At 38.1% G+C, this 72089-nt stretch overlaps 1 protein-coding gene across 3 annotated transcripts; it reads right to left on the bottom strand.

Annotated features, from left to right (window-relative positions):
• Window positions 1-17038: 17038 nt before the first annotated feature.
• On the bottom strand, window positions 17039-53424 carry BTLA (B and T lymphocyte associated). Of its 3 annotated transcripts, XM_010361046.2 has the most exons (6): window positions 53301-53424; window positions 53007-53206; window positions 33265-33579; window positions 24368-24511; window positions 22929-22975; window positions 17039-19242 (listed from the first exon to the last, which is right to left on the bottom strand). In XM_010361046.2, exons 2-6 carry the CDS (start codon window positions 53092-53094, stop codon window positions 18967-18969), a joined length of 870 nt encoding a protein of 289 aa, XP_010359348.2. In that variant the 5' UTR covers window positions 53095-53206; window positions 53301-53424; the 3' UTR covers window positions 17039-18966. The 3 variants fall into 3 exon arrangements, with proteins under 3 accessions (XP_010359348.2, XP_010359347.2, XP_010359350.2); XM_010361045.2 differs by having other exon boundaries at window positions 53007-53360; XM_010361048.2 differs by lacking the exon at window positions 24368-24511 and having other exon boundaries at window positions 53007-53361.
• Window positions 53425-72089: the final 18665 nt, after the last annotated feature.

The raw sequence follows: 72089 nt of genomic DNA on the forward strand, positions 1-72089 counted from the left end.
TTATGTTGCATGAATGAAGAAATGAAAGGAATACTAAGAAAATGTTCTAAGGAGCTACAATCTCATCTGGAAAAGTCACCACTTCAGTGGTAAAAGAATCATAAGATACTTTCGGGTATCTGCCCGTTATAGTTCATGGAGGCAGTTTCAGGCTTCAGATTTGTTTGGCTCACCCATTTTCACTCCCTCAGGCTTATTAGAGCAAAGTTAAGTTCTAATTACGGCTTGATTATTAAATGCCAAGGGAAAAGAACACGGTCAGGAAATGAAAAGTCAAAAAGAATTTCCAGCTCAGGCAAAAACAGATTCTTTAGGAAAACAAACAATATTTAACTTATTCTTTGACTGGACGATTGAGAAATTGAGTATAAACCTATTCATGTAATGATGACAGAATAGGTTTTAGAGTTATTGAGACTGTATTATACTGGAATAGAACCTAAGAGATCAGAAATTCTAATCTTCCAAATTCAGAAATTATGTAATAATATTGGGTGTTTTTCCTTTTTACAATAAACTTTGGTTTTCCTTAGGCAAAGCAGGAGCCTCATTAAAATGCCAAGGCGATTTGGGCCAGTTATGCAGAATTTGCATGTGTTAGTTAGGGTTCTCCAGAGAAACAGAACCAATAGGAGGGGGAGAGAGAAGAGAGGTTTTTTTTGTTTTTTTTTGTTGTTGTTGTATGGGGTTTTTTTGAGATGGAGTCTTACTCTGTTACCCAGGCTGGAGTGCAGTGGCATGATCTCAGCTCACTGCAACCTTTGCCTCCTGGGTTCAAGCAATTCTCCTGTCTCAGCCTCCTGAGTAGCTGGGACCACAGGCACCCACCACCATGCCTGGCTAATTTTTGTATTTTTAGTAGAGATGGCATTTCATCATATTGGCCAGGCTGGTCTTGAACTCCTAACCTTGTGATCTGCCCTCCTCGGCCTCCCAAAATGTTGGGATTACAGGTGTGAACCACTGCACCTGGCCGAGAAGGAGAGTTTTTTAAGGAATAGGCTCATATGATTATGGAGGCTAGCAAATCCAAAACCTGCAGGGTAAGCCAACAGGCTGGAAACCCAGGGAAGAGTTGCAGTATGAGCCCTCAGCAGTCTGCTGGCAGAATTTCTTCTTCCCAAAGGAAGGTCAGTTTTTTTAAGGTCTTCAGCTGACTGGATGAGGCACACCCATATCATGTAAGATAATTTGCTTTACTTCAAGCCTACTGATTAAATGTGAATCTCACCTAAAAACTACCCACACAGAAACTTCTAGAATAATGTTTGACCAAATAACTGGGTACCACAGTTTAGCCAAGTTGACACATAAAATTAATCATCAATTGGCCCAATCCTTTGCAACCCTATCAAGTATTCTGCTCAATTTGTCCCTCATAATTCACAGTATCATCATTTCTCCTACTCTGAGAGACTTGTGCATTTATTCATTAGTTCATCATTTAATTATTATCCCTCATTTTTCCTGGTGGCTTCTGTGTATTTCAAATATCAACCACATCCTCCTCTGAATTAGTTGAGAAGTAAAATTTTCTGTGCTTTTTTTTCCCCTCAGTAGGGACTTTTAGTCATACTTCCTTTCAAGACTTGAGAGTAAGATCATAGCAATGAAGGGGAATAATCATGAATGGGCAGTTACCAAGTAATCTGGCATTCCAAGCAAATAAGTGATTCATAGGATAAAAGCTCACACCACAGGTTACCGCACATTACTAACCAAGAGAGATATTTCAAACAACACTTCGAAAGATAATTTCAATGTTTTCTCTATTCTAAGAGTTTGGCTTAGGAGTTTAGAGGATTTTTTTTAAAGGTATAATATAAAGAGAATAAATTACTTATGATAATATGTTTCTGTTACACTGAACAGTCCATGCAGACCAGACAAATCATCAACTGTGAATATGCTCAGCACATTCTTGTTACATAACTTTGGTCATTCTCCCCTCAACTTGAACTTTCATTTGCCAATTCCAACCCCTCCATCAAGGCATTAAAATAAAAAGGAAGAAAGAAAAAATGCAAAACTTTATGTGAAACTATCTTTATCAACTGAGACTCTACATCAAATTCATTCTATATAGTTGATGTTGCCAAAGATAAACAAAGCCAGATACCAGTTAAGGTGGTAAGTGTAAACTTTTTAAATCACCTTAGAAAACTGGCAAGATCTGTTAAAGCTGAATATATGCATAACCAATAATCCAGCAATTATATTTGTAGGTATATACCCAACAGAAATGCAAACAAATATGCATCAAAAATGTGCAAGTTTACTTATAGTAATATTATTTATAACAGCCCCAAACTGGAAACAAACCAAATTTTCATCAACAAAAGAAAGTACACTTAAAATTGTGAGACATTCATGCATTGGATTACCATACTACAGAAGAGCTAATTATTGCTATAAGCAAAACCATGGATGAATACCAACACATAAACATATAATGTGTGTATTAGTCCGTATTCATGCTGCTGATAAAGACATACCTGAGACTGAGAAGAAAAAGAGGTTTAATTGGACTGACAGTTCCACATGGCTGGGGAGTCCTCAGAATCATGGGGGAATGTGAAAGGCACCTCTTACATGGTGGCAGCAAGAGAAAATGAGGAAAAGCAAAAGTGGAAACTCCAAATAAACCCATGAGATCTCATGAAATGTATTCAATGTCATAAGAATAGCATGGGAAAGACCAGTTCCCATGATTCAATTACCTCCCTGTGGGTCCCTGTCACAACATGTGGGAATTCTGGGAGATAGAATTCAAGTTGAGATTTGGGTGGAGACACAGCAAAACCATATCAATGTGGAATCTCTCAGATACTGCGAAACAGTTCTCCATGAGGCTCTCACTTTCCGCATACCTTGTAAAGCAAAGCGTTAAATGCTTTGTTTCAGATTCGTTTCCAGGATATTTGTATAGCAAACAATATTGGAAGATAAAGATAGTGTCTCCTTTCAGAGCAAAGGGAAGGCATGCTTACTACCCTTTATAAGATTTAGGCTCCCTATGTTTGGAGTTTTCTCCTGTAATGTAACCCACCATTTGAAAAGGCATTCATCTGAACCCATCTGTATCACCCCATGGGACTTGAGGGGCAAGGCAAACTGGCACAGATATGCTGATGGTTATGTTACTTGCTGGGCTGTGAGGAATGATGTCCTTTGTCTCAGTCCCAGGGGTCTCATGTCTTCTACCAGCATGCATGAAACTATGAGACTCCAATCTGTCAACTTGCAAACAGGGTAATATTTAAAATATCAAGTCCAAAAGCATTAAAACTAACATATGATGTTAGAAGTCAAGATAGTCTTTGGGGAGCAGGGATGTGGCTTTAAGGAGGCATTGGGGAGTTCTGGTCTTCTAGTTGTTAATCTGAAAGAGTACTGATTACATAGATTATCCCATTCAAATGCGACAATCTGTGCACCTTTTATTTGTGCTTTTTCTCTATAAATATTTATTTCCATAAAATTTCTTTTTTTATTTTTTTGAGATGGAGTCTCGCTCTGTTGCCCAGGCTGGAATGCAGTGGCGCACAGCCTCTGCTCACTGCAAGCTCCACCTCCTGGGTTCACGCCATTCTCCTGCCTCAGCCTCCCGAGTAGCTGGTACTACAGGCACCTGCCACCACGCCCAGCTAATTTTTTGTATTTTTTTTTAGTGGAGACGGGGTTTCACCATGTTAGCCAGGATGGTCTCGATCTCCTGACCTTGTGATCCGCCCGCCTCGGCCTCCCAAAGTGCTGGGATTACAGGCGTGAGCCACCACGCCTGGCCTATTTCCATAAAATTTCTACTTAAAAATTGTTTTAAAGCAGAAGAGTTGGTGAACAGAATACCACCGATAACCAAATTAACGAATTAAAAAACATGTGCAACTAATTGTTTAGAACTCAAAATAAAAAGGATAAAGAACCAAACAACTTTAAAAAAAATGGAGGAGAGATCCAAGAGGAAAAATATGCTTTTAGTTGAGATTCCAGATGTAGACAGGAGTCAAGAAAGTTACATGTTTAGATATATGCTGTTTGAAATTCAGAATTGCAAGGATAAAAAATGATTTCTACATAGGAAGAACAAAAACAGAAACAAAACAACAGGGCACGTAAAATGAAAATAATATATCTCTTATTTACAACAGACTTTGTTTATGATCATTTGCAGAACCAAATAAAACTAGCTACAACATTTTGAAAGAGGGAGAAAAAAGTTACCTTATGTATATGTGAAGACAACGGAAGTATATTTTCAGACGTAAATGGACTCAAAAGATACATGACTCACCTCACTGGAAAGAAAGTAGGGGAACAAATACTCCAGCTGCCTGATAAATGAATCTAAATCAATATCCAAGAGTAGGAAGACATGGTGCAGAAGAGAAACAGCAAACCATAAAAAGAACCCTCAGTACTCTTAATATAGTTATATATCACTCAGAGATGTATACTCATAGTTAAGCCTTATATTTGACAAATATGTACAGTTTCTCTTAATTTATTTTATTCTTTCTTTTTAACAAAATTGCGTGTTCCTACAAGGCAGAAACCATGGTTTATATGACTTTTCTGTCCTCCCTTGGGCCTCTTATAGGATCAAAGACATGAAATATAGGAATTGGAGAAAACTAAATAGCCACTCAAGTACTTGGAGAGAACCAAGTAACCATACCAAGCCCCAGTATGACATGTAAATTTTGTCTTGAAGACAAACTCATCAATAGAAGTGACTTTTTGGAATGTCATATAGACTGATGTAACTGAGTGTCACGGGCATGACAGGAAGGTTATCGCTCCAGCCAGTTTTTGTAAGCCTTCATTTTTCATCTGAAAAGTTGGTACCCCAGAGAGGATGAGGCAAATGCCTTATTCACAAGCTATTCAGTTTCTCCCTCGTGCTTATTAAATATGTTCCACATTTGTCTGCATGGCAGTTAAGACCCAGTATAGTCTTCCCAGGGCTAGGGATATAGGAAGGTCCAGTAATAACTTTTTTCAGATATAATTATTTTCAGATGTAAGGAATTCATTTCTTTCCTTAATTTTCTCCAGAGGCCATTCCATGTACTTCAATTCTCTTGCAGTTAGAGGCATAACCCACACTTAATACCCTGAATCAGTTTCTTTCCAACACATATGCAGATGCATGGGTTAGGTTTGTGAGAACATAAGCCTGTAGATTAAAATGGGGACGAAGAAATTAAGAGGGAAACAAAGCTTAAGCCAAAAGTCTCTCTAAACCAGATCAAGACAGAATCTAGTCTGGAATGTCTATTTGGTAGAACTTTAAGTAAATGATCAAAAGTAATTCTACAGTAAGCTTTAAAAATTGAGATCGTGGACATTTCAAGTAGAATAGGAACTCAGTTGTGGAAGACCATAGAATAAGTATAGAAATTCCATATCCTTGGTACTAGGAAATAAGGATAGATTGTACTGAAAAATTAGTTAAGGCCAGGCACGGTGACTCATGCCTGTAATCCCCACACTTTGGGAGGCTGAAGTGGGCAGATCATGAGGTCAAGAGATGGAGACCATCCTGGCCAACATGGTGAGACTCCGTCTCTACTGAAAGTACAAAAATTAACTGGGCTTGGTGGCATGCACCTGTGGTCCCAGCTACTCGGGAGGCTGAGGGAGGAGAATCGCTTGAACCCTGGAGGTGGAGGTTGCAGTGAGCCAAGATTGAGCCACTGCACTCCAGCCTGGGCCACAGAGTGAGACTTTGTCTCGAACAAACAAACAAACAAAAAGGCCAGGCGCGGTGGCTCAAGCCTGTAATCCCAGCACTTTGGGAGGCCAAGGCGGGTGGATCACAAGGTCAGGAGATCGAGACCATCCTGGCAAACACGGTGAAATCCTGTCCCTACTAAAAATACAAAAAAAAGAAAAAAAAAAAAAAAGCTAGCCAGGCATGGTGGCGGGCGCCTGTAGTCCCAGCTGTTCAGTAGGCTGAGGCAGGAGAATGGCGTGAGTCTGGGAGGCAGAGGTTGCAGTGAGCTGAGATCACACCACTTCACTCCAACCTGGGCGACAGAGCCAGACTCCATCTCAAAAAAAAAAAAAAAAAAAAAAGAAAGAAAGAAAAAGAAAAAGAAAAATTACTCAAACCAGATTATACCTAAATGTCAGGATAAATAAGGTCAATTTCATGGAAATTATTGATTCAGTGGATTTCTATATAAAATAACATTTATTTAAAATAAATATTTGTGGTGTGTCCAGTATGTATCAGGCATTATTTTGGAAATGAATACATATACATGAAGAAGACAATCCCTGACTTCAAGGGATAAGTGAATGAAAGGGTCAGATCACTTTCAGAACACAAAGAAATAATCATAATTCATAATTGTCAGGAAACACAAAGTAGGGTAGAAATAATTCTGCTGGAGAACCTATGGAAGAACTGATTTAAAAAATGACACTTGAATTAAATCTTAAATGAGTGGGTATTGTCCAGGATGCAAAATGATGGAAAACATGCAGTCAACAAATGGAAGAGAATGCATGTTCAAAGCTACAGAGGTATAAAATATTATGGGAACATAAAGAGCTTACAGGCTGTGAATTGGCAGGAAGGCTATGGAGAGGAGTGTCTTCTTGTTTCCCCTATGCACATACTGGAAAAGTAGAACTCAACACCAATTTTACGGTGCTATGATTATAAAGACTTAAAGACATGCTGAATGCAGTGTGAAAGCAAGCATTACTGTATTCAGGATTCGACTGAAACATCAGTGACCATTTATGTGCTTGCTATCTCTGCAAAGATTCAGGGACTCTAAGGCTAAGATGATTTATGTTTTCTATTCTTAAATTCTGGCTATGCTTTTCTATCTATTGGATATGAAAGTGGCAAAGATAAAGCTGGAGGTGTAAACTGGAACCAAATTGCAAAGACTTTAAAGTGTCCTGCTGAAGAATGCGCAGATTATTACCCTTACCTGTGTTGATGTTTAGGAAAAGAGACTACAGAGAGTTGGCTCTGTGACATACAGAGAGAAGGGAGCCAGAAAGCACAGGGGGCTAACAGAAATATGAGAACTTAATGAATCACATTGATAAAGTAAATCGCTATGTATGACAATACTTATTTTGTGATAACATTTATTAAAAATGTAGGAAGAGTCTAGTTACTAACCAGGGCAGAGAAAGCATCCCTGAGAATCTGCACTTAAACCCAAACCAATATAAAGCCAATATCCTTCAGTCCCAGGCTGAAGTATTTACCCAAGCAATGTCCTAAAAGGACAAGAAGAGTGGAGTTGTGTTTATAGACACCCAAATTAGAGAGACTGAAACCATCAGGCAGGGCCAAGTCCTTTGAAGAAACTTTCCCAAAATAGGGCAGGGAGGTCTGGGAATAGAGACCGGCTCCAGGAAATTGGGCTGACCAGAATAAATAGGAAAATAGCCCACAGAGGGTTGACCAAAATAATAAGGCGGGGCCCTCTTCCCGCTATTCCCACGGTCAGAAGTGAGAGGGGGTGGAAGGAGAAATGTTTTGTAACCAAAGGATATAGGCATATTGGCTTTTCAGAGTACAATATTTTGGTAGACTACTGCCTCTATTGCTGAGTGTTCATAAATTCATTTCTCAGTCAGGAATTAGCTAATACTGCGTTTCAGCTTACGCAACAGAGTGAGACCCCATCTCTAAATTTTTTCTTTAAAGGAATTAGCTAAGACTGCTTCTAAGCCAAGTTGAAACACTTCAGGAAATTCTCTCAATATCCAACTGCTCTTGATTCTCTGGGTGTCACAGGGTAGTGGAGTCACTAGGAATGCTTTGAACTTCATTGTCAGGAGGTGGGATGACACAGAGGTGGAATAACTATCCAAGCAAAGTAGTTCTCTCCCTGATCAAGGATGTAGCCAACAGGGCTCTTTAAAACCCAGCCACACACATAAAAGAAAGTCTCCTATTCTGGCTGATGTTCGTTGGCAATGTGTACATTTAGCAGAGACCTCATCAGAAATGGTAATCAGAACTGAAAGCCGTTGTCCTCAGATATGATTTAAATGTAAGAAAGAGCCAAAGGTTGAGGAACCTGAAAATCCAAAAGCTTCGGGGACTTCATTAAGAATCTTCTGGGGATGAACACCCTCACTATGTCTCTATAATACAAAGTTTTCCTCAAAGCTTCTTTGCTTACCCTTTGCTTCAAGCACACCACCCACTCTGACCTACTTTCTTCCCATTTCCATTTCTCTCTATTTATTCCCTTCAGTCAGACAACCTGGTTGGACCATCTGCCTGGACATGGATTTAGATTTGCTCTGCATACTACTTCTCTGATGTACCATTTTAGTTGCATATTCTATGACCCATGGGCAACCCACTTGCAGTGCTATGGGCAGCTCAAGCTCTCATGACAACACAGCCTTGGTCTATCCTCCTTTGCTTCCACATCTTAGGTGGAAGATCTTACAGGCAAGGAAAAATTCATGAAATGTTCCAAACAGAAAGCATCATTAATTGGACCTGCTTTAGTAAATACATGAATTAACATTTTTTATTGTCAATGACAGAATTCTAACTTTAACTGGCTTATGCAAAAGAGCAACCTCTTTAATCACTGTTTCTCATCAATTGAGATTTTCATTGGTTCCTACCTCATAGGGATGTTGTAAGGATCAAATGAGATAAACTATGCAAAACCTGTAGCACACTGCCTGGCACATAGCTGGAATTACATAAAATTAGCTACTTGTATATCCAACTGTATTCTGATGGATGGCCAATGATTTTGGACTGTTTGAGAAAAGTAGCTTTTCTCTCACATTAGTTTTCATGCCTCAAGGCCTCTTAATTAAAAGCATCTATGAGAACCCAATTGTAGTTTCTCTCCTTGTTTACAGCTTCTTGATTTTGTATCATATGAGAAAAACTGCTTCTGAACATGTTTGACCACACTAAGGCCAGATTGATGCCTTTCCATGAACTCAGAGCACTCAAATGAACGTCAGTCTTCACAGTTACCATTAGGTGAGACAATTACCTATTTATGGCTCTTTCACCAGGCAACAAGTCTTCTAAAAATTTCTTTGAACCCCACAGAGCTTAGCACAGGGCCTGGTGTATAACAGACTTTCACAAAAATATGTGTTGGGTGAATTAATAAATGACTAGGAACAGCAATTTTTTAGCATTCTGGATATGATAGAGAGTTGTACGGTTGTTTTTCTCTTTTACCTACTGGAGGTATTGTTTTTGTTGTTCCTGGAGATGTGTTTCACTTAGTTCTAGTATATTATTCTTTAAATATTTTACTGATTTACATTTGGAAATATTTTATTTAAGGCTTTAAAATCATTAATGATTAGAGAAATGTACATGCCCTTTTTCCTTTCAAGTTAATAAATAAAATTAGGAATTTATGTATATACTTCCAATTCAAAACTTGGATTTCAGGGCTCTTAATTAAAATCTTTAATTCCATACTTCTGTTAATTTTTGGCATACAAGAAAGCTATATTTCTATTTTTTTTTTTTTTTTTTTTTTGAGACGGAGTCTTGCTCTGTCGCCCGGGCTGGAGTGCAGTGGCCGGATCTCAGCTCACTGCAAGCTCCACCTCTGGGTTCACGCCATTCTCCTGCCTCAGCCTCCGAAGTAGCTGGGACTACAGGCGCCTGCCACCTCGCCCGGCTAGTTTTTTGTATTTTTAGTAGAGACGGGGTTTCACCGTGTTAGCCAGGATGGTCTCGATCTCCTGACCTCGTGATCCACCCGTCTCGGCCTCCCAAAGTGCTGGGATTACAGGCTTGAGCCACTGCGCCCGGCCAGCTATATTTCTAAATATATTAACATATATACTTGCTGTATACTATATTATCCACATATTATTTTTAAATAATAATATCACCAGGCATGGTGGTTCCTTCCTGTAATGTCAGCACTTTGGGAGGTTGAGGTGGAAGGATCACTTGAGCCCAGAAGTTCAAGGCTGCAGTGAGCTATCATCACACCACTGTACTCCAGCATGTACAACAGAGTAAGACCCTGTCTCAAAATAAACAAAGAAACAACCAAAAAATAAAATAATAGTATCAATATTACCATGACAAGCACAAAATGAAGATTAAAATAAAATATCTTTATGGTTCTTTTTGTTGTTATAGTATATCCCTGCAAGGTTGTATAGTCAAAACACTGAAGTCATTTGACATAATTATTCTATGTGGTATGCCATCAATCTAACATAAATTTAAGTTTGTTTCAGTTTGTTTTCAATTTGAGGAATTGCTTTTTATTTATGAAGTATTATTATTTAATTATGCAAATAATTTTCATTATTTCCAATCAAACTCTACACCAAAGTACATTCACTGTAGTCTCATTTCGATCCTTAATTATTCCACACTATTCTCTCCTCCTTCTAAGAGGTAGCCATTTAAACATTTTTAGTCTTCATTACTTGAACTAAGTGTATATATACATATATTAATTTTTGTGTCTGTATGTATGTGTGTGTGACTGTGTGGATAAGTATGTTATGTCTACTAATAGTACCACTTTTTGAGATTTCTGAGATGCTTTAAGATATTCAAGATACAATGCAGAATAGGCAGTGCTTTTAAAAAAAAACGTGTGAACTTGGAGGTTGTTCTGGGTTCTTGTAAGCATTATCAGCAAAAAGACTTTAAAACTAGGACATTTTGTGTGATATGTGGGTTTTCATGAATGGGATACACTCTGGTTTTCCCAAGACCACTAGGGTGCATTTTTAGCTTACAGATGACAAAACTGCAATTTTGGTTCAATGGTTCATTCCTAAGTCCTTGAGTCTCTTCTTTCTTTGACTTTGTCACTGTTTCTCCTTTGTTTTTCCAACATATCAATGCTTCTCCAGGGGCAGGGAGCTGTAGTGAAAAATGTCGGGTCTGCCTAAGCTCCATATCTTCTCCCATCACTGTTGTTATGAACCTCTAGATTCTCTAATTCTTCAACTCTCTTCTCCAGACAAATCTGAGTATTTGTTTTCATCTGGAGATTTAAGCCCACCTCAGCCTAGGACACAGTCTGAATGGGAATTGTGTTAGAGACTCCTGCATTAAAATGCAATTGGCTCAGAATCCAGCTTCTTGCATGCTGTTGGGCTCTGTGCTAGTTTCTTATACCACTTGTCTAATCTCTGAACATTATTATTTAGATTCCTGACCTCCTGATTGGAGACTGCTCATTTTTGTCTTCTCCTGTGCATACTTACCCTGATGACCATCTTGTAATCTGTCCTTGCCATCAGCATGAATATTATTTCTCCAACGTAGTGCCAGATCTTTGCTTAGTTCAATTCCTTCCTTCTACTGATGGCCCAGCTGATAACTGGGCAATTGCAAGCATCACCACTCTTAAGCAGGGCTTAATGAGACAATCCTGAGATGGTTTCAGCACAAATCTAAGGTTTTCTTATGCATACTACAGAGTCTAGAACAATCCCAAATTCTTCTCCATTGCTCCTCAAGTTGGTGCTGTGGTAAGAATATATTACTTATAGAATCAGATTACTAGGTTGGGATTTAGTTTCTATCACTTATTAGTGATGAGAACTTGCACAAGTTAACTTGATGACTGTGTGCCTCAGTTTCCTGATCAGTAGAATGAGAATGATAACCACTTACTTCATAAGGTGATTGTGAGAATTAAACAAAGTTGTACATTTAAAAGACTTAGAGCAGTGTTTGGCACATAGACAAGCAATAAATAAATGGTAGATATCAATTATTATAAACATTTTATTATTATTGTCAAGGGATCATCAAGAATTATAAGATGTAAAATATTGTGGAGTGCTTATAAATATATGATTATGAGCCATAGAAAGCCCTAAAGCATAGGTCTCAATTTCATATAGCAGTTAGGCAACCTGTGGGCCAGCTCCACTATTACTTGGAATACTTCCTTGGAAGAGATTGACTATAATACTACTTAATTTGAACTTTTTAACTGCTTTTTTAAGATGCATAATAAACACCAATGTTATTCAAATAAACTTAGGAATCAGATGTTGTCCAATTGCATTATAGCATATTATTCAAAGAAAACACACATTTCCAAAAGTTTAAAAAACAACGCAGTCTGTCATTATCCAGTTTGGAGCTAACATTTCTAATTATTTTAAGGTAGATTGTGAATGGCAAATAAGAAAGTTTGAGGTTTCTCACCTCTATTTGGTTGTGACCTCAGAGAGTTTGCTAAAATTCTACTCAATACTGTATTTAACCCAAAATAAAAGCATTTATCAACTGTTAAACATTTATTAAGACTTGGATAAGTTTTAATAACATTTTCTAAAATAAAAAGAAATTGTGTGCCTTTATCAGCATGTCAGTTACTCACATCTGTGACAGCCAAGAAGCTTAAAGAGAAGATCGTTGCCGATAGATCTTTCACAATGTTTTGTGTAATATACAGGAAAGAACTTTGGTTACCTACATTGTATTTAAGTGGCAATTACAACTAAAATCGGTCTTATATTTTGTAATTCCCTCTCTGTAACCTGCTCTACAGTCACTGGCTACCTGGCCAACAATCTCAGAATGTGCCATGCTGTTTTGAATGGCTCTTTTCTGCACTTAAAATTCTCTCCTCCCTTTTTTCTGGCTCTAAGAGAAGGCACAAATGACATTTTTTGACTTCCCTGAAAGAAGCAGTTGTTTCTTGTTTTTAATTCGTTCAGTTCAGTAATTTAACATTCAGCAATTACTTACCAAACTAGGAAAAAGTCATTGTTTCTCTTCCCTCATGTTCTCACCTTAGCTATGATATAAGGTCCTCCTCGGCCGGGCGCAGTGGCTCAAGCCTGTAATCCCAGCACTTTGGGAGGCCGAGACGGGTGGATCACGAGGTCAGGAGATCGAGACCATCCTGGCTAATACGGTGAAACCCCGTCTCTACTAAAAAATACAAAAAAACTAGCCGGGCGAGGTGGCGGGCGCCTGTAGTCCCAGCTACTCGGGAGGCTGAGGCAGGAGAATGGCGTGAACCGAGAGGCGGAGCTTGCAGTGAGCTGAGATCCGGCCACTGCACTCCAGCCTGGGCGACAGAGCAAGACTCCGTCTCAAAAAAAAAAAAAAAAGGTCCTCCTATGATCTGCCCTCTTGCAGGCTTCTTACAGAAAGAGAACTGATTTAACATACTGGTGTGATGCGCAGAGCTTCTCACCCTTTTAACCATATTAGCCTCTGAAAGAACGTCTTGCATCAAAGGCAAGGAGGTTATAGTTGTATCTCTGACTCCACTTTGCGATCAAGGAAACTTGAAGCACGCTGACATTCCCCACATGACTGGGTAGGTATCTTTCTGTAGACCAAACTCTCCTATAAAGGGGTCCCAAAGTCAAGCAAGATTAGGTGGAGGAATAGGTAGGAAACACATTTTGGTTTGGGGCCCAAGCTGTGCTTGTCAATCCATCTTTATTATTAATATTATTCCCAAGCTGACTCCTCTATTTTTCAGTTGGCCAAGAATCTGTAGAGCCAGAGGAATGTGACTATTTAGGGGTACCTCAAAACCCTCAATCTTAGGAACATGAATTCTACTACAGTGAAGAACACGTAGTTCTTATACTCAAGAAACATAAAATTTTGATGATGTTTTCACAACATTTTGCACCTATCTCCACAACAAAATTCAAAAATGGGATTATAATTTTTTGTTTATCTTCTACTTCACCTACACCATAAGCAGTGTCAGGCAGGAATGAAATCTTTCTCAACCATACTAACCTCAGAACCTAGCAAACTGGTAAGTGCTAATAGGTGGTTATAAATTATGTGCAGATAAAACAATTGCCATGGAATGTTTAACCTGACCAACTTCAAAATAAGGGCCCGATTTTAAAGATTAACCCCCTAGAACTTATTTTTGAAACTGTAAGTTGATTCTAGCACAGGACTTTCAGTTCTCATGTTCTCAGGTTTAGCAAAACTTCTACAAAATAGTATTGTGCTCTCTCAGTTGTCATTTTTACTTTGCGGCCTTTCCTGTTTCTTCCTAAAATAGAACTTTCTAAATTAGTCTATCCTGTAAATGCGACTTGGAGTCCTACTACACCTGACTTTGGGTAGAGAAAGATGGGTTCATAAAGGTTAAGTGGAACACAAGATTCACAAACATCAAAGTGCATACTGATTACCTGAATATCTTGTTAAAATGTAGATACTTATTTAGCATGTGAAGGCTGAGATTCTACATTACTAACAAGCTCCCAGAGGATTCCCATGCTACTGATTTGAGCGCCATCCTTTGAGTATCAAGAGAGTACTTTGCAAATACAGTCATTCATTAATTAAACATTATTTAATCCTAATATGTGCCAAACACTGAGCTAAAAAACTGAGGAAGAATGTGACATAGTCCTTGCCCATAAGAAGCCCACAGTCTAATGTTACAGGAAACGTAATAACAAATAAGTGCTATGAATTATATTGAGAGGAAGAGAAGCCACAGACAGAAATAAATTATTTGCCAGTGGGAGCTAAACAAATGGCACACATGGATGTAAAGATGGAGAAAATAGACCCTGGGGACTGTGAAGATAGTGAGGAGGAGTTGAGGGTTGAAAAATTCCTACTGGATACAATGTCCAATGTTTTGGTGACAGGTATACTACAAGCCCAACACTCACCATTATACATGTAATACCCATGTAACAAACGTGCACATATACCCCTTGAATCTAAAATTTAAAAAAGAAAAAAAAGGACTACTTGCAATCTAGAAAAAGAGACATATTTGATAAAGGTTTGTATCAAAACTATACGGAGAACTCTTAAATTCAACAAGAAAATGAACAACCCAATTAAACAATGGGCAAAAGATCTAAACAGACACCTCACCAAAGAGGATACATGGATTACAAATAACTAGATGAAAAGATGCACAACAGTATATGTCATTAGGGAATTCCAAGTTAAAACAATGAGATACCACTACGCACCTATTAGAATGGCAAAATTCTAAAACAGGGACATCACTAAATGCTGGCTAGGATGTGAAATAACAGTAAGTCTCATTTATTGCCGGTAAAAATGCAAAATGGTACAGTTACTTTGGAAGATATTTTGACAATTTCTTACAAAACTCAACATACTCTTACCATACAATCCGGCCATCATCCTCCTTGGTGTTTATACAAAGGAGATGAAAATTGAAATGTGAGTCATAACCACAATGCTGTCTCGTACCAGTCACAATGGCTATTATTAAAAAGTCAAAAAAGAACAGACACTGGTGAGGTTGTGAAGAAAAGGGAACACTTATACACTGTTGATGGGAGTGTAAATTAGTTTAACCATTGTGGAAAGCAGTGTGGCAATTCCTCAAAGAGCTAAAGACAGAACTACCATTTGACCCAGCAATTCCGTTACTGGGTATATATCCAAAGGAATATAAATTGTTCTGTTTTAAAAACACATACAGGCATATGTTCACTGCAGCACTACTCACGATAACAAAGCATGGAATCAACCTAAATGTCCATCAATGGAAGACTGCATAAAGAAAATGTGGTACATATACACCATGAAATACTATGCACCCATAAAAAAGAATGAGATTGTGTCCTTTTCAGGAACATAGATGGAACTAGAAGCCATTACTCTTAGCAAACTAAGGCAGGAACAGAAAATTAATGAAAATGAAACAACAGACATTTAAGGCCCACTGGAGGGTGGAGGTTGAGAGGAAGGAGAAGATCAGATAAAATAACTAATGGGTACTAATAGGCTTAATACTTGAGTGATAAAATAATCTGTACAACAAACTTTCCATGACACTGGTTTACCTGTATAACAAACCTGCCCATGTACCCCTGAATTTCAAATTGAAGTTTTTCTAAAACCCTGCACACGAATATTTAGAGCAGCTTTATTCATAATTGTCAAAACTTGGAAGCAACAAAAATGTCCTTCAGTAGATGAACAGATAAATAAACTATGGTACATTCACACAACGGAATATTATTCACTTTTAAAAAGAAATGAACTATCAAGCCATGGTAAGACATGGAGGAAACTTAAATGCATATTATTAAGTGAAAGAAGCAAATCTGAAAAGGCTACATGGGGCATGACTCCAACTGTATGGCACTCTGGAAAAGGCAAAACAATAGAGGCAGTGGTTGTCAGGGGTTGGGAGGGAGATGTAAACGAGTAGAGCACAGAGGGTTTTTAGGACAGTGAAACTATTCTGTCAATCATCATAATGGTGGATACATGTCATTATACCTGTCAAAACCCAAAGAACTGCAAGTGTGAACCCACCTGTAAACCATGAACTTTGGTTGATAATGACATGTCAATTCTAGTCACTGATTGTAACAAATGTACCACTCAAGTGCAGGATGTTGATGATGGGAGAAGCTGTGCACGTGTGAGGGAAGACGGTATAGAAACTCTCAATGCTCTCTGCTTAGCTTTGCTGAACCTAAAAGTGCTCTGAAAAAAAGTTGATATATTTAGCAAAATAGATATGATCACGCCAGAGAATCCATTCTGGGGACTAGATAGTTTTGGTTGGTGCACAAAACTGATCAAATAAACCACATATACCAAACCTAGCCTCTACTAGGTTTCTCAAATTGTGGACACTGGGAAACATATTAAAATCGATTGGCATGTCTTTTAAACATGACGATTACAGAACCATTTTCTAGACCTCCTGAATCAGAATTTCTTAGTGCTGCAAGTGAATAGTCTGCAGTTAGCAAGCTATTCAGGTCGCTTTTATGTGTCAGGGGGTTTAAGAATCAGTATTCTATTCATGCCCACACATTTTGGGGTACAAAAGCAGATGCCAAATTGATTTCAAATAAGTTTTAATAACTTTACCTTCTTATTGAGCACAATCAAGAAGCTTAAAATTTGTGAGAAACCATTAAATTATCTACATATTCTTTTTCTCAAACCATCTATAAACTAATGAAGTAAGCCATGTAAATAATAGTGAAATAGATTCATTTGGGAAAATGCATATATGTCTCTGACACCATTTGGAAAAGGAATAAAAACATAAATGATTTGTGATTTTGGCAAGTGGTACAAATATATTAATAAATCTTAGAGACAAATCATTATCAGCATTATCTTTACTATAAGACATACTAAGAGTATGCTAAATAAGACAGAAATATTTTGCTTTTAAGTTTGAGAGAATCATAAAGGAACTGTTCAACTTTGTGTGTTCATCTGATAAGAGGACAGCTAAATGTATCCTCCCCATATTTCCTGTTTCTATTTTTAAGAATACCACAAGCAGCTATTCTAACATGTCTTTCTTACATAAGTTGTCCACAAATGCACCCTGGCTAAAAGAGCCTATCTCGAATTGGTTGCTTAAAATTCTAGGTGTAATTGGCAAAATAACAGTGACTCAAATGGGTATCTGCACCCCCAAATCTAAGGAGCTAAAAATGCCAGTGTTACTTAAGAGAATCTCTCCGCCACAAAACCTCAGTTTTTTCTTTTTGTATGTATACCCCACGCATATTCTCAACTCCGTAATTTCACATATTATTTTCTTTAATGGCCCATTTACTGTAGTATTTTGAGTTTCATAAGCAAACTGAAAATGTAATGTCATTTTGATCAGTTTCTCATGCACCATTTCTGTTGTCACCAACTCTACCTAAAACACACACACACACACACACATCACATCACATTCATTTGTGCAGCAGCTCAGCTTACATATTTGTTCAGATGGATTTTAGCCTTTGCTATCCACTTTGAACGAAGACTATTACATTATTCAGTAGCAGCACCTGAGAATTCTGATCGTCTCAAACTGTTGAATAAAATATAGACTCTTTTTGAAATAATTGAGCTCAAGCGCTTTGGAAAGTCCAAAAATCTGAATCCATCTTTTGCTATACTCTTAAGTGGCTGCAACCTCAGTATTTTAAAATAGATGATTAGCAAACTAAAATATGTCACTACAGATGATTTGCCCTGATTCCTTAGTAAGAAGAACAGCAAGATGCAGATGTGGTGAATGAAAGCATATTGACCCCTACTGACCAATTGAATATTCTGGGTTTTCCTCCATTCCATTAATTGCACTTTAACTTGCTATCAAGTCAAGCATGAAGCAGTTTAAGCTATCTTCACTTACCCAATAATACCTATTCTAACTTTTAAACTATTTGGATGCCCATAAGTATATTAAATATATTAATTCAGCAGCATTATGTCACATTCCTATCCATTAGTCTATGTGACCCAAACATGAGTCTCTACTTTGCTCGTAAATGTGCTATATGTTGACTGCTCCATTAACACCTATATTTACTTATCAATCTAACAGAGTAGATATAAGCATTTGTTTGCCAGGTATGGGGAACATGTACCCTACATCCAATTGGCATATTCTATATTTTTATTGCACCGTTTATTATTTTCATTTTCTTACATCAAGCCTAAAATGATTTCTCCTTTGCATTTAAGAAACACCATTCTTAGACTGACACAGGAAAAATTTCTTATTATGGAAGACTGACTTGAAATATACAATCATTACAATCATTACTGTATTTGTGGTTGGTTAGTCAAATTGGTACATTTTGTTTTCAAGAGTGTGTAGTGAACTGATACAGATAACACAAACCTCTTTTCCCTACGGAGTCTTTCCAATAGCTTCAAAGGCAAGATCGAATTTGTATATTAGGTAAAATGTAACTAAAGTTTAAACATTCTACTATTCTGCTATTCATGACGTCAATCAGCTTTGGAGAGATTTTGTTGTCCGAGGCTATAACATAAAAAGTTCCCAAATAAGTTTCTGAGAGAAATTTTAATCATTTGTCCTATAGACCCTTAAGACCCAAGCACTAACATGAACATTTCTAAAGTAAAAATTCTCAAATTGAGAAATATTATTTGACATCCTATTGGGCCCAGACAGTGATGTCAACACACTGATCATTCAATGGTTCCTGTAGGAGTCAGAAACAGACTTAACTCCTCACACATATGGATGCATATTCTGTCGGTGCTTCTTTTACATTTCTTGCCTGTCTTGAGTTCAGTCCAATGATGGAATGGTTCAGGGAAGCATAAATAATGCCCGGTTTGTTTTCTTCTAGGCATGGATTAGAATAAACTTCAGACCCTTCCTGCATCCTGAAACAAAAGTCAGGCTCATTATCATAAATTCCAGTTTCTGATAGCAGTACTTGGGCATTTTGCCTGGTGCTTGCTTCCGTTCGCTCATTCTTAAAGGGAACATCAACCTACAATAGAAAAAAGGATGGTTTTAAGTGACACTTAGGCACGGTAGTGCATATTCATTAGCAAACTATGAATGAAAGGCTTCAATGGAGTCATGTCCATTGTGAGAAATAATCTACTGTCCCTCATGGATGCTGCTGACATCTACGTTTTCAGCTAAATCTCAATTATTAAAGGATGAAAGGCTTGAGAGTCACTATGTCACCCCTAAATAGTTATTTTGTGCTTTATTACTGGTCACTTTTGAGGTCACAGAACATTTTTTAATACCCCTTCAAGATAAAAAGCATAGCCCAAATTGATGGAAAAAGCAAAAAATATCCTATGAAAACTTCAGGCAGTTTATAATATGATGAATAGCATTTAATGCAGTTTAGAATAAAAAGATTAAGGATAAAGCAGAACAGATATCGCCTAAGGGGGCAGAAAGGATAAATATTATGAGTTAGCCAAGATACATTACTATAATTTGAGACCTCAAATTAAAGAATTGATGTCAGTTTTGTAAAGATAAAGCTTAGAAAAAGTTCTAAGACAATATTTCAGTTGTTATTTCTGTCAAAAATTTGTGTGTGTGTGTGTGTGTGTGTGTGTGTGTGTGTGTGTGTGTGTGTGTGTGTGTGAGACAGAGTCTTGCTCTGTAGCCCAGGCTGGAGTGCAGTGGCGCCATCTCGGCTCACTGCAAGCTCCGCCTCCCGCGTTCACGCCATTCTCTTGCCTCAGCCTCCCAAGTAGCTGGGACTACAGGGGCCCGCCACCTTGCCTGGCTAATTTTTTTTGTATTTTTAGTAGAGACGGGGTTTCACCGTGTTAGCCAGAATGGTCTCAATCTCCTGACCTCGTGATCCACCCGCTTCAGTCTCCTAAAGTGCTGGATTATAGGCGTGAGCCACCGCACCCGGCAAGAAAATTCTTACAGTTTCAAATATAGCCAAATATCTTAGAGCTTCTGAGAAAAAGGTGAATTTGTAGAAACAAACAGTAAAATTAGTCCTGATGTTTTCTCACTCTGCAGTTATTTATTAGCCACTCCTACCTATACAAAGGTTCACCTGACAAAGATGTGTTCATTCTAGGGGCTTTTTCAGTTCTTTAAATTCAAGTTTTGCGCATCGATTTATGCTCTTGACGTCTAGTTTAACTCCTTTAAGGTATCAGGTATACAGTCTGAAAGTCTACACACTTTATCTGGTCCTTTGTCATTCTCATTGTGCTATATGCAGTAGGATGTCTGTGGCAGATTTCCTTGGCAGAGCTCTATCATGCAAGCATGTCTGGCTTTATCCTGAGAAGCTAGGTAAGAATTCCCGATACAGTGCCACCCTCTGATGTGGTGGCTGCCCAGAAATAACAGTAAGGCTGAGCGACTGAAAGAGGCAGAGGTTGCTTGCTAAGATAAAAAGTACTCCCAACTCCACTGGAAGGAGCCTGGTTGAAGTCAGTAGGTGGCACACTTAAGAAGGCTGTCAAGTGAACTGAAAAACAGCCGTTAGTCCTCAATATATCAACAAGGATCCTGTGATACTTTTCAATCTGTTTAAGCCTGTCAATTCAGTTGCCTGTCTCTCATCCCAAGAAAGGGTTCATTTCCATGAAAAATTTTGTTAAAGTGAATGGAGCAAAGGAAAATCTAGTGCTCTGCAGCACCCCTGCTGTGGCACCCCGTCAAAGTGGCTGGCTGCCACAAGGCCAGTGCACCGCAATGTGGTGGATAGGGATGATAAAACCGGAAACAGCAATCCCACCTTACATTCCTATGGCAGGTTGCGGTATACAAAGCACTTTAAAATTTGTATTTATAGTATATGTTTAGATATAATTCACATGCCATGAAATTCATCCTTTTAAGTGTACAATTCAGTGGTTTTTATTAGGCAAGCACTTTATGCCCTCAAAGGACCATTCTGGATTAAGATCAGAGCTTTGGCTTTCATATGTACCTGTTATGTTTGTACCAGTTCCTTTCCTGTCATGTTTATACCGGTTCCTTTCAGTACTTTGATTTCTCCACAGTCCCCATACTAGTTTTACGTTAAGAAATATTTAGCCCCAAGGATCTAATATGGTATCCTTTTGATTATTTTCTGAAATGCTAGACAACTGAAATGGGGCAAAAATCTTCAGATTCTTGTGACAAGCAAAAACACTTTAAAACAAACTTCCCTAACAATTGCACATACAGAAAATACCCTTTTGAATTAAGCTTCAAATTGTAATTTATCCAGCCTACACAGGAAGAAAAATGTCCACAGCTTAACCAACCTGGGTTTTACTTGCACAGTAAATTATTTAGATTTTTGTCTTAAATAATTTCATAGCTCTCTGGCCTTATTGTAATCAAATGAAATTTTTATTATTATTTACTATAGAAAGAAAATAACATTCAAGAAAATTTCCCTATTTGAGGGAACAAAGCCTTAGCACTCAACACAGTACCTACTGATGCTCATGAAAACTTAATAGAAGTTTGTCAAGTTGAGTGTATTTGGTTTGGTTTAAAATTAAGCAGCTGGCCGGGCGCGGTGGCTCAAGTCTGTAATCCCAGCACTTTGGGAGGCTGAGACGGGCGGATCACGAGGTCAGGAGATCGAGACCATCCTGGCTAACACGGTGAAACCCCGTCTCTACTAAAAAATACAAAAAACTAGCCGGGTGAGGTGGCGGGCGCCTGTAGTCCCAGCTACTCGGGAGGCTGAGGCAGGAGAATGGCGTAAACCCGGGGGGCGGAGCTTGCAGTGAGCTGAGATCCGGCCACTGCACTCCAGCCTGGGCGACACAGCAAGACTCAGTCTCAAAAAAAAATAAAATAAAATAAAATAAAATAAAATTAAGCAGCTGGGTGGGGAATGTTGAATGCCATTTAATATTATATACAGAATTATTGGCTGTATCGACTTTGTCTTTTGTGGAATTTTTAAGAGGGTTACTACCTCTTTATCACTATTTTTCCTTACTGAAACGCACGTACACATCAAGTTCCTTTGCAGTATCTCATTTATGACTGTTTAGTTTTAATTAGAGAGCTTCAGAATGCTTTTTCACAAATATATTGCCTCGTCTTGCATTCGTTTTTAGTTCTAATATCTCCATAACATTCAACTCAAAAGAAAAGCCTACATTTATTTTCCAAACCTTGTAGGAAAGACTGACTTCAAAATTCCCTTCCTTTAGTCTGGGTGGTCCCTTCCTTGATGAGCCCATACACATTGCCAGGGACCTGTGTAATAACTAAGCCAAAGATCATGCCTCTATTTTGCTGGTGCTATTTATGAAGTTATCTAACAATTTTATGAGGTTTTTTATGGGTTCATTCTTTCATCAGCTCCCTACTCTCTTCCAGAAAGACCTTAAGGTGTTTACATAAAAAATAAATGAATACCCTGAAGCCACATAACAGGCAACAGCAGAGTCAAGGTTGTACGGTTCAGTCTCTGACTTTTCTGTCTTGGATCTAGACTGCCTCCCATGAACTTCCAAAGAACCACTTATTATGACACTTGTTAACCCTAAAGAGCCTTTGCTGCATAGAGAGCAGAATGCAAAATTCACATCTTTAAAAATAGGTATATATACATGGTACATAGAATAATGCCTGGCACATGGTAAGTGTTGTATAAATTCATTGAATAAATACATAAACACAGTATAACACAAATTGCGTTTGTTTCAACAGATACATCATGTTTACCAGGGTAATTTCCCGTCCTGCAGTGTCAGAGAGTTCATTTTGCTTTCCTGGAAGACAAAAGGAAAAGAAGTAATCGAAAGGAGTAACGAAAGCAGAAGTAAACCACCTTGCCACCCATGCTTACCCTGTTGAATGCCAGGGATAGTGTTGTTAGTTTTGGCTTGTTAATTTGCTTTGCCTAGCACACACTTGTTTGTGAGAATTCACAGTGACCAGCTCTCTCTCTGGTTCATCACTTTTCAGTCCGCATAGCCCCATGGCATATCTAAGAGGAAGGGGAAGGATCTAGTATATCACTTGCAAGAGACTGGAAGTCCTTGCTCTGGGGACATTCCATATTCAATGCCAGAAATGCTGCTGTCCTGTCACCTATGTAGCCAAGATCTCCTACCACCTAGTTCACTTTGGATGTGGTAAATCAAAAGACTTATCCCTGACTCCTTTTCTGAAGTTCTGAGAGAGGTTCCAGCAGTCTCAAGAAAGATGATGAAAGATACAGAGAGGCTGTAGAAAGAGCCGTGGAGTTGCAGATGAAGAATTGGGGTAAGAGAGAATTCTTCAGAATCCAGAGAAGGTTCTGAACTCCAGAAGTTCTCACTCCAAAATATCAGAAGCACTTTTGCCCAGTCAAAGGTTATTCCTGTGACACACAGAATAAGGGTTGCTCTATCTAGCTCAGTTTCTATAACTACACTGTAGCTGGTGTTGTGAAAACAGGAATGGGAGAGAATGGAGGAGAAGAAAAAAGAAAGAGAAAACTGAAGTAGTTCAGGCCAAAGCTAGATCAGAATTCTCTATGCTTTCCTCTCTTCCTTATTTGGTCATGACATTGAGGGAGTTCTTACAAAAGTAGAAAGGAATTATTTTCAAAATATCACACCATTCCCGTCATAGCCAAACCCACATTTTTCAAATGCATTATTGTTGGGTAAGGATTCAGGTCAAGCCTATGTTTATAATGGCAACAGAAAGTACAGACATATTAATTTTCTCTGGGAACATTGGTTCTTCAATCAGATAAGGGTGTGTGTGGGACTGGCATGATGTGGTGTGGCTGCGAAAAGAGGATAATACAAAATAAATCATATCTCTTGATCTGAGAGATTGTTTCAACTTCCAATCCTGTTAAGGTTTAGAAGAGCTCTTTCTTACACAAACCTAAGACTGATGCAAAGAGAATGATGAATTCTCAGCAATGGGCTGTGCTTGCCACAACTCCAGCTGGAACACTGTGCTGTGGTAAGCACGCCTCTCTCGTGACTCAAGGAAGCCCCAACCAACCCATCTGGCTTTTTAGCACAAGTATGAGTTGTCTTCTAGAAAATCATTATCCATGGTTTACAGGATTGGGAAAGAAAACAACAGGAGGAAACTAAAAATCCTTTAGCCCCAGAAATAAGAATGTGTGATACTGGGGGCAGAGGGAAAATAGAACCCACCTTGGTGCCTTCTCAGGAAGCAGAAGAGGCAGAAACAGGTAGTGATGAGTAGAGACAATCCCCCCAAAGGAAGTAAACTATACAGGAGCCATGGTCTGCTTGCCATTTCGTCCTTGGAGGGTCGTTCTGAGGCACTTTTTACATCTGGAATGTTAGTAAATGCTAAAGAGAGTTAGGAAATCCGAGATATATTGGGATCAGCGGCACCCCTCTGCATTGTCAGAACTTGAATGAAGGAGATTTCAGGCCAATGCCCCCATTTCTCCTTCAGAGGCATTCCTCAAGAATACCAGTGCCCTCAGCCTCCTCTTACTTTCTTGCTGAGCAGATGTGACTCTGCAATAATTTATCTTTTGCAGAAATTCTTTATTCTGATAGAGTTAATCTTCCACAGAACAATCTTCATGATAGCTGTCAGAAGGTACTTCTTTAAGATTTTCTACTTACGGTATCTAACTCTCATATTCATCACTTAAGTAGGAAAGCCATTGTCTTTATTTTGCCCCAAGAATAGACCCAAGTCAGATAGCTAGTGAGTGGCAATGGGAACTCAAGTCAACATGTTTGTAACATGAAATCCAAGTTTCTTCAACACAATGTCCTTTCCTTGTCTCATAACTTATCAGAATCTCCAAATACCAAATACTTTTGATATCCTCAAAAGTGCTCTGCATGGCACACAGCTAATGCGCATTACCATTGATCAATGTTAATTATGCATTGAGGTCCTGTTTGTCTGCAGTTGTTCACAGCTCATTAGCAGGTTGTGAAACAACTTAGTAGGTCAAAAATAGCATTTTAAAAAAGGAAACAGAAGAGGATAGAAATCATCAGAATGCATCACACACACTAGAGCAGTGGTTCTCAAGCAGGACAATTTTGGCTCCAGGGAACAGGTGGCAATGTCTGGAGACATTTTTGGCTGTAACAAGGTAGGGGGAGAGAGGCTGGCAACTAGTGAGTAGAAGCCAGGGATTCTGCTAAACACCCTATACTATACAGGATGCAACCCCCACTTAGTGCAACAAAACTCTATTCAGACCAAAATGTCAATGGAGAAACTCTGTCTTACAGTTAAGTAAGACCTTATGAAACTTTTTTATATTTGTGTGTATTATGGGTTGTGATGTAAGATGTATTTTTTTTCTTTTTTTTTTAAATGAAAAATACTGGAGTAAGATATTCTAAGGTCTGGCTTGGTGGCTCACACCTGTAATCTCAGCACTTTGGGAGGCCGAGGCGGGTGGATCACTTGAGATCAGGAGTTTGAGACCAGCCTGGCCAAAATGATGAAGCCCAGTCTCTACTAAAAATATAAAAATTAGGCCGGGCGCGGTGGCTCAAGCCTGTAATCCCAGCACTTTGGGAGGCCGAGACGGGCAGATCACGAGGTCAGGAGATCGAGACCATCCTGGCTAATATGGTGAAACCCCGTTTCTACTAAAAAATACAAAAAAAAGCTAGCCGGGCGCGGTGGCGGGCGCCTGTAGTCCCAGCTACTCCGGAGGCTGAGGCAGGAGAATGGCGGGAACCCGGGAGGTGGAGCTTGCAGTGAGCTGAGATCCGGCCACTGCACTCCAGCCTGGGCGACAGAGCCAGACTCTGTCTCAAAAAAAAATAAAAAATAAAAAAATAAAAATTAGCTGGGTATGGTGGTGTGCATCTGTAATCCCAGGTACATGGGAGGCTGAGACAGGAGAATCACTTGAACTCGGTAGCTGGAGACTTCAGTGAACCGATATGGTACCACTGCACTCAGCCTGGGTGACAGAATGAGACTCCATCTCAAAAAAAAAAAAAAAAAAAAAAAAAAAATTCTATTAATTCTATTATAATGTTATTTTGTTTCGCTAGATGCTTGGGTTTGGGGTAAAAATGATTAGGGGCAATTGAAACTGCACAAAAAGTGGTTTGGTATTCAGAGTGGTAACAAATGTTGTCTATTGATGCTGCAGCTGCTGTTTAGTTAGTGATCAGTCAAACCACTGCCAGGTGTGCCAGAAACAGCTGTCTGGGGGAGAGTCTTGGATAGCAATGGGGGCTAAGGTTTCTACAACAGATATCCTAATACAAACAAATCTGCTGGATCAAGAAGATCCAACTTCTGTTACTTCTTTAACCCCCCCCCCAAAAAAACTAATTTCCTTAATTTTACTTGATTAGTTTGATCAAATAAAACTAATTCAGAACAAACTCTTTCTCTATTTCAGAACAAACTCAAAACTCCTCCAACTTATTTTGAGTTTGTTCTGAAATAGAGAAACAAGATAAAGAACTGAAATTGATTGAGAAAATGATGCGGGTGTACACTTGCATATGTCCAAAACCAGAGCTAGCCTTGGGGAGGATTCCAGTGTTTGCACACTACCAGAGAATCCAACAATCCATCTCAAGATAAGTTAGCATCATTTGTGGAACATCACCCCAAGATCATTGACACAAAGTAAATTCCTGGGCTTATTTTGAAGCTCACTGAAAGACTGTAAATACAACACAATCTTCGTTTGCCTGCTTTGATCTCCTCTTCCCCATTCCTTAAGCATAAGGACACAGTATAGCCTGTACAATGATACCTCTGACACCTGGAATAAAAAGAGGCACATTCAGCAGGTGCTCCAAATCAGGGTGGAAGTCCACAAGGACTTCCTGCCCTCTCACTCCACACCCACTTTCCTGCCACAGATAATGATCACATTTTGAGGAAGTTCTTTTTTCATTTTTCTTTTTTTTTGAGACGGAGTCTCGCTCTATCACCCAGGCTGGAGTGCAGTGGTGCAATCTTGATTCACTGCGGCCTCCACCTCCTGGGTTCAAGTGATTCTCCTGCTTTAGCCTTCTGAGTAGTTGGGATTACAGGTGCCTGCCACCATGTGCAGCTAATTTTTTGTATTTTTAGTAGAGATAGGGTTTCAGCATGTTAACCAGGCTGGTCTCAAACACCTGACCTCAAGTGATTTGTCTGCCTTGGCCTCCCAAAGTGCTAGGATTATAGGCATGAGCAACCACGCCCAGCCTTGGGGAAGTTCTTAATCAGAAACTGACGAAAGGAAGTTTGGGAAGGGTGAAGTGGCAGCCCAATGGATGTTTCAATGACTGTTCCCCAGCTCTGTCAACTTTTCCCCTAGGACTTTGGCTTGTTTTACAGAGTCCTAGGGGAGAATAGTGCTTGGGAGAATAGTGCTTTCCCAAGAGCATCCAAGCCCCAACGCTGTCACAGACCTGTTCCTACATGAACTTTTAACTTGAACATAAACAGCAAAAGAGGGTCACATATAAAAACAAGAAAATGTCCAAAATCACTTTGGAAATATATTTCACAGGAAAAAACAAAATATTTTTTATCAGATCTCCAAAATTTCTTTATGAAAAGCATGGTCCTTAAACTCATTTCCAAAATATATTTTTCTCCTCACCTTATACTTGGTTCACTGAGCACTTTCAGGTTCAGAAGGAAAAGGAATTTTTCTTTGACCCTCCCTGTTATTTTTGTTTTATTATTTTGTTTTGTTATTTTGTTTTCTCACCTAGATTAAATTAGTTTTAAATCCACACAGAGTTTAAATTAAAGTTAATTCCTAAACAATTTACCTTTTGTGAAGGAAGTAGAAAAAAAAAAGAAGAAATATTACACAAATTCCTGCCTTCCAAGACATTATAATCTTTCATGGGACCTAAAGCACATTTCTACACATTACTACAGTGAAAGGAAATGATAAGTGAGAGGCACAGACCTTAAATGGCATACAAATTGGTAAAAAGGAGTGATCCCTTCCCTTCAGGTGATCATGAAAGGCTTCCTTAAGAACTTGGAAAATAAGCTGAGATTGAAAGGAGGGGTAGAATTTCCATAGGTGGAGACAGATGAATGGGTGCTCTACAAGTGGCAAGAGCAGCATAGGCAGGGCTATGATGAAGATGTGGTTATGGCAAGTAAGGCCATTAGGCTAGAGTTGAGAGGCTCTATATGAAATGCAGAAACAATCTAGAAAGGTGGTGGGATCAAACTGTGGAAGAATTTGAATGCTGGTTAACAAAGATGAGCCCAATATTGTGAGCACTGGGGATGCTATGCAAGAGAGTGGTGTTACGAAGGAAGCGTATGAGGTAAATAAGTGTATTTGGCTGAAATGGACCAAAATGGGGAAACACTAAAGACAAAGAGTCCAATCATAGAATTTATTGGAATTATTTAGAAGGAAGATAATGATGGTGGGAGATGCTCATAGAAGCAATTGGAGGAAACACATCACAGAGTGGAATGTTGTGGAGAGACAAGAGTAGGAAGCAAAGAAAATTCTCTGGGATTTTCCATAAGGATCAAGAGCATTAATTAACAAACTGATAAGGAAGGGAGTGATAAGAAGGGTAGGTGAGTAGGAAACTAGGATTTGAAATGTTCAGAAAAAAAACTGACAAGGCCCTTCATGTCTCCTATTTAGCTCTTAGACTTTCTCTTTGACCACTTCATACTTCACGTACTTTGTTCCATAAAACTCCCCAGGGCACAGGAATTAGGAGGGAATGTTATTCCCTTTCCCCTAAAGTTGGGCTCTTTCCTCCACAAAATAGACTGTTGATCCTAATCTCAGCCCCAACTTGATCCCTAGAATAGGCACCTTTATGCACTTTACAAACTATAGACTATCTTTAGTTGCCATGAATGATCCAAATATGGGATAGAGCAGAAATTGTAATGTTACTTTTGTGTAATAGACTTTTGTATCACAACTAATTATTAACTTCTGACCTTGCATCTGACCTTGGCTAAATTCATTTCTTGTATAGAAGTAGATTAGTTCCCATAAAGAAAGACTGAATTACACAAGAAGGCTTCTCTTCCAAGGAAGGTGGACTCAATGCCTCAACATTTAATTTTATTAATATTAATATATTTTATTAATTTATTAATGTTAATATATTATATAAAGTAGTTAATAGCACTTATTTATTCAATAGTATATATCATTCTAGAATTAACATTTTGCAGAGTTTCCTTATTTTTGTAATTTATTTTGCCTGTTTACAAAACAGTATTTGTGGCTGGGCGCGGTGGCTCAAGCCTGTAATCCCAGCACTTTGGGAGGCCGAGACGGGTGGATCACGAGGTCAGGAGATCGAGACCATCCTGGCTAACACAGTGAAACCCCGTCTCTACTAAAAAATACAAAAAAAAAAAAAACTAGCCGGGCGAGGTGGCAGGCGCCTGCAGTCCCAGCTACTCGGGAGGCTGAGGCAGGAGAATGGCGTAAACCCGGGAGGCGGAGCTTGCAGTGAGCTGAGATCTGGCCACTGCACTCCAGCCTGGGCGATAGAGCGAGACTCCGTCTCAAAAAAAAAAAAAAAAAAAAAACCAGTATTTGTTAAAAATTCAATATTTTGTCTCATTAATGTGAATTAATAATGCAATTCTTTCCAGAAAGTGTTCATTCCATACATCCTTAATGTAGGCTTCTCCAGGTTAATGAAGACAATGTTTGTGCTTTGCATATACTATATTCTTTAATTCATTTACAAAGAAATATTTAGTGAGCCCCTACCATGTTCCGGGTACCCTGACATCTATCATACAGAGCAAAGATGTTTAAGACACAGCCTCCATCCTGAAGGGGTTTATCAGCCAGTGCATGGATGGTCACAAGTAACTAGCACTAAGCTTGACGCTGTATTTGCAAAAGTGGAGTCCCTAACTCTGCCATCGATTTCTTCTATATTTCTATATTTCATAATTGAAGGTTGCTGCTATCACTAAAGTGCTCTGCATTTTTTCATGGGGCTGCTGTAAGAAATTTGAAACTGACTGAAAGCATTTTAAAAGAATTTCAATGGGTTCCTTCATTGTGCTAATTTGAGGGAGTTGCAAGACACTCAAAAGTAAGCATATAAAGTAATAAATTAATGTCAAAAAGAACAGTTGTAAAATGTATGCATTCAAGTGAATGATGTCCATAAAGGAACTAAACTGTATGAGGGTGCATCTAGAGTTCAGCTATGCTACCATTGCAATAATCCTCTTTTGAAATTTCTTCTTCCCGATAACCTTAAGGGTCAATTTATGAGCAACAAAAGAAACTCCAACTTATTTCTTATAATTAAAGGGCGCTCTTTTTTGATCCAAATATATTTTTATTGTGGTAAAATTCACATAACACAAAAATTACCATTTTAATCATTTAAAATGTACAATTACATGGCATTTAAGATATTCACAAAGTTGTGTAAACATGACTACTCTCTAGATTCAGAACATATTCATCACCCCAAAAGAAAACCTATTAAGTAGTCATGCCACATTCTTTATTTCCTCAGCCCCTGGCAACCACCAATTTACTTTCTGTCTCTATGGATTTGCCTATTTTGGATATTTCATAGAAACAGAATCACATCGTATGTAAACTTTTGTGTACATCTTCTTTTACTTAGCATAATGTTTCTGAGGTTCATCAATGTTGTAACATACGTTAGTACTTCTTTCCTTTTCATGACTATATAGCATTCCATGTGTGGATAAACTACATTTCCTTTATCCATTCATCAGTTGAACATTTAGATTGTTTCCACCTTTTGGCTATTGTGAATAGTGCTGTGATAAACATTCACGCACAAGGATTTGTGTGAACATATATTTTAATTTCATTTGAATATTTACTTAGGAATAGAATTACTGGGTACTGTGACAACTAGGTTTTATCTTTTCAGGAACTGTTAGACCACTTTCTAAAGTTACTGCACCATTTTACATTCTCATCAGCAATGGATGGGGTTTCTGTTTCTTCACATCCTTGCTAACACTTCTTATTTTCTTTTTTTTTTTTTATGCTAGTCATTCAATGGGTATGAAGTGGGTTTTCATTGTGGTTTTGATTTGCAAATCTCCAGCAACTAATGACATTGAGCATTTTTTTTTCACATGTTTATTGGCCATTTATATATTTTCTTTGATGAAATGTCTATTCAAGTCCTTTGCTCATTTTAAAATTAGGTTGCAGTCTATTTGTTGTTGACTTTTAGTGTCTTTTGATGCACAAGTGTTTAATTTTTATGAAGTCCAATTTATCTATTTTTGGTGTTATTGTTGATTACGCTTTTGTAATCATATCTAAGAAAGCACTACTAAATCCCAGATCAGAAACATTTATCCCTATGTTTTCTTCTAAGAAACCAAAGTTTTATTGTTTTATATAATGTAGTTTTTATAGTTTTAGCTCTTCTACTTAAATCTCTGACATTTTGATTTCTTAAAATGTGGTGTGAGATGAGGGTTCAAATTCATTCTTTTACATATGAATATCCAATTATCCCGGCACCATTTATTGAGACTATTCTTTCCCCACTGAATAATCTTGGCACCCTTATCAAAAATCAATTGACTACAGATGTGTGGAGTTTATTCTGGACTCTCCATTCTATTTGCATTGATCTCTTTGTCTATCCATATGACAGTTCTACTGTTTTTTGTTTTGTTTTGTTTTACTGTCATTTTGTAGTAAGTTTTGAAATAGGGAGCTTCAATTTTGTTCTTTTTCAAGAGTGTTTTGGCAATTCTGGGTCTGTTGCAACTCAATGTGAATTTTAGGATCAGCTTTTTTATTTCTGCAATAGCAAGAAAAAGCTGTCAGGATTTTAGTGGAACCGCATTGAATCTGCAGATCACCTTGGGGAATATTGCTATCTTTGCAATATTACATCTTTCAGTCCACGAATACAGAATGTCTTTGCATTTATTTACATATTCTTGAATTTCTTTCAGCCATGTTTTCTTTGTTCAGTGTACAACTCTTGTACCTCTTTGGTTAAATTTATTCTTAAATATTTTATTCTTTTTGATGCTATGGTAAATGAAACTGTTTCCTTAATTTTCTTTGTGGATTGTTTATTGCTAGTGTACAGAAATATCACTGATTTTTGTGTGTTGATCCTGTATCATGTGGAATTGCTAAATTCATGTATTAGCTTTAATAGTTTTAAATAAATTTTTAAGAATTTTTCTACACGTAAGTTCATGCCATCTGTGAATAAAGTTTTACTTCTTTTTTTCTAAGTTAGATACCTTTTATTTCCTGTTCTTGCCTATTTGCTCTGGCTAGAACTTGCAGCTTAATGTTAAATTGAAATGGCAAAAGCAAGAATCCATGTCTTGTTCCTGCTCTTATGGGAGAAAGCTCTAAGCCTTTCACCACTGAATATGATGTTGGCTATAAAGTTTTATAAACCAAATGTTTTTTACTCTCACTTACTCCCCTCTCTATGTATTTTTTCATGTTTTATTCAGCTTGGTTTCCCCCAGCTTAACTTCTATCTGTCCTTCCTCAGTTGTCAAAGCACATTAAAGGCCTCTGTCAAGGAACAGGGGAGAGAGATGAAGCTCTGAATATTCCCAGAAAATCATTAGGAAGTCAGGTTAGTTGTTTGCTGTTTTTCCTCTAAACAAACTGTGAACTATTAAGAAGTGTGTAATTGCTTAAGCACCACAAACATAAATTCGAGAAATTGTAATGAACAAAAATAAAGAAGAGAAAAATGGGAAAAAAAGAAAAGAAAAAAAAACCAAAGACAAAGAATCACAGAGCTATTAGCAACTATAAGTATTCACTTTATAATTTTTTTGATATTTCAGTGGTCTACTTTTGGACTTATCAAATAAATTTTATAATCCCTAAAGTCAAAAACAATAACTTTTATTATCTATTTCTCTACTCTCCTCTATCTCACTCACCTCAAACACACACACATACACACACATATGTACACACCGGCACATAACAATCTGTGAGGTGTAGCAGATTTCAGATGTGCTATGGGAGTTGACTTTCTAACATAATCACTTGAGAAACTGAATCCCCCTCTTCCTGGAAATATTATGAGAAAAATATCCGATGGTCTAGATATTGAGAACTCACCTGTCACATAAAGAGTTGTTGAGTGGCTTTCAATGACATTAGACAGAAAATTTGCAGAACAGCGGTATGACCCATTGTCACTAGGAAGCACTGGTTCAAAATGTAGAATAAAAAATGAACGGTTCTTCTCTTCTTTCCAACTTGTGTGTCTATCTTCAAGTTTTACACATGTTGTTCCATTGAGCTTGCACCAAGTCACACGAGGCCTGTTAGCACAGTATTTCACAGGGCATTCTAGTTTAAAGGGATCTCCTGCGTAGATGGAGTGATAGGATTGTCTCTTTATATAAAGCTGTACATCACATGATTCTTTGCCTAAAAGATAAAAACAAAACTAAAATCAAATATGTTCTTCTGGAAGTACCATATATATGTGACTTCATTAGTTCTCAAGCATTATTTAGTAATTTTCAAAAACAATTCCCCAATTTCTAGTAATTAAGCCTCACTAGCAGAATGTCTCATATATATTAGGCACATAATAAATATGTTTAAAAGGTAAAATAAATCATTTAATCCTCTGTCAGGCCTCTGAGCCCAAGCTAAGCCATCATATCCCCTGTGACCAGAATGTACACATCCAGATGGCCTGAAGCAACCGAAGATCCACAAAAGAAGTGAAAATAGCCTTAACTGATGACATTCCACCATTGTGATTTGTTTCTGCCCCACCCTAACTGATCAATGTACTTTGTAATCTCCCCCACCCTTAAGAAGGTTCTTTATAATCTCCCCCAACCTTAAGAAGGTTCTTTATAATCTCCCCAACCTCGAGAATGTACTTTGTGAGATCACCCCTTGCCCCCAAAACATTGCTCTTAACTCCACCGCCTATTCCAAAACCTATGAGAACTAATGATAATCCCACCACACTTTGCTGACTCTCTTTTTGGACTCGGCCCGCCTGCACCCAGGTGAAATAAACAGCCTTGTTGGTCACCCAAAGCCATTTGGTGATCTCTTCACACGGACACGTGAGACACTGTCTTAGTCTGTTTTCTGCTACTATAACTGAATACCTGAGATTGGATAATTTATGAATCATGGAAGTTTTACTTGGCTCATGGCTCTGTAGGCTGAGAAGTCCAAGAGCATGGTGCCAACATCTAGCAGAGGCTTTGTGCTGCATTATCTCATGACAGAAAGCAGAAGGTGGAAGGGAGCACATAAGACAGAGAAAAATGGGGGCCAAAATTTATCCTTTTATCAGGCACCCACTCCCATGATAACTAATCTATTCTTACAATAAGGGAATTAATACATTCATAATCTACTGATGTCTTAAAGGTTCCACCTCATAACACTGTTACAATGGCAATAAAATTTCAATATGAATTTTGGAGGGGGCATTCAAACCATAGCATTCTGTCCCTGGGCCCCCAAAACTCATGCTCTTTTCATATACAAAATACATTCATTCCATCTCAATAGCCCCAAGAGTTTTAATTTATTCCAGAATCAACTCAAAATGCCAAATTCAGAGTCTTATCTAAATCAGATATAGGTAAGATTCAAGGCACGATTCACTGTGAAGCATATTCCCTCCAACTATGATCCTGTGAAATCAAAGCAAGTTATCTACTTCCAAAATACAGTAGTAGGACAGATATAAGATAGACATTCCCATTCCAAAAGGGAGAAATAGACAAAAATGAGAAAGTAACAGGTCCCAAGTAAGTCCAAAACCCAACAGAGAAATAAAATGGCATTGCTGGGCTTGGTTGATGCTTCAGCACTCACAAGTTAGAGACTGCTACTTATGCTCTCCCAGGCTAATGTTTCAGGCTAATAGCTCCACAGTTCTCGGGTCTCAGTGGAGGTCCACTCCCATGCCTCCACTAGGCACTGCCATGGGAGTGGACTCTTCCTGGGCCCTCAGGCTGTCCACAACATCCTTTGAAATCTACATGGAGGAAGTTGTGGTCCACGCTTCTTGCATTCTGCTAGCCTGCACACTTAACAAGTGCGTGCCACCAAGGTTTACCAATTGCACCTTATGGAGTGATGGGTTGAACTGCACCTGGGTTCACCTGAGCCATAGCTGGAGCAGCCAAGGAGCACTGTGCTGGAATTCAGAGAGCAGAAACCTGCGGCAGATCTGGGCAGCAAGCCTGTAAAAGGCACTCCAGTTTCCTCTGAAAACAATTTGCCCTCTGAGCTCTGAGCCTATGATGGGAGGGGCAGCCTCAAAGGCTTTGAAATGCCTTCAGGGCCTTTTTTGCAACTTCTTGAATAGTACTACACTCCCTTCTATCCGTATTAATCTCTTTAACAATGGTCACTAGGCCACACCCTTAGTATTTTCTCCCAAACATGCCTTTACACTTTTTATATGGCTAGGCAGTGAATTTTCCAAATTTTTCTATTCTGCTTCTCTTTTAATTATAAATTCCATGTCTAAGTCATTTTTTTCCCTCCTGCCTCTTACTGTAAGCAGTTAAAAGTAGCCACACAGCAGCCTAAATGCTTCGAGGCTTAGATATTTCTTCCACCAGATATCCTAAATTATTGCTCTTAATTTCTACTTTCCGTAAAGTCCTAAGACATAGATACACTTCTACCAAGTTCTTAGGAACTGTATGACAAGGATGGCCTTCACTCCAGTTTCCAATGGCTTGTTCCTCATTTCCCTTTAGTTATGCACTTTGTGTTGATTTGTATTTTTTTATTTTCCAGTAAAGTTAAAGCTAAGCACATGATCCTAAAAGTATTTTCTTTTAAATTATTTTTTTCTCCACTCTTACAGTTCTTTCTTAGCCTTTATTTCTATATTTTGAACTACCCCCCCTTAGCAATATGTCTAATTCATCTCCTTCATTTATTTATTTCACTCATTTTCGTGCATTCTTCTGAATAGATTTACAGTATCATACATTATAATGACATAAGCATAATAGAGATTATAGCCAAAACTCTCTTTTAAATACAAAGATAGCTAAAGGCCTTGACTGTGATCACACAGCTTGTCAGATGTTGAACCAAGGAGCAACTTTTGACCCTGAGTTTCACATACATGTCTATCCAGAACAAGGTTTCACCTCATTTCTACACCCTTGCCAGCATAAATATTCTCATTGTATCTATTTTCTTACACCTAATATACCTTTCACTCACATCCTACTTAAAAACCCTTCCTGCTCACATCTCATTAATCTCTGCTCAGATTAATAGAAACTTGATTGAGTTTCCAGGAATCAGAGTGAGAAAAAGGACCTGCAGAAAACTTTTAGAACCTCTTAATATTTATTTATTTATAACTGCTTTGAGACCTCAAACAAGTTCACTTTAAGACTTCTTAATTCAGTTGCTTCCAAAAGTTCAGAACTAAAATGAAACCAAACTGAAAGGTAAGTTATAAGGATGAGGTTTTCAAAAAAATGAAGAGAAAGGGTAAAATATTTTACCAAAAGGAAGTGTACCTGAATGTGGTTAGACTTACAACAAAAAAGTCAGAAGGCCAGAGGCAGAAAGGTCAAGTGAAACTCTTGTTTCCAGAAGTCCGTTCCTCTCCCTGAAATTAACAGACTCCCTCAGCCTCCTAACTTCCTTTTTAATTTTCTTGGATAAGTCAATAATAGTTTATGGAGCCTATAAGTCTGTGCTAGAATTATGAAAAGCAATGAGATGGTTATAGTCAAAGATCTTTTACCCTCAAAGAGTTTACCATTTAATTGGTAAGGCGGGAGTATGTAACAATGAGGGCACCTTTCTTTTCTTTTCTTTTCTTTTCTTTTCCTTTCTTTTCTTTTTTTTTTTTTTCTTTTTTTCTTTCTTTTTTTTTTTTTGAGACAGAGTTTCACTCTTGTTGCACAGGCTGGAATGCAATGGCACGACCTTGGCTCACCTCAACCTCTGCCTCCCGGGTTCAAGTGATTATCCTGCCTTAGCCTCCTGAGTAACTGGGATTATAGGCATGAGCCATCAGGCCCAGCTAGTTTTGTATTTTTAGTAAAGACAGGGTTCCTTCATGTTGGTTAGACTAGTCTTGAACTCCCAACATCAGGTGATCAGCTCATCTTGGCCTCCCAAAGTGCTGGGATTACAAGCGTGAGCCACCACATCGGCCAGAGGACACCTTTCTAGAATAAATTTACTATATACCACTCTTTGTTTCTTTCAGTTTACTGAGCTGAAAGCAAGGCTTGAGGGACTTTGCATGCTGGTTGTTAGGAAGCCTAGGAATGAATCAGACAGGATGTCTGCATTTGTGGAGCTTGCCTTCTAATGGGAAATAAAAATGAATGACAATTGGGAGAGTGTTATATAACACTGTAAAGAGGTATAAACAAGGTTGGGCATGGTGGCTCATGCCTGTAATCCTAGCACTTTGGGAGGCTGTGGCAGGTGGATCACCTGAGGTCAGGAGTTTAAGACCAGCCTGACCAACATGGTGAAACACCATCTTTACTAAAAACACAAAAATTAGCCATGTGTGGTGGCGCATGCCTGTAATCCCAGCTACTCAGGAGGCTGAGGCAGGAGAATTGCTTGAACCAGGGAGTTGGATGTTGTAGTGAGCCAAGATCATGCACTCCAGCCTGGGCAATGGAGTGAGACTCTAGAAGAAAAAAAAACCAGAGGTACAAACAACTTTGCATGGGTCTGCAGAAGGTTAACTTCAGCTGGGACAAAGCTTCATGGAAAGGCAATACTTGAGCTGAACCTCGGTAAATGAGTAGCCCTTTGGCAATCAGAGCAGTGCATGGGACAGGGGAGGTATTTTAAGAGTGAGGAAACGGAACGGAAAAGTCTTAGAGACCAGATATCTCATGATAGATTTAGATCATTGATACACAACTAGATCATGGTTTTCTGACATGATGACATAGAGACCACCGGTTGTTTCAGAACAAATGGAATAAACATTAGGCAGGAGTTTAAACTTTGCTTATCCACCATGAAAAAATACAATGCCAAATTTTGGGGGATATTTATAAAGGACATGGAAATAGCTGAAAATGAGACTATTCCTTTGAACATGTCTGTTTCAAATGCTAACACATTGAGCGAATTTGAAGATAGTCCCCCAGTTTTGCTGGTCCTCAGTTTCTTCAAAATAAGATGAAAGGGTTGAGCTGTAAAAGTAAGAAAGTTCTAACTCATCATCCCCTGACCACACAAACACACACAACTTCACCTTCCTCAATGTGTGACTGAAACTATGAAATCAGTTTTAGCCTGCAATTTCTATTTCTATCACAATATATTACCTTTCTATTTAGCCACAGGGCTATCACTTGATGTTAGTGGCACAATTAGACATCACTTCAAGTTCTGTCTTTTGTGACTGTATGCTCCGGAGCAGTGCACAAAGTGGGTTAGGGCTGGAGAAAAGAGCTAGCTTTTTCAGTTGGTGACATCACTGGTTCACAATGGGATTATGGAAACATTGCAGTTCCTAAATATTCTTATCAGCAGGATAATGACCATTCACAATCATATTGACTGGCACAGGAATTTTTCTTGAATGGAGGAATGAACCGATGATGAATGCAGGCTTGCAAATAGGCATTAAAATGAAGAGGACTCCCTCTGTGCACAAACAAGGTATTATAATACTTCCTATCTCTCAGAGGCTAACACTGACGTTTATAGTGTAAAAATGACCCACTGAGACAAACAGCGCAATTCTATTTTTTTTTTAATTTATATATTTTTTGAGATGGAGTCTCATTCTTGCCCAGGCTGGAGTACAGTGACGTAATTTCGGCTCACTGCAGCCAGCGCCTCCCAGGTTCAAGCGATTCTCCTGCCTCAGCCTCCCAGGTGGCTGGGATTACAGGCGCCCACAACCATGTCCAGCTAATTTTTGTATTTTTAGTAGAAATGGGGTTTCGCCATGTTAGCCAGGATGGTCTTGAACTCCTGACCTCAGGTGATCCACCCACCTCTGCTCCCAAAGTGCTGGGATTATAGATGTGAGCCACCGGGCCCTGTCGACAGATAGCACAATTCTAATTGTCCATCTGACAAGCTTGTTAACACTCCTTTTTGCCTGTCCTGAATTATGCATATCCATCTGATGATACTCAGGACACACAAAGCTATCCCCCAAAAGTTTGTCTTAGCAAATAAATATTTCCTGAAGAGGAATAACTATGACAGTTGCTTTTGGCTGTTACTCAACTTCCAACAATCAGTTATTTTATCTCATTTTGTATTTATTTATTTTTTGAGATGTAGTTTTGCTCTTGTTGCCCAGGCTGGAGTGCAATGGCGCGATCTCGGCTTACCGCAACCTCCACCTCCCCGGTTCAAGCAGTTCTCCTGCCTCAGCCTCCCAAATAGTGGGAGCTATCAGTTATTTTTATTCTTGCTCTTATTGCCTCTGCTGTTTTTCTCAAGCATTCGTGTCTGATGATAGGAAATTTTCAATGCTAAACATAATTAAAATAAATACATGCAGTAAAAGAATAAAAACTTCTGGCCGGGCGCAGTGACTCAAGCCTGTGGTCCCAGCACTTTGGGAGGCCAAGGTGGGCGGATCCTGAGGTCAGGAGATTGAGACCATCCTGGCCAACACAGTGAAACCCGTCTCTACTAAAAATACAAAAAATCAGCCGGGCGCGGTGGCGGGCGCCTGTAGTCCCAGCTACTGGGAGGCTGAGGCAGGAGAATGGCGTGAACCCAGGAGACGGAGCTTGTAGTGAGCCGCGATGGCGCCACTGCACTCCAGCCTGGGCGACAAAGCGAGACTCTGTCTCAACAAACAAACAAACAAACAAACAAAAAATAAAAACTTCTACTTCCCTCCAGGCTCTTATATAATGAAATATCCCTTGTTAAGTCACTATAGGTTTAGGAATTCTTTCATTTTTAAAATTTTTATCAAAATCACTAGTGGTATGTATATTCCACGATCAGGTGGTACCGATTATATTTTATTTTAGGTCCAGAGTACATCATTTTGAGCAACCCCTTTCTCTATACGTAAAAAATCATGAGATGAAACAAGTAATAAAATGGCCAGAAAAGAAATATAGATAATGAACATTGTCTTCTGTTGAACTTCATGTATAAAACCATGCAAATTAAAAAATGTTTAAAAAAATATTAAAATACAAAAAAGGAAAAATGCACAGATAATTATTCAATCATTTTTATATCCACCTAAACAGTATGAACTTTGATTCTTTAGTTATAGTCTGATATAACAGTTTATGTAAATAATTGTCCAATGACTAATCAATGAGTTGTATTAAAAATGAAATTCTACAAAGATACAATTTAGGTAACTACTAAATTGTAACACTAAAGTTTTATTTTCTTGATTTCTTCTTTAGTTTTAAAACAACATTTAAAAAACACATTTCAATTGTAAAAATATTAATCAATCTAACATTTCATGCATGAAATAAAGTTGCCAAGCTGAAAATGTTATACATCACAATTTGTATCCTTTTCACTGTTTTAATTTTTTTTTTTTTTTTTTTTTTTTTTTTGAGACGAAGTCTCGCTCTGTCGCCCGGGCGGGAGGGAGTGCAGTGGCCGGATCTCAGCTCACTGCAAGCTCCGCCTCCCGGGTTTACGCCATTCTCCTGCCTCAGCCTCCCGAGTAGCTGGGACTACAGGCGCCCACCACCTCGCCCGGCTAGATTTTTGTATTTTTTAGTAGAGACGGGGTTTCACTGTGTTAGCCAGGATGGTCTCGATCTCCTGACCTCGTGATCCACCCGTCTCGGCCTCCCAAAGTGCTGGGATTCCAGGCTTGAGCCACCGCGCCCGGCCACACTGTTTTAAATTTTAAACACAAATAAAAATTCAAGACGTTTGCACCAAATGACAAAAATGAAACAGCTCCTGTTCTGCTTCTTTGTCCCAGCATTCTCTGTGGTATTGTTGTTTATTTAAAATGGAATGTTGAAAGACTGGAGTATGTAGTACCACCGAGACTGAGGGCACAAAGTGTCCCTGGAGGAAACTGGAGAGATTCTGGACATTATAAATGTACTATCAAAATGAACACAAGTAGCTGAATTGTATACATCCAAGGCCAGCTCTATAACTAGGAAGTTCTCTGAGTTAACTTGCAAGTAGAATGCAAAGTTTGTCAAAAGATATATACTACAAATGTGCTAATTTGAAGCTTACATATATATTATAAAACTCAACAGTAACCACAGTATTTAGAACTTAGACCAAAAATATTTGAAGGGTAAATATTTCACCCCTGACATGGTTCATATTTGCTAGTATATGGTGATAATTAAAAGGAAACTGGCTGGGCGCAGTGGCTCATGCCTGTAATCCCAGCACTTTGAGAGGCCAGGGCGTGTGGATCACCTGAGGTCGGGAGTTCGAGACCAGCCTAACCAACATGGAGAAATCCTGTCTCTATAAAAAAATACAAAATTAGCTGGGCGTGGTGGTGCACTCCTGTAATCCCAGCTACTCAAGAGTCTGAGGCAGGAGAATTGATTGAACTCAGGAGGCAGAGGTTGCAGTGAGCCGAGATCATACCATTGCACTCTAGCCTAGGCAACAAGAGAGAAACTCCGTGTCAAAAAAAAAAAAAAAAAAAAGGAAACCAACTTGTAGTTGTTTTTAAATTCAGTACAGACAGTGGACCCACTTGTTCACACCTAGGAATGTGGATATCCCACTGTCCTTGACACATTAGTAACAAGACAGTTTCTAGCACAAAGAATAAGCTGAAAGTCTTACATCACTTTTCAATTTTGCCATTAGATTTTTATTTTATTATCTAGGATATGATATAATCTCTCAGAGCTTTCAGATCCCTCAAGAGGAAGATAGTCTTTCTCGATGGGTCAATCAAGAGAGGCTTCATGAGGGAAGATAAATCTCTTTCTTCTTCCAAGCCAACCCCCGGGCAAACTTGGTCCTCCGCTCGTTATCACAGTATAATACCATCATCTACCTAATTACATTGGCCAGAACCTGGGGAGCCATCTTAGTCTGCTTCCTTGTCACTGTTCCTTTCCATCAGCTGCGAAGTTCAATTGATTCAGGATGGAAAATGTCTTCCATATTTGTTTCCATGACACTGCCTTAATTTGGAGCTCATTCTGTTTCATGTGGATTATTGTCACAGCCTACCAAATGGTCGTCTACATTCCAAACTTGGCCTTGTTTCCCTCCCTCCACCTCAATCCATTCTCCGCATCACTGTCACTGTTTGCTTTTTTTTTTTTTTTTTTTTTTTTTTTTGAGACAGAGTCTCGCTCTGTCGCCCAGGCTGGAGTGCAGTGGTGCGATCTCGGCTCACTGCAAGCTCCGCCTCCCGGGTTCACGCCATTCTCCTCCCTCAGCCTCCGGAGTAGCCGGGACTACAGGCGCCCGCCACGGCGACGGGCTGATTTTTTGTATTTTTAGTGGAGACGGAGTTTTACCGGGTTAGCCAGGATGGTCTCGATCTCCTGACCTCATGATCCGCCTGCCTTGGCCTCCCAAAATGCTGGGATTACAGGCGTGAGACACTGCACAGGGCCTAGCCCCTGCTTCTTTATGCAAACTCACCATACCCTCATATCCCCACTCCCTAGCGAATGTCGAATGCTATTTTGTGTGACATGCATCACTCTTTATAATTACATATGTTCATGTTTCTGTCTTCTATCTAGTCTGCTACTTCCTTGATAGTGTGTTACCTGTCTCTGCATGAGGAGTTGGACTTAGAAAGGTATAAAGATGAGAAAGCATGATGTGCCCTGAGATTGAATAGAAAGACGTTAATGGAGCACATAATCCCCTGTTCACAGCTCTGTTTCTATGTAGTACTGGCCGCACAGCAGAGTCAGCTAAGCCCTTAGAGAGGTGGGCTAAAAGGCAGAGAGGTGAAGAATATATGCAACTCAACATACCTTACAATGGTTAAGTTTTAACCACTAAAGAAAAGCTAGACTTTACAAATATTCAATTTGAAAAGGCCTGATTTATGTCCACTCAGGGGTGGATATTAAAAATATTTAACAAGTGACACTCCATGGCCATCCAGCTACACAGACCAGCTGATCAGAAAGGAGTGCCAGCCACAAACAACTGTATAGTCTTGTAACTCCCAACCAAGCAAGTGTAGTTGCTGAGCTGAAGAGTGTAAGTAATTTTTGAAACCAATTAGCCATTAAAAAAAAGAGGGTTGTGATTATGAACATTTTGCAAAATACCATTGTTTCTTGTTTTTAAAGACCATATGTTTTGATTATAACCATTATCATGAAGAAAATCTCCCCTGAGTTTCACTATGCCTCCATTGAAAAATTCTTACAAACTTATGGAAACTTCAAAGTGGTTACAACCATGGAAAGAAATGAATTACTGTAATGAATGCAGATTGCCCTAACTTGAGCTAAGAAAGTGTCAGAGTTTAACACAGAAATCAAACAAATGATTTTTTGAGAAACTAAAATGATTACTAAAGGTATAATAAACCAACAATTTTCTGTGACATCAACCAGGATTTTAGCGTCTATCAGGAGATACTATCATAGATAAACAACAAACCAAAACTTCAGATACATGCTGGGGAGGCTACAGAAGGAAAGAAGTCTTTACACTCAGCAGCAAAAAGGCCTCCAGATGGTATGTTCCGCCTTACTTTAGAAGGCTGGAATGGCAGAGAGGAGGGAAGAGATGATGGCCACCAGGGAAGGGAAATAATCTGTCTCCCAAATCTTCCCTTGAAATTAGAGTTTAGGGATCCCATAAGGCAGTGATTTGCACACAGTCGGGGCAAATCCACACACAACAACAGCAGCCATGGAACCATACTTCAAAGATCTTGGGAGGACATTGACTTGCGCACCTTCGGAAATCACATGCACGACATCAGAAAACCCAGATAGCACACTTTCCCATCATAAACTAGCTGACATACACTCACAAAATCAGAAATGTGGTGACATGAGGCTAGGGTGGGGGAGTTCCACCTCATATAGAAAGTATTCATTTAATGTATTATGTAATGTCTATTAAAGGTATTATTTTAACTCTACGGTAAATAAACCCACTCCATAAGTCAGATATTCTCAGAAGTACTAGGAATACCTGGAGAAAATTAAATAAGTGTGATACACACATACATATGTTAAAATCAGAGCTTCTATTGTAAAAGTGACTATGTTACTTTAAGGAAAACCCTGTGATTGTTCTCACGAGTACGGTGAAAACTGACTGACCCTCAGTCCCTTGTGTAAAATGAAAGTATATTTACATACGTCTCACCTGAAAAACAACACTAAAGATACAGATCACAGACAATACAGATCACGGACAAGGATGTAGTATGCAACAGTAGATTTAACTTACTCTCTGTGGATATTACCTGATATTGGTCTTTAGACAAGAAGAGCCATTTTCTCCCTGTGTAAACACACACACACACACACACACAATCTAAAATTTCCTTCACAAAAATGGAACTGGAAAGTATTAATGCCAAGAATACACAGGGCCTAAGTCTACATTTATGCCCATTATTTAAAAAGAAACAAAAACAAAGAACCATGAAACAAGAAAATTGAGGGCATTTTCACAATCATCTTTTATTATTATTTCCTCTTTAAAATCCCCTTCTTACAAAAATATATCTCTTATATTCATATATGAAACGTTTCTTTAAGTGTAATACCTTTCATATGGTATTAGCACACTTTAAAATAATTTATTCTACAGTGGGAATACCTCATTGTTAGTGTAGTATGACTATTTGGAAAGTAAATTTGAAGATTGATCTCTTCAATGCAGTTGTATTGAGCAACCGAAGACTTTAAGCCATATATCTCTTGATTTTCTCATGTTTGAAATAATTCTAAACTTGTTTTGTCTAAAATCAGTCATTTTAGTATTTGTCATTGCTTTTTCCGGCATCTAGCAAAGCTTACAAAGTCCCCGTGTCATTTCCTCTCTTTGAGATACTTAAGAGTAGAACAAGAAGAGATCTTTAGAGGTCATGAGGTCAGATGTCCAATGGAAAGTTTAAGTTACGTTTAGCAGATCACCTCTAGAATCACTGCTACACATTCTTTGCCACTTGCCCACAAGTACACTCCACCTCACATTATCTATGCGCTGTAGACCCAACCTAGATCTATCTTAACAGGAGGAAAAAAAGCATATGACTAATATTTTCAAAGTTCTTATTATGAAGTAGGCACTTTTAGATACCAAACATGTATTGTTTCATTTGACCCTCACAATGATTTTATGAGGGAATTACTATTATGGCCTTTATATTTAAGTTGAGGAAACTGGGTATTAGAGAATATAAACCACTTGCCCAAGGTCACTAACTGATGGGAGGAAGAGTCAAGACTAGGACTTTAACCCAGGCCTGGCTAACTCCAAAGCACAAGCTCTTACCCAGCAGGATTGTTGTGAAAGTAAATGAGAACATATAGGAAATATTCTTAGCACTATGCTTGGCACCTAACAACAAGAATAAGTACCAGATATTATTGTTTTCTGATAGGATGAATTTAGGGAAGTCACACAGAAGTTGAGTCATTGTCCAGAGGTGTAAAGCCTGAGTGGTAAAGACAAGATGGAAACACAGAAGGCTCTGCTGTGAAAAATTACTCCTAACGACCATTCTAGGGATCAGCAGTGGTGCATAATAACTGGTATATACACCAGGCAAAAAAAATATAGATTATAGAGAGAAGAAAGGCAGCACATCCAATATAAGCATGATCTTCTTTTATGTGAGAGAGGAAATTCTACAGAAATATATTAACCAGCAAGGCTTGCCTTGGTCAAAACTAGAAAATTGAAAAAAACTTTGTCCTTTGGTAATTTTCTAAGCTTGCTTTCAGGATTTCTTCATTACATCTCTGCAGAGTCACAAATGTCCCCTTGCAGTTCTACCCTATTGGTCACTGACTTTGCTTCTGTAGGCCAGAAGATTCACATGCATTGCACCCCTTAGAGCCCTGTCTAAGTAACAAGGATGAGTTTCTGGTGGTTTTAGTTGGTCAACATGTAATTATTGCTCTTGAATAGTAAAAGCTTTTAGTCAACTTCATGAGTCCTAAAGAACAATGATTTATGTTGACTATGTAGAGAATAGCTCTGGTCCAGAGAGACTTTGATTGCCTGTTACACACAGGCCCTGTCCTTCAGAGAGGCTAAGTTTTCCACCTTGGTCACAGGGACTTGAGGAAGAAACACAGGGCAGCAAATGCAGAGAGCATACCTGAGAAGCTGTTGACAGTAGCATCAGTGAGCACCTCTGGCATTTGATCAGAAACCAACATGAGTATTTCTAAATATTGACTTCAGTGGAAGGATGGTTACCTGTGATGTTCAGATTAAGTGTGGCTTATGTATTGTGATTGGAAAGGGAAAGTCAATCTCTACTTTCTTCCCAGATACTTCCTCATATCTCTAATACATTCTGCCACAGACTGTATTAGAGATATGAGATAGACATCACACTGAGATTCATTGGCATTTTCAAAGCCCTTGAAAATAGTAAACAATACTTATGTGGACAGAATCTGCTAAATGTCTTCCAGTATTAATTCTCATCTAATATTATAGACAAAAATGAAGTGGGGCCATAACCCCGCAGATAAAAATCTCAATGCCCCAGCCTCCCTTGTAGCCAACTTATTGGATATTAGGCCATTTGTGATGTGTGTGAGTTCCAGGTTGTACTTATAAGATGAACATGGTTATCAAGAAGGCAGAAAAGAGAAACTAAAGAGCTCTGCCAGCTAAACTTGATGTTTTCCTGGGACTAATCTAACACTCTTCTGGACTCTGTTCTAAGTGAATCTCAAATTGTATATGTTTAGATTCTGAATGTACTAAAAATGACACCTCTGCATGCATACACATAGACATATGCACAGAAGCCACTTCTTCCATTGAGATAAACATGTAAATCAGGTCCATAACCACGAGAGTATACCAGAAAGGTACAAAATATTGAGCTTATTTTGAGGTAAGAGAATGGAAAATACTAGAAAAGTGAAACAAATCACATATGATACAATTCACTGACACAATACAACTCAAGCTGCATGATTCTCAAACACTATTAGCATTTCTTGGTGACTAAGGACAAGTGTAGATAATGCTTTTGGCATTTTTGTCACAAAGTCTTCATGACAAAAATGCCAAAAGCAATTGCAACAAACTGAAGAACTTCTGCACAGCAAAATAAACTATCATCAGAGCAAAAAGGCAACCTACAGGATGGGAGAAAATTTTTGCAATCTACCCATCTGAAAAAGGCCTAATATCCAGAATTTACAAGGAACTTAAATAAATGTACAAGAAAAAAACAAACAACCCCACCAAAAAGTGGGCAAAAGATATGAACAGACACTTCTCTCTCTTTCTTTTTGGAGACAGAGTCTCACTCTGTCACCCAGCTGGAGTGCAGTGGTGCAACCCGACTCACTGCAACTTCTGTCTCCTGGGTTCAAGCAATTCTGCCTCAGTCTCCCAAGTAGCTGGTCTTACAAGCATATTCCACCATGGCCAGCTAATTTTTGTGTTTTCAGTAGAGACAGGGTTTCACCATGTTGGCCAGACTGGTCTTGAACTCCTGACCTCAAATGACCTGCCCTCCTCAGCCTCCCAAAGTGCTGGGATTACAGGTATGAGCCACCACGCCAGACCTAAACAGACACTTCTCAAAAGAAGACATTTATGCAGCCAAAAAACATAAGAATAAATTTCAACATCACTAATCATCAGAGAAATGCAAACCAAAACCACAAGGAGATAACATCTCACACCAGTCAGAATCGCGATTATTAAAAAGTCAGGAAACAATAGATGCTGGCAAGGCTGTGGAGAAATAGGAATGCTTTTACACTGTTGGTGGGAGTGTAAATTAGTTCAACCATTGTGGAAGACAATATGGTGATTCCTCAATCTAGAACCAGAAATACCATTTGATCCAGCAATCCCATTACTGGGTATATGCCCAAAGGAATATAAATCATGCTACTGTAAAGACACATGCACATGTATGTTTACTGCAGCACTATTTACAATAGCAAAGACATGGAACCAACCCAAATGCCCATCAATGATAGACTGGAAAAAGAAAATGTGGTACATATACACTATGGAATACTACGCAGCCATAAAAAGGAATGAGATCGTGCCCTTTGCAGGGACATGGATGGAGCTGGAAGCCATCATCCTCAGCAAACTAACACAGAAACAGAAAACCAAACACTGTATGTTCTCACTTAGAAGTAGGAGTTGAACAATGAGAATATATGGACACAGAGAGGGGAATAACACAAACCAGAGCCTAGTAGGGGATGTGGGGAGAGGAGAGGGAACTTAGAGGATGGGTCAATAGGTTAAGCAAAGCCCCATGGCACACATATACCTATGTAACAAACCTGCATGATCTGCACATGTATACTGTTTTCCTTTTTTAGAAGAAATAAAGTAAAAAAAAAAAAAAAAAAAGAGTAGATAATAATATCAAGAGTAATTTATAGAAGACTTTTGTCAACTCCAAAATTTTATTTGTGGTTGATTCCCAATTGTCACCCAATGTTACTTTAACAGGACTATTAAATTAATGAAATGTTGGACTAAAATATAAAAAATTAGCTAAATATGCACAGCACTTAATGGCATACCATGCACTATTCCAAGTATTTTACAGAATTAATTCACTTAATAGTCACAACGACCTTATAAGATTATTCTCCCATTTTTTTAGATGAGAAAACTGAAAACCAGAGATTTTATAGTCACAAAACCATTAAATGGTAGACATAGGATACTAATCCAGGCAGTCTGGCTCTAGAGTCCCTGATCTTAGCCACTATACCACACAGCTTCTCCAAGGAACAAAGAAAATGATTATTTTTTGGACCTGATTACAAATGCCTGTAAATAATTTTCTTTCAACAATTCTGGACTCTGCATAAAGATGAAACTCACAAATAATGGAAATTAAGTAGGAAAGTCCCAATGAGGCAAGATAAATAGCTTTGACCTCAACTTTACAATAGACGAAACTTTGGTAGTAGGACAGAGGAAGCAAGAAATTTAAAAACTTCTCTGTCATAGGAAAGTATATTCAAGGTTGCAATCAGCACAAGGTTAATCTTTTCATGCTTTAATTCAAGAAGTCCTGTAACCACAGAATGCATTCCTAAACATTTATTTAATATGTGGCAGGTATTATTGTAATAATACATAGGCACTTGGCAGAAGACAGAGCTCTATCTCTAGCATTCCTCCATATGTACATTTCAGTAGGAACAAATAGCTGAAGTCATAGAAATATGCCTTATAAAGGTACTGTGCTACAAAACCTGAACTTCAAGGAATGATTTTTTTTGACCCAAAGATATGGCCAGTTTGTGGTAGAGCAAAACAATCTGTGTGGGATGTGGAATATGGTGTTTAAAAGCTGGTCCATAAACCATACTGGACCATCATAACAAAGGGTAAATATGACACAATCCAGATCAAAATGGAGACGTAGCCCTAACCACTGTATTCTTGAAAGAGCCAGAATACAGGTGTCCTTCCCTTACTGAACCAGACTAGGATTGCTTTTTCAAAAAATCACAATAACCAGTAATCAATCAAAGAGCTCCAATTGCCTTTATTCTGGATCCTATACGGTGCTAGGCGATACCCAGACATTAACTGCAGTGTTCCTGCCTGACTAAAGGTGGAATCCTTGGTTGATCCTCAACTGAACTAGGGTCTAGGGCCGCCTCAGACAAACGGTCCAGGACGATAGGGCAGACAATGGACAGAGACACTTGCGTTTGAAGTCTAGTTCTTACCAGCATGATCTGCCCATGAAGGGAAGGTGTTGACATTTTTATTACTTCTATCAGGACAGAAATTGTATGCCACACACTGAGGGGCAAGTTTCTCTAATTTTTTGGAGAAACACAAAAACTAAGCAAGCATACTTTTGTAATAAATAAGGATCTTAAACAGGAAGCTTGTAGAGAACATTACATTTTTTCCAGCCTTATTATAGATGCAGCCTCACTCCTAGGAACAAGGACACGGATCTCACATGGCTTTGAAGTAGGGGGAAAAATCTTCAAAGGCTATCTTGAAACACTTCAAAAATGTGTTACTGTAAAGAACTCAGCAATTAAGTAAATCACGGGAAATCCCCAAGATATAAGGTAGTTAATGTGGTTTTAAGAAATGGAGCTGCCAGCTCTGCCTGGGAGAACAAATTGCACCAAATGTTCCTTCTCTTAACCTATAGCTTTAATTTAATACAACTGATGCTGCAATTATATCAACTGGTATATATCTGACCAGCACTTCACTCAAGTCTTTCCCTTTTTTGTTTGAGTGCAGCGGTGTGATCTCAGCTCACTGCAACCTCCACCTCCTGGGTTCAAGCTATTTTCCTGTCTCGGCCTCCTGAGCAGCTGGGACTACGGGCACCTCCCACCATGCCCAGCTAATGTTTGTATTCTCAGTAGAGACAGGGTTTCACCATGTTGACCAGTCTGGTCTTAAACTCATGACCTCAGGTGATCTGCCCATCTTGGCTTCCCAAAGTGCTGGGACTACAGGCTAGAGCCATGGCTCCCAGCAGTAATACATTTTCTGAATAATTTGATTCACTATATTTTGGGCTAAATATATTGCAAAACATATTGTACTTATTTATTTTATTTTTAACTTTAAAAACTCAACTATTTTAAATAATAATGTTAAAACATAATTCTCATTTAATTACATAGAAGTTGCTTGGTGAAAATAATTTAGGAAAAATACCACTAACATTTATTGAGTTTTAAATATGTGCACTTACTGTGCTAGGGACTTTACCCATATTATTGCATTTACAGTCTTCACAGCAGCCCCATAATTTAGGTATGATTATTATCTCCATTGTACAAGTGAGGAAACTAAAGATAAGAGACTTAATCAATGCCATATGGCGGAGTCAGTAAATTAACCCAGTTCTAACACCCAAGTTCACTTTTGCAAACGCTAGGTTGCACATTAGGAGAAATAAATGTCATATCCCACCATCAATGTGGTTTAGCACTGAAACTCAGTGTTCTTAATTTCATAAAGTAGTTTATGTGTCCTTCAAATGGGGAAGAATTCTATTTAATAATATTTGACTCCAGTTGTGGCTATGTGACTGTAGGCATCTGATGGAAGGTGGGAAATTGTCAACCATCTAAGCACCTAGTCGACTTAATACTAGATACTTACAAACATAAAGATGCTTAAGTAACTAAGGACTTTTTCACTTTGTGCTTGGTTGTATGGCATCCTGGCATCGTAGAGACAAATTCCAAACTACACAGCTTAAAATTATAGATGGACTTTCCATAGAACCTCAGTGGTCAGATTTTCTAATTTAAAATTGCAGTAGCCAAACTGGTAAATATGTGCTTGTAGGGAATAATAAGACAGAATATTTAAAACCTGAAGAATCGCCGGGCATGGTGGCTCATGCCTGTAATTCCAGCACTTTCGGAGTCTGAGGCAGGTGGATCACCTGAGGTCAGGAGTTCCAGACCAGCCTGCCCAACATGCATTGTATCCATAGCTTGGCTGACTTTCTTAAAAAACAGGATGATGGCAAGAAAAGAGAACTGAGTAGATGTTATAAATAGTTAAGTACAAATCTATCACTACTTCTTGTGAAAATGCTCTGGCTGCCACACTGATGATGAGTAGCTAGCTCGTTCTTTCCAAACTGAGTGCAGTAGAGTTTTGCAGTGCTCAGTTGGGTAGGACAGATGTTGGATAATCCCAATTATCCAACATCTCTACTAAAAATACAAAAATTAGCTGGGCGTGGTGGCAGACGCCTGTAATCCCAGCTACTCGGGAGGCTGAGGCAGGAGAATCAATTGAACCCGGGAGGCAGAAGAACTGATTGAACCCAAGAGGCAGAAGCTACAGTGAGCTGAGATCACGCCATTGCACTCCAGCCTGGGTGACGAGAGCAAAACTCTGTCTCAAAGAAAATGAAAAAATAAAACCTGAAAAATCAGAAGCTTCTGATGAGCCACTCATAGGCTTTTCCTCTTGATAATATGTGGGCTCCTGTGTCAATATAAGGTAGCAAGCGACTTTACAACAAAGAAGAAATTGCCTTTTTTTTTTTTTTTTTTTGCCTGAGTAAAGTCTTTGCAGGGGTGGCTAAATGTCATCTTTGCAGAATCCAACTTATTTTCTGTGTTCAGTTGACAACCAAGTAGGAACCATTCCCTTTCAACAAAATAGAAGCAATAACGAAACGTTCTACTCCTATATTTTGTAGCATTTTCTCAACTGGTATTCTCACGGCATACACTTCAACGAAGCAAGTATAGAGATTTTATTTAGAGACAGTATTACATACCATGAAGATATGTATAACCCTGATTATCCAACAACTCTCCTACCCAGCTGAGCACTGCAACACTCTACTGTACTCAGTTTGGAAAGAACAAGTTATCTATTCATCATCAGTATGGCAGCCAGAGCATTTTTGCAAAAGGTAGTGATAGATTCATACTTAACTATTTATAACATCTACTCAGTTCTCTTTTCTTGCCATCAACCTGTTTTTTAAGAAAGTCAGCCAAGCTATGGATGAAATGCCTATGATTTAGATAAATGAAAACTATGTTCTAATTTGGTTTATGCTCTACGATATCTTCGGTAAGCAAATGTAACTGCTTGGTTTCATCTACGATTACCCACTTACTATAAACATTACACTGTACTAAGTTCAGCAAGGGAAAATGTTGCCTCCAAGACCCCCTGAGAAATAAAACTGGAAATAACTTAAGCAGGTGCCTTACCATGGATGTTCCAGATGTCCAGATATGGGATTAGGAAGACGACCCAAAATAATTGCCCACTTCCAAGCATGGCAGGCAATGTCTTCATTTCCTGTACATATCAGGGATAGAAAAACTGCTCAAGTAGAAGGCTTTGCTTTGTCTTCTGAGTGCTGCAGAGTTGGGTCAGTTTACCTACCCCAGTGGCATCTGTGAAATAACTAAAAAAAAAGAAGAGAGAGGTGGTAAGAGAGGAGAGTAGGAAGAACCTGGATGATTTTGTGAAACAAAGTGAACAGAAAGATGATGTGGTACTCTGTCCTGTGGTTTTTGCTTCTTGTCAGGTTGGCTGTTCACTTTCAAACACTCTGATCTGCAAAGCAGCTCAGTCCTTAACTTCTCCTTCCGCTCTACCAGTTTTGCCCCAGCTTGAGGTTTTTCCTGCACTGTTGAGTTCAGTGAAATGAGCAATTAAACTTTAAAGAAATCTCTATTGTCACAGACTTTAAGTTGAGATTTTAATCAAATTAAGGTCAGGAAATTTATGGTAAAACTATCAATGGTAAATATACATTTTCCCCTTTGTGATAGTTTGTGATTATGAAACTTCTTTTATGTAAAAGATTTTAGGTTTCTTTTTTTTCCTGTACGTGTCACAGTAAGATGAGACTGCTTATTGTCATTAAACCAGTGAAGATTTATCTGAGGTTATGGAGAAAATGAGTGACAGGAAGCACTTCCTCAACAGAAGAAGGAAGAACAGCCTCCTTTAATCTGTGGATACATATCAATGGAACAAGATCATCATTAATATTGGCTACATGTTCTCTCTAGATAATAAAGTTCTAATCTAAAGGAGATCTTGAATATCAATTAAAGGAAATTTCCATTTTAAACATTCTTCATGCAGTTGTCTTGATGAAGTAGAATAGAAACAGTAAAGAAAGAAATGGAAAAGTTCAAGATCAGATAGCACAGGCCACCATAGGACTGTTTTCTCCACAACCACTTGTAATAATTAGCTTAGCTTATAGTCATAGGAGCTAATCAAATTCACCTGCCATTCGAGACTCCAAATAAGAGATCTAGATTTGTGCATTTGTGATCATTGACAGAAATCGATTATATAAGTTTTTTCTCAGAGACTGATGATTTTCTTCCAAGGCCAAACTTCAATGTTTTTAAGTACAAGGAAAGTTTTAAGAGCAAGGAAAGTGTATAGATTGCTGGCCATTTTGGCGAGACACGGGATGCTGATGGGCAATACTTGATTCAAAGCTCCCGACTGAGTTGCCAAGGGTAAATTAAAATTAAAAAAACAAAAGTTATTACATATTTATTGATTCAAATAGACAATGTGCTATGTTTGGAGATGAATGATGAATGAGTTGTTATTGCTGATTTTAAAGAACTCATTCAACCAGTATTACAACATCCTTACATCCACCTTTAGTATTGGTCCTATAATATAGTATAATACAGAGAGGCCACACACAGCCTTTTAGAATTTCTGTTATTAAATAAACATCCTGGGAAATATTTATGCAGTATTTACACATCTCTTTCCTTTTCCTGTGTTCAGAGTAGAGTAAAATCTTCTTGAGGCAGCTGAAGCAAGGCTCATTGTCCCTTTAAAATGGCCCAGAGGTCAAAAGCCATAACCTTATGGCTTATGGATTAGTTACATAAGCCCAAGTCAGAGAGAGAACATATTAACTTTATCTCAGCTTAAAACTGTTATGTCACTATTTTAAGTATTTTTCATACAAAAAAAGTCCATGCTAATTAGACAAAATTTAGAAAAAATCTTGTGTAGCATCTAATGTATTTTTAAAAGATGTATATATTTTCTTGCTTTTATTAGCATGCCTAGCTCTTTATCCTTCCACAGGTAGAGTCCTGGGTGTTCCACTGTAGATACCCTGCCTCAGAATCTCACTCCTGTCTTTGTTCTAGTAAAGACAAAAAGAAAAAAAAAAAAATTGAAAGAAGCCAGACTCAGTAATTATTCTCTCAGTAACAAATCAATCTTGCCTTAAGCTTATAACTTTTGTAATCCCATCATAGTTATGTATTGTTTGATTCCAAAATTATAATTTTCATGTATATTTGCAAATTTAAAGAGTTTATTACATTCTTGAAAGCGATTGCATTACAAATTGAAACAATTTTAAAAACATGAACCTCTAATGAGTTTTATGTTGAAAGACAAAAAGGAAATAGAATTTGGTATCTTCAAACTCTCCTTACAAACATCTCCGGAACTACTTGGAGGGCAAATTTTTTCAATTCACTTACAGACTCGGTTGATTTCATGAATGATGAAGCAGCTATGCTTTCTGCAATATTTTTCCCTCAGGTAATCAGAGAACCAGCAATCATGAAACATGACACAGGATCCTGGAAAAGTCTTGCCCCTGATGTTAGACAACCCCAAAGAGATGGATCTTGGTTCTGATCTTTTTAACATCCCCCCAAAACATTCCATAGCTTTACTGTAAATATAGTCCAGCAATTTAAAACCTTCGACATTTTTCAATTTGGTGCCATTTTTTCACTAATGTTATTGTGAGCAATAGTTTCTATACATTACTGTACTTTATAATCAGCCTGGGCACTTTTTATAAAATAGGTGGAATTTTTTAATCCTATCCATTTCCATTGAATCAGAATCTCACAAGGTGAAGGACAGATATCCCTATTTTTAGAAAGCTCCAAAGATGATTTTGATATACTAGTTTGAAGGAATATTTAGAAACCAATTATGAGTTGGCAGGGGACATAAGCCTTTGAATCACATACGTGGTATCAAAGCTTTGTCACTTACTAGCTATAGAACCTTTAATAGATTTTCTATGTTCTTAGAGTCTGTAGTAGACACAGAAATGCACTTCTCAGATCCCCCTTCAAGGATGTCTTTGCTCTTAGGTGGGGGGAATACAATAGGCAGAGTACCTCCAGCTGTAAACTTCTCCCAGGTCTCCTCAGTTGAGACACACCTTGACCAAGGTCATGCTTTCCCATGACAGCTTGCATCCAATGATGGAGCAGGGAGAGTGTAGAGATTGCTGGCTGTTTTGAACTGACGTGGGAAGCTGATGGGCAATACTTGATCCAGAACTTCCAATTGAGTTGCCAAGGGCATATTAAGCCTACATCACAGTTTCTTCCTCTGATCCCTTCCTTTCACAGTTGTTGATCCCTAATCTATCCATGTCTGCTTCCAGAGCACATTTCAATTTCCAGTTCTGTAAAACATAGTAACAATACCTATCTGTTTTGTTGGTTAACTGAGGTGACACATGCAAAGTAATCAGTAAATTGCAACTATAATCATTCTGGAACCAAGAAGCCCTGTATTAATAAGCCAAAATGTAATGATGGTGGAACAAGTTGAAAATATCTGCTTGCTAATGGGAGTCATTGTTGCACAGAGATCAAAACTCTAAAGTAAATGCCATAATAAAGCTTTGATTAGCAGAGGAATGGTGTAGCTTAAAGCTGGTCCAAATTACAAAAACATTTGCAAAGGGGCCTTAGGTCTATATGTAGTGTCTCATGGTTCCATGTCTTATGAACTAAAAATCAATTTATATGCACCCAACATTTCCATGATAGTGTTTAAAAAAATTTCTTAAGCAATGTTTGATTGTTGAGCGAAGTATTATTTGCAATAATAAAACATAATAAAGTGAGGAAGCCTCACTTTTAGGACAATTGGTCTCCCCAAATGAAGAAATAATATAGTATTCATAGTTCAAATTCTTATATAACAGTAATCAATTCCAACTGAATAATATTTAGCTCATTTTGATAAAACCTTTTCTGGTTTGAGTGTGGGTGTCTCCTTGAAATTCCTATGTTAGAACTTAACCCCTAAAATGATGGCATTAAGAGATAGGGGCTTTTGGAATGTGATTAGGCAGAGCCCTCATGAATGGAATTAATGTCCTTATGAAAGAGGCTTCAGGCTGGGTGCTGTGGCTCACATCTGTAATCCCAAATTTTGTGAGGCCAAGTCAGGAAGATTGCTTGAGGCCAGAAGTTCAAAACTAGCCTGGGCAACATAGTAAAACCCCTATACCTACAAGAAACTTCAAAACTTAGCTGGATATGGTGGTATGTGCCTGTAGGCCCAGCTACTTGGGATGCTAAGGCAGGAGGATCATTTGAGCCCAGGAGTTCAAGGCTACAATGAGTTATGATCATACCACTGCATTCCAGCCTGGGCAAGGGAGTAAGATCCTGTCTCTAAAAAAAGCTTCAGAGAGCTGCCTGCACTTCCATCTCTTCTACCATGTGAGGACACAGCATTCATCCTTTTTTGCTCCCTTCCACCTTGCTGTCAGGAGGCAGTAAGAAGGCACCATTCTGGAAGCAGAGAGCAACCCTCGCCAGACACTGTGTCTGCTGGAGCCTTGATCTTGGACCTCCCACTCTCCAGAACTGTGAGAAATATATTTCTGTTCTTTCTAAACTACCCAGCTTTTATAGTGAGCTATGATTGTACCACTGCTCTCTAGTCTGGGTGACAGAGCGAGACCCTGTCTTTAAAAACAAAGGAACAAACAAAAATTACTGTTTAAGGTATATTGTCATACCAGCACAAATGGAAGAAGACAGTCATGTAAGTTTCTGCAAAGATGTTTTCTGGGCCATGGTGCATCAATGGTCCCTGTTAGAAAGCTGCTTTAAGCTAAGGGGGAAAATGTCAATATGACTAATTTTCAGCTTTTAGGGACACACATACATTCCTATTCAGAAAAGGGAATACAAGAAACATAGGTAGCCACTGGTCAATAGCCAGGGTGCCCTGCTGCAGCGGTGGGTGAAGTTTCTTAATTAGCCCATGCAGTAGCTTCAGCCTCTGTTCCTTGGAAGATCTTTCTAGTTTTTGAAAATAAAGCTCAATGGGAAGTAGATTCTGAGGCAGAGACTAGTACGCAGGAAGTTTCTTAGGGTGTGCACTGGGGATCATTAAGCGTGGAGGCAGAAAAGAGAACTGAATTCAGCAGAGGGTAAAGGGACACATCAGGATGTGATACAGTCTCAGCAAAGGCCTCAGCAAAACAGAAGAAGGTCTGAAGCTGGGTTGATCCTTTATAGTTTTTAGTTTGGCCAAGGAGGTTGGGATTTTTTATACCTGCAATGACCAGTCATTGGATGCAGGCTGTCTCCAGGAAAGGAGGTTTGCATTTGGGTAAAGAATTTTTCTTCGCAGTGGAAAATTCCCATACAAGACTGACAGCTGAGGCCTCTTAGCCAGGAACACTCCCCACAGCTTGGGGAAATAAATTCTTTAGTCCTGAAGAGGCTATGAATGGTGCATCCATAGCTTCCACTACAGTAGCTCTCTTTTCTTGATGATCACAGATCACAGCTGAGGTGGGCATTAGAGAAGATGGCTTTGGGGGATACCTTCACCCATACTGTTCTGGTTCATTCTATTTCCTGGTTGTGCAAGTTAGGGTCCAGGTAGAGTTTTGGTGTTTAACATAGTCTATTATAAAATAGTCTTAGAGTTCTCTCAAACATCTGGTAGGATTTCTGTTTATTCTCTTTCAGTAAGTTTTGTTCACAAATAACCTCAGTTAAAGAACTTGTGCAGTCGTGGATTTTTCAAGCCAAAGAGACTTACTAGCCATTATGCTCTGCCCAGCCTCCAGTTCACATTATAATGATAGCTATCCTGAGACTATTTAAAATAGGACTTGGTAGAAAAGCAATTCTTAATCTTCTCTTTATGAGCGAGTTCCCAATATCAGGCACTCTTACAGGACTTTTTGGAAGAGAACTTGGGGTCAGAAATTTATCTCCTTCTGAGGCTACAGTTTTAAAACTGGGGTAAAGAAGCAGCTGGTAAAATAAAATTTTTTTATTTTTTACAGTGGCTTTCACAGTAAAATTGAGTGGAAAGTACTGAGTTCTCATATAGTCCCTGCCCCCACACATGCACAGCCTCCTTCACCATCAACGCTGGCATTAGCGTAACACATTTATTACAATCAATGAATCTATGTTGACACATCAGCATCACCCAAAATCCATGGTTTACATTAGGGTTTACTCTTGATGTTGTATATTCTATGGATCTTGACAGATGTATAATGACATTTATTCACTGTTATAGTAACATAAAGAATAGTTTCACAGCCCTGTAAAACATTTGTTCTCTAATCATCCTCCCTCCACCCTAACACCTGGCAACCACTGTTTCCATAGTATTGCTTTTCCCAGAATGTCATGTAGTTGGAATCAATGTAGCCCTTTCAAGTTGGCTTCTTTCACTTAGTAATATGCATGTAAGTTTCCTTCATATCTTTTCATGGCTTGGTAGCTCATTTCTTTTTAGTGCTTAATAACATTCCATTGTCTGGACGTACCATAGTTTATTCACTTATCTACTGAAGGACATCTTGGTTGCTTCCAGATTTTGGCAATAATGAATAAGCTTCTGTAAGCATCTGTGTGCATGTTTAGGGGAGACGTATGTTTTCAATTCATTGAGTAAATAGCATAGTTGAATTTTTTAACTGCAAGATACCAAATTACTGAAGGCTCAGCCTACTTAGATTGCGGACCACAGGCCCATAGCCTATCTTAGCCAAGTCCTATTCCTGCTATCTCTAGTTTGAGTTGATCTGCATCTTCGTCCTAACATTTTGGCTAATGTTACAGGCTTAGTCAGCATGGGTTCTGCCATGTAAGAAATGTTTAACACCGTATAACTAGGTTCACTAGCTTTCCAGGCTGAAAATTCAAACTCTTAGTATCTTTCTCCCTACTTCCTCCATGAAACAAAAGCCACAATTTAGATTATGATGTACTCTGTACACAGTCCTGGTAAAAATGACTAGTTCATACAATAGTCTCTGACTAGTTTAATGAGAAAGGAGCCATTTTAAATTTCTTGAAGTGCCAGAAAATGAACTTACATGTTATATAGTGAGAAGTAACGCAGCAAAGAGAAATGTCCAATTATCCAACAGTGTTGCATTAGCAAAAATTATGCTGCTGCCTGTGTGCTCAGTTCCTGTGAAGTCAGAGACTAAACCTTCACCCATACTGTTCTGGAAAAAATTACCTCCATGACAGTGGTAACAGAAAAGTCACATGCCTCATGATGTCCACACCATGTTCTAAGTCTCACCCAGCTGTGTCCTCAAAAGCTGTCACATGCAGAATCCCAATTGCAAGGGAGGCTGGGGAATGTGATCTTCAACTTGCCTGCTTCCAGAGTCCCAGATTTGAAGATAAAAAGGAGTTGGAGTTGGAGTTGGAGTGGCTCTCAAACAAGGGTGGTTTTATCCCTCAGGGAAATTTGACAATGTTTGGAGACATTTTTGCTTATCAGCTGGTGTGGGGGTGCTATCAGCATCTAGTAGGTAGAGGCCAGGAATGCTGCTAAACATCCTACGATGCACAGGAGAGACCTCATATCAAAGAATTATCCAGCCCAAATTGTCAACCATGCAAGGTGAGAAACCCTGGTATAAAGCGAGCAGACCTACTGTACCTACCTCAAAGTCCCTCCTCTGATTGATTGATTGATAGTCCTTGGTGGCAGTGAAAGCCCTAAGATTCATTTCTGGAGACTCACAAAGCAGAAATCTGAACTCCACAGTCTTATGTTCTCCCCCTGCCACCTCTCCCTCTGTCACATACACACACACACACACACACACACACACACACTCACTTATTTTAAAAAGCATTGAAATAAAGATAGAGGCTATGTTTTATGACCACCTGAGTTTCAGTCTTCCATCCCACTTCCCACCTGCCCCTGTGTTATTGCATCTTGAATCTATAAAAGCTTATGATAAATATAAAACTCTTCTTCAATCCAAATTTGAAGAAATTGAGCACACACCTACATCAGTCTCTCATCAAACTCATCTCTAGTTCCGTTTTAGACTGGGTTCCCTCAGAAGCAACCCCTATTTCAAGGATTTGAGTGCAAGTAGTTTATTTGGAGGTGTTCCTAACATAGTAGGGGGGTGAAAGAGTTAGACAGGAAAGAGAAGGAAGCTATTAATTGGTTGTTCTCTAGTTGCAGATTACCATTGGTGCATAAAGCATTTAATCCCCACCTCTAAGACTCTGAGAGCCAACATTGAACATAGGCTTCAGTTATCCCACTCAAGGGCTGAGAGAGTTGGCACATTTATGCATTTTATTAGTTTCTTAGAGTTCCTGTAACAAACTACCACGAATGTGATGGCTTGACACAAATTTATTATACAACGGTTCTGGAAGTCATCAGTCGGAAATCAGTCATACTGGGATAAATTCAAGGTGACAGCAGAGCTGCATCTGAAGGCTCCCTGGGAGGATCTGTTTCCTTGTCTCTTCCTCTTCAGCTTTTAGAGGCCATTTGCAACCCTTTGCAAATAGAAGGGGTGTCCCCTTTATCTTCAAAGCCAGCATCAGAGTATCTTCAAATTTCTCTCTGACTATGACCTCCTTCTTTCACTTTTAAGGAAGAACCCATAGGATAAGATGGAGCCCATCTGGAAAATTCCTCAGCCCTTGAGTGGGATAACAGAAGCGTATGTTTAATGTTGGCTCTCAGAGTCCTGGAGTGGGGATTAAGTGCCTTATCCAACAACGGTAATCCACAGCTAGAAAACAAACCAATTAGTAGCTTCCTTCTCTTTCCTGTCTAACCTTTTCACCCCTTATTATGTTAGGAACACCTCCAAATAAACTACTTGCACTCAAGTCCTTGAATTAGGGGTTGCTACTGGGGGAACCCAGTCTGAAATGAAACTTGATATGAGTTTGGTGAGAGACTGATGGAGGTACGTGCTCAAATTCTCAAGTTTGGATTGAAGAAGAATAATTTTATATTTATTATAAGCTTCCATCTCAAGATCATCACTTAATCACATCTGGAAAGTATCTTTGCCATGTGAGGCAACTTATTTAGATTTTTGGGATTAGGTTGTGGATATCTTTGGGTGAGCCTTTACTCTGTCTACTGCATATATCTCCTCTCATCAGTCATTAGTTGAAGACCTATTCCAAGGACAGCATTAGCACTTCAGCCTGCTACTCAGGTAAATCAAGCAGGCTCTGGTAGTCAGGGAAAGTTCACAGGCAAAGAAACGCAGGTGCCAGCAACTGGAAATTAGGAAGTGTGCAGCAAAGTGAGAAGGTGAGGGATAGAGGTGGGGATCAGCCACCATTTGCTGCTAAAGTCACAAACACTTTTTTTTTTTTTTTGTAGTTTTTGTTTTGTTTTAAGAGAGGAAGGAAGGAAGGGAGACAGGACAAAAATCACAGCGTCTACGCAAAGTTAATATTTATATACAAGAAAAGGCTTATATAAGTGTGGAAGGGAGATGCAGAGTTCAACAAGCTAGCCACTGTATTTTTTAACTCTATAGTAAAAGAGAAACACAACTCTGAAGAATCAAAAAACTTTTTCCCTTGGAAAGCAATGTATTAAAAGAAACAGAAAATATTTTAGAAAACTTTCATGTTCTTAATATGATTCAATAGTTCCCTGTTCATTTTGAGAAGACGGTGGCGGCAGCAGCATAGTTTTTAAATCTTTCCAAATACATCCAAATAAATAGGGTAACCAAATAACAAACCCAAAAACTCATGAATGATTTTTACAAAAAAATTTAAAAAAAAAACAACAGGTAATAAAGTGTGTCATAGAGCAAAATGTACAAGTAGATGAGGACAAATTACCAACAGGCATAAATCTGCATACAACAACTTCTGTGCAAGAGGAAGTAGAGGGATGCAATGGGACATCTGACAGAGGTAAGAACAATAGAACCCTCAAAATAGCTAAGAGGAACTCACTGCATCACACAGTGGGCCAAATGTGTTCAGCAGCTGAACCTGGGAGGGGTGTGCCTGCTCTATTAGCAGATAATCACAAGAGTCTGCTGTAAGAACCGGAGAGGCTGCAGACCTCCAGCCTCCATAAATTTTCAAAACTAACCCACTATGGCTTCCTCCCAGGGAGCCAACACTGTATAGAAATTGCTGGGAGTGACATCAAAATAGGAAAGAATAGTAACAATAAAGATGAAGAAAAGAAAAAGTGACTAAAAGGTAGAAAGGAACACAGTTCAAAAAGCAAGCTACTGTATTTTTTTTAACTCTCTAAAGAGAAAAAGCAAAACAGAAAATAGAGCCCCCTCAAAGTAGAAAAACTACCCCGTGTCATTCCTCCTTCTAAAAGTTTGGAAAAAACTAAGAAACAGGGAAGTAGTGAGGTAAAATCCCATACAAAATTATTAAAAGAAAAGAGAATAAAGAACAGAATAATTTTCCTACAAACAATGAAAGCATGACAAAAACACGCCTACAGAATAGATGTTTAAATTAAGTAACACAAGATATGAAAGAACAACATAATTTGGAATCCAAAAAACTCAAAATGAGGCAACAATTCAGAAAAGAATTAGAAATAAAGAAACTCATTTTAGAAACAAAGGCTAAACAATAAGGAACACAAGAATGACTCAACTCAACAGATAATGCCTTAATAAAAAGAGAAGGTGAAAATGAGACTTTTTAAAATGCACAATAAATGAATAGATAAAAAGGATTGAAAATAATGACTATTGAAAGTAGGCCAAGAAGATTTAATATACGGTTAACAGAAACTCCTTATGAAGAAAATCAAAACAGGAGAATACTAAGAAGTATAATTTTTTAAAAAGCCTCAAATAAAAAAATAATATTCTCCTAAGACCACTATGTGTGTAATGTGGAATAAAGTAATTGTGGAATCATCTACTTCTACCAATTGCTATGTCTTTGAGAATTATAATTCTCCAATTCTCCACATAAAGAAAGGAAATACAGATAAAATACAAAGTTACGTCAAAGACTCTGGAGAGTTGGATAGAATTGGAGACCATTATTCTAAGTGAAGTAACTCAGGAATGGAAAACCAAACATCATATATTCTCACTCATAATTGGGAGATAAGCTATGGGGATGCAACAACAAAGGGATGATACAATGGGCTTTGGGGACTGTGGGGAAAGTGTGGGTAGGGCGTGAGGAATAAAAGGCTACACTTTGGGTACAATGTACACTGCTTGGGTGATGGGTGCACCCAAATCTCACAAATCACCATGAAAGAACTTATTCATGTAACCAAGCACCACCTGGTCCCCAAAAACTTTGAAATAAAAAAAAATAGCCATTTAACACTGGCTAGTTTCCTAATATCTATATCTAGCTGAACCATCCTGGGTAATGAAAAATGTCTATGTGTTCCTTCTATATCTGCCCTGATTCTTCTGACTTGAGGGGAAGAAAAGAGGTAGTAAAAAAACCAAGGTTTTCAGTAGTAGTAGTAGAACCACCTTCTAAAGACGACCAAAACAAGAAAACAGTTGTCCAAGGATGACAAAGGTTTTAGGGTAGCCATAGTCAAAGACACAATTGGCTAGGAAATTTGTTACCTCTGTGGTACATGATAATTTAGCATAACAATTATAACTGTTACTGATAATGTATACCAAGTCACATCAGAATTATAGGAGTTTCTCACAATTTTGGAACACATATCAACAACATAGTTATACAACTACAGCCCAAAGAAAACCAAACACCATTTCATATTTGACAATGCTTCCTGTATAATTTTTATGCAAAATAAGCCAAATTATGTCATTTTTGGACTTTAGGGAACCTAATATCTTAAAGGATTAATTAGGTCAGAAAAATACATAATTTGTAATTTGATTTTGGAAAGTTTGTCAAATATCAAAGGTTTAAAACACTTGATATCACATGTCATTGAAAAATAAGTCATTCACTTGACCAAAGTGATAACTCAAGGATTTCAGAAAAAAAGATAAGGACCTTTATTTTTGGGAGAGGAGACTTACTTTTCAAAACAATAAACCCTAATGAAACAGCATGAAGCCTATTAAGCTTATTTTTCAAAATTTTATAAACAGTCTATAAAAGTTTAATATTGACCATAAGATATAACTTCCATAACCCTTTCATAACCTTTATAACCTTTATTAAGGAGTCAATTAATGCTTCAAGAAAACCTTGTTAATCTGACTCAAGAGCCCATATGCTGGTCTTGCATCAGTGTGCCTTTGACATTAATGATCAACTTACAGAGAAATTGAACTTATTTTATCTCTCAAAATTGACCATTACAATCTCACATGCCCATCTCTTCTGTGAGAGTCCTGGGGCCTCGAGGAGTTGAATAGCTTTAATTTCTGACCCTATGTTTCTGGAATGCAGTTTATTTTGATTGGCATTGTCTACTGGGTGTGAAAATGAAGGTTTAATTTCAGTCAGTGTTTAAGATTTAGCAGGACTTGATGTCCTTTTTAGACCCAGGAGTCAAAGCCCTGTAACTTAATGTCAGAAGGACTTTAAAAGCACATACAGAAAGATACACGAATGTGATAACCTTAATTAAAAATTTGTTTTTATCTCAGTCTTTTTCCTAAGCACACCAAAACTTAATAATAATGGCACAGGAATAGTTTTGATAAACCATAAAATCTGGTAGGCCAGTTACCAAAAGGAAAAGAAAAGACCTTCTGCCCTGCACAGAACATTATGTTGGAAGAAAACATTGCCTTCAGACCTTTAATAAAACATTGTTAGCATCAGGCCACAACAAACAGAACTCAAGGTAACAAATTTATATGAACTGAAAATGAGTTGAAGGAGATTATCACTATTTTGCACCCTTTAAAAGGGAAGAGGAACTGAAAATGGTGAGATGCAATAAAAGTTGAACTTTGAGTTTAAAAGATTAAAATACGTTACAATTTATTAAGAGTAAAACAATCCCTTGGCAGGGTATGGTGGCTCACGTCTATAATCCCAGCACTTTGGGAGGCCGAGGCAGGCAGATCATGAGGTCAGGAGATCGAGACCATCCTGGCTGACATGGTGAAACCTCGTATCTACTAAAAATACAAAAAATTAGCCGGGTATGGTGGCGGGCGCCTGTAGTCCCAGCTACTCGGGAGGCTGAGGCAGGAGAATGGCGTGAACCTGGGAGGTAGAGTTTCAGTGAGCTGAGATCGTGCCACTGCACTCCAGCCTGGGCAACAGAGTGAGATTCTGTCTCAAAAAAAAATAAAAATAAAAATAAAAAAGTAAAACAATCCCTTAAGAAAATTTCATTGTTCTAATCAAATATTTAGTGTATAAATGTTTTTTTCTTACATCAAGCCCAATATCTAGAAAGACCATTATAATTTCCCTTTAATTATAGACTTTATTATATAAAAGTTTTTTGTTTTTTGAAATATATAAATTCTGTTATTGTGACTTACACAGACTGTTCATTACATGCATGGACTTTCTGGTTTGTGCTGAACATCCCTTTTCTTTAAACAACCTGTCATTGTATTCTAGGACTAAACTTACGATAAATGATTCTTTCTCATATAAAATTATGTCTCTAAATTAAGCTTTCTTACAGAAAAAAAAAAACTCTTTATTTTTAAAACTTTCTTCACATCTCTTTTATTTTCTGGTTCCTTTTGCCTTGTTTTATACATAACTTTTAAATAAGCTTTGAATTAGACAAAAATTTTTCACGTTTTAAAAAATGAAACACTTTTGTTTTTAGAAATAATGCTTTCCTACAATATATTATTGGACAATACCCAAATAATGAAATATCTATTATTTAATATAACTTTAGATTCTAAATTATAAGTTTGTCTACAAGTATTTATCCCATTTGCCCAATTATTTTATTTTAATCATTTACCTAGATTGTTTAAGAAAATTGCAATAGTCATTATTTAAAGTTATAGAACTGCCATTGCAAAATTATAACTGAGACAGTGAAAAATATCTGACCTAACTGACTTCATCTTGCTTCTAACCTCCAACCTGTCCTTGTTTATTCCTGTGCATAGGCCAAACTAACTTTGGGAGGAACTTAGTTTACAGTTTAGCTTTGAAACAAAGAGGTAACAGTCTTTTCCCAAAATAAACCTTATTGCCTGTGGACTAGACCTTCTAAAGCCACAAGATAAGAAGTTATGGTAATCATACTAAATTCAAGATGTAGCTATTTTCATTAAACCAATATCAATGTCTTATTTATTAAAAATTACATAAGCAAAGATAATTCTGTATTAGGTTGGGTTTATAGTTTTATAACCCCTGTGCCAAATTTTGACACCTTATAGAATTTGGCAGGGATAAGTAGGAAATCGCTTGATTAATAATGCAAACAAAAATGTATGCTGGCAATTCGTAAGACATTTCTAATATTAATTTAGCAGTAATTTTAAAGCTAGCTTATTTATTAAAGATTTTACTTGTTATGTAAACTTGAAAAACATCTGACTAGTCTTTTTTCCTGATAACATATTTGATTCAAGCACTTTTATTTTCATAAGCCAATTAATTAGAGCTCTTTTACATATTTTTAGTAGTGAAACATTGTGTACACAACACATTAATACATAGACGTATTAGGTAAGCCGACAGAAGTACACCTTATAGATTCTTAGAGATCTTTTTACCCTATCTTAAGACTTTCAAATTATTTCTTTGTTTTTTTGACACAGAGGTTCACTCTGTTGTCCAGGCTGGAGTATAGTGGCATGCTCTCAGCTCACTGCAGCACTGCACCCTCTGCTTCCCAAGTTCAAACAATTCTTGTACCTCACCCTCCTGACTAGCTGAAGCATGTGCCACCACACTTGGCTAATTTTTCTGTATTTTCAGTAGAGATGAGGTTTCACTATGTTGGCCTGGCTCGTCTTGAACTCCTGACCTCAAGTGATCCACTTGTCTTGGCCTCCCAAAGTGCTGGGATTATGGGAGTAAGCCACTGTGCCCAGCCTCAATTTCTTGATAACCTGTTTTACTACCGTAGGCAGTTGTCAACTAACTAGCCTTAAATTTGCGTATTAAAGGAAACAACTCAGATGAAAATCAAACAGCAAAAGTTACATTATAAGGTACTGAAAGAGGGAAATTAACATGGATTTAATTGCCAATTCAATGTAAAAGTACATAAATTATAAAGGCCTTTTAAATACACACACACACACACACACACACACACACACACACACACACACACACACAATCTTACAGCTTTTACTTCAGAACTTAAGCCATGAGACAAATACAAATTCACCCACTTGCAAACAAAAAACTTGCTGAGTCCAAACAGTGCTTTGTATCTTAATAGAAAAATAACAGCAGATTTAAAGCTGGCAGAAAGGAAAATAGAGAAAAAAGAGAATTTAGGACCTCTATATTTTGCAGGTTGACCTTAGTGCTCTTTTTCATTAATGTATATGTGCACAAATACCATATTACTTCCATTTCACATAAACTCTGGCAAGTGGAGGTGCCATAAAACCTATGGAGTGCTTGAAAGAGGATCATTCTCCTTGTTTTCTCCTTCTGAGATTATTAGTTTCTTATTTTTTTTATTAAAAGGAGAACTGAGCTGTGCCCTAGGGTTTCTGTGTGGTGAATTGATGTGTGCTGCTTGTGGGCAAGACTCCACAGTGTGTTACCATTGAGCCATTTTCACCCTCTTAAGTGTTTCAGTTTCTCTCTCCAGAGGTCTATGACCTGTGAGAGGGCTCAAAACGCCAGGTGAGCAGCCCTTATATGCGTTTCCTGGATGAGCCTTTTTAAAAATTAATTTTTGGTGGGCATTTCCCTGTAGGGCTGCTGCACAGGGGTTGAACCCCTGTCCCAACCCCTGCCCAGACACACCCACAAGGCCTCTGGTCACTCAGCTGAGTCAAGTGTATACTACAGTTAATTTTGTGTAGTGTAATACTGCCTTTACATTTGTTTATATTTTTCTCAACTGCAAATGGCACCATGTATGGTGTGTGTTTGTGTGTGTCAGTTTTGATAAATAACTTTTTATATTTTGTTTATATGTTATGCATTCATGACATAACTTTTTCTTAATTTTTTTGTTATCTCTAGGCTAAGTGGTTCATCTGAGTGTTTTCAAATAGTCACAAATCTCCAAAAAAATTCCAATATATTTATTGAAAAAAAATCCACATATAATTGGACCTGCACATTTCAAACATTTCAAACCTGTGTTGTTCAATGGTCAACTGCATTTTGGGTAAAGTGTATGGATTCCTGTAAATTCCTTTAAAATGCATTTTAAAAGATGAATTAAATGGATGGATAAAGGTACAGGTAAAAGGATATATTGTTACTATAGTAAAATGTTAATGGCAGAATCAAGATGGTGTGCATGCGTGTTCACTGTAAAATGAATTCAAACTTTGTTGTATGTTGTAAAAATGTTGGGAGAAAAGATGCTTTCACTTGTAAGTGCAAATAAAGACTAAAGTAATTTTATTTTAAAAATGCTAAATAATACAGTCTAATATTATTAGTGACAGTGTAGATACATAAGAACTCATGTTTTTTAAAATTTTTGTTGTGAGTGTATAAATTAGTATAAACTATTTGGAAGATAGCTTAGAATTATTGTATATGTTAAAATGTAAAGTGGTTGCCAACTTGGTATTCTTACTTTCAAGAATTTACTCCATGGGAATTATCATACAAGTGTGCAAAGACTATACACCTACATATTCACATAAATCTTGATTAAAACAGAAAAAATATAAGCAAATTAAATGACCAGTTAGATGATTAACTGAACATCCATACAACAACGGTAACCATTGTTAATCATAATATAGATCTATTAATATATTTCTTGACGAAGACAGTCCCCACATATTGTTTAGTGAACAAGGATTACAGGAAAACATAAATGGTACAATCTCAGCTTTGGTAAATGCATAAACATCCATTATACTCATTTACGTATATTCATGAACATATATATCTATATATGTATTTAGACACAAAGGGATCATTGAAAGAATATTCACCAAAATGTCAAAAATATTAGCTCCAAGAGATAATAATGAACCTGATTTTTTATTTTCTTCTTTGTACTTGTTTGCAATTTTTACAATGAATTCATAATCCTTTACAAAAGCACTAGTTATTATTTGAGGTTGTGTAGGGGGGAGTAAGACAGAAGGAGAAGGAAATACAGTCCAATAATGAAATAAAATGAAGCAGGCTTTATGTGTTTGTATGGATTGATCTCCAAGATTTTTTATGTGATCATTATAGACTGAAGTGTGTTACACCAAATTTCATGCTGAAGTTCTAATACCCAATACCTAAGAATGCGACTGTGTTTATAAATAGGGTCTTTAAAGAGGTAACTAAGTTAAAATGAAGTCAGTGGGGTAAGCCCTAATTGAATATGATTTATGTCCTTGTAAGAAGAGGAATTTTGTACAGATATTGACACAGATTCTAGCTTGACCAAACTTCAGTCAGGCTCCCGAACCTTCTCCTAGGCCCATCTGTGCACCTCCATGTAAAATCCAGCTTTATCCAAAAACTCATTTAGCAAGAACCCCTCTTCCCCAGTAGTTGATCAACCTTGATATCTGATCAAGTTCCTCATCCTCCACTATCCTACAGGTAATAAATCACCTTGTTCTGTCTTTAGCAAGAATCCTGTGAAGTTGGTTTAGCTGAAATCCTCCTCACCCCTGATGTTTCCTTTTAGTAATTTTCCATCCATTGACCCCCACCCTGCTCCTTGGCTATAAATTCCCACTTGCCCATGCTGTGTTTGGAGTCAAGTCCAATCTTTCTCCTACACTGCAAAATCTCATGGTGGTGTTACCTATACCTATTGCAATGGTCCTGAATAAAGTCTTCTTCACTGTGCTTTAACATTTTTTTTTTTTTGCATTTCTCATTTTTGTAACATATTAAGCATATTTGCTTTATGTTCTGTGTTTTACAATTTCAAGATTTGAACTTTAGTTTTTTATTTTATTTTATGTTCCGAGGTACATAACCTTCAGGATGTACAGGTTTGTTACACAGGTAAACATAGGTAAACATGTCCCATGGTGGTTTGGTGCACCTATTAACCCATCACCTAGGTATTAAGCCCAGTATGCATTAGCTACTTTTCTTGATGCTCTCCCTCCCTCAACCCCTCACCGACAGGCCCCAGTGTGTGTTGTTCCCCTCCCTGTGTCCACGTGTTCTCATTGTTCACCTCCCACTTATACGTGAGAACATGTGGTCTTTGGTTTTCTGTTCCTGTGTTAGTTTGCTGAGGATAATGGCTTCTAGCTCTATGCATGGTCCTGCAAAGGACATGATCTTGTTCCTTTTTATGGCTGCATAGTATCCCATGGTGTATATGTACCGTATTTTCAATCTATCCATCTGACAAAGGTATAATATCCAGAGTGTACAAGGAACTAAATAAATTTACAGGAAAAATAAACAAACAATCTCATTAAAAAGTGGGCAAAGGACATGAACAGATACTTCTCAAAAAAAGTACAGCCAACAAACATATGAAAAAAATATGAAAAAAAGCTCAACATCCCTGATCATTGGAGAAAACCAAATCAAAACCACAATGAGATACCATCTCATACCAGTCAGAATGGCAATTATTAAAAAGTCAGAAAACAACAGATGCTGGTGAGGCTGTGGAGAAACAGGAACTGTTTTACACTGTTGGTAGGAATGTAAATTAGAACAACCATTATGGAAGACAGTGTGGTGATTTCTCAAAGACATAGAACCAGAAATACCATTTGACCCAGCAATTCCATTACTGGGTATATACCAAAAGGAATATAAATCATTCAATTATAAAGATACATGCACATATATGTTCACTGCAGCACTATTTACAAAGAGCAAAGACATGGAATCAACCCAAATGCCCATCAACAGGCATTATAAAATAATTTTTTTCTTTAACAGTATGCATAGAGGAAGAACACCATGTGAACATGAAAACAACCACCTACAAGCCAAAAAGAGACGCCTCAGAGGAAACCAACCCTGCTAACATCTTCTTATACTCTAGCCCCAAGAACTGTGAGAAAACAAATTTCTGTTGCTTAAGCCATTCTATTCCATCTGTGGTACTTATTGCAGCCTTAGATTAATACAGTGATAAGAGCAAAAACTGTATCAATATATATAGCAGTGGCTTTTAAATTTTTGGTCAAAATCCACAATATGAAATTAATTTTACCACCCTACCCAGCATGC

The sequence above is a fragment of the Rhinopithecus roxellana genome, chromosome 1 (assembly GCF_007565055.1).
Source record: "Rhinopithecus roxellana isolate Shanxi Qingling chromosome 1, ASM756505v1, whole genome shotgun sequence".
Taxonomy (NCBI): domain Eukaryota; kingdom Metazoa; phylum Chordata; class Mammalia; order Primates; family Cercopithecidae; genus Rhinopithecus; species Rhinopithecus roxellana.

Bases quoted from the DNA above. Each gene is read 5' to 3' on its own strand.
- BTLA (XM_010361046.2), bottom strand. From the start codon at position 53,094: ATGAAGACATTGCCTGCCATGCTTGGAAGTGGGCAATTATTTTGGGTC. The intron at 33,580-53,006 runs GTAAGGCACCTG...TTTATCTTTTAG, and splicing joins GGACATCTGGAACATCCATG to GCAAAGAATCATGTGATGTA. The intron at 22,976-24,367 runs GTGGGTTCTATT...TTTGTCTTCCAG, and splicing joins CTTCCTGAGAAGGCACCAAG to GAAAGCAAAATGAACTCTCT.